The sequence below is a fragment of the Meriones unguiculatus genome, chromosome 18 (genome assembly GCF_030254825.1).
Source record: "Meriones unguiculatus strain TT.TT164.6M chromosome 18, Bangor_MerUng_6.1, whole genome shotgun sequence".
NCBI lineage: Eukaryota > Metazoa > Chordata > Mammalia > Rodentia > Muridae > Meriones > Meriones unguiculatus.
In genome coordinates, this window is record NC_083365.1 from 10512799 (window position 1) to 10584014 (window position 71216).

The 71216-nt window shown below is 46.2% G+C and overlaps 1 protein-coding gene and 2 long non-coding RNA genes across 4 annotated transcripts in view; all 3 read left to right on the top strand.

The window, feature by feature from the left end:
• The first annotated feature begins 23299 nt into the window (after positions 1-23299).
• Positions 23300-28538, top strand: LOC110557196 (putative endogenous retrovirus group FC1 Env polyprotein). Of its 2 annotated transcripts, none has more exons than XM_060371437.1 (2): positions 23300-23670; positions 26329-28538. In XM_060371437.1, exon 2 carries the CDS (start codon positions 26627-26629, stop codon positions 27218-27220), a length of 594 nt encoding a protein of 197 aa, XP_060227420.1. In that variant the 5' UTR covers positions 23300-23670; positions 26329-26626; the 3' UTR covers positions 27221-28538. The 2 variants fall into 2 exon arrangements, with proteins under 2 accessions (XP_060227420.1, XP_060227421.1); XM_060371438.1 differs by lacking the exon at positions 23300-23670 and adding an exon at positions 25577-25688.
• A 38853-nt stretch (positions 28539-67391) lies between these two features.
• On the top strand, positions 67392-70128 carry LOC132649085 (uncharacterized). Its single transcript, XR_009587512.1, has 4 exons — positions 67392-67440; positions 68946-69035; positions 69261-69345; positions 69579-70128. It is a non-coding gene; the product is annotated as an uncharacterized LOC132649085 (long non-coding RNA).
• Positions 70129-70230: 102 nt separating this feature from the next.
• The window catches only part of LOC132648928 (uncharacterized), a 4068-nt gene continuing 3082 nt past the window's right edge, over positions 70231-71216 (top strand). The window contains exons 1-2 of the long non-coding RNA XR_009587320.1: positions 70231-71028; positions 71175-71216. The exon at positions 71175-71216 is cut by the window's right edge and continues 93 nt beyond it. This is a non-coding gene — a long non-coding RNA (uncharacterized LOC132648928). The remainder of the gene's footprint in view (positions 71029-71174) is intronic.

Consider the following 71216-nt stretch of genomic DNA (forward strand, 5'->3'; position numbering starts at 1 on the left):
TTAATCATGTGCACATATGCACATCTGTTTGCATGTGGGTTCCCCATGGAGGCTAGAAGAGGTTGTCACACACCCTAGGGCTGGAGTTGCAGGCGGTTGTGAGCCACTGTATGTGGGTGCCTGGAGTTGAACACGGGTCGTTTGGAAGAGCAGCAAGTGCTCTTAACCGCGGAATCATCTTTCTAGCCCTTCTCTAAAAGTTTAAAATTTTGGTTTTATATGCAGGTCTGTAATCCATCGGAAGTTAACTTTTATGGACAGTGCGGCATCTGTGCCGCATTCTTTTCTCACATGGAGACAGTTGTCCTTCCTGACTGCCTTCCCCCTTTTGCCAGGTGTCTGTGCTGTGGTGGGCTGTCCTCTCAGGGTGCCTGTTCTTCCTCTAACAAGGGGCTGTGTGTGGCAGGCATACTGGAATCCTGCGTGACCCTCTCTGACTGTAGGATGGGGCACTGGTGTATATATTCATCTTATATAAAAAAGCTACCTTATCTGGCTCTTCATGGGCTCTGGGGATGTGAACTCAGGTCCTCATGCTTGCCTGGCAAGTGCCTTACCTCCCGTTTCTGGGTTTTTATCATAATTAAAAACTGTTGAATGCTCTCTGCTTTTATGGGACTGATCTTATGTTTTTTTCCCTGTCCAGTCAGTACTGTAATGAGTAACTTTAATTTGCAAGTATTGACCAGTCTTGTATTACTAGAAAGATCCTCCTCTGCCTATCCAGCATTTCTAGTTCCAGCTCACATTTGTACATAGATATGGATCTATACCTGTTCTTAAATGCATTTTTATTTTTAATTTATTTTTTAAATTTATTACAAGTTATTCACTTTGTATCTCAACTATAGCTCCCTCCCTCATCCCCTCCCAATCCCACCCTCCCTCCATCATCTCCTCCCATGCCCCTCCCCCAGTCCACTGATAGGGGAGGTCCTCCTCCCCTTCCATCTGACCCTAGCCTGTCAGGTCTCATCAGGACTGGCTGCATTGTCTTCTTCTGTGGCCTGGTAAGGCTGCTTCCCCCTCAGGGGGAGGTGATCAAAAAGCCAGCCACTGAGTCCATGTCAGAGACAGTCCCTGTTCCCCTTACTAGGGAACCCACTTGGACATTGAGCTGCCATGGGCTACATCAGTGCAGGGGTTCTATTTTATCTCCATGCATGGTCCTTGTTTGGAGTATCAGTCTCAGAAAAGACCCCTGTGCCCAGATTTTTTGGTTCTGTTTCTCTCCTTGTGGAACTCCTGTTCCCTCCAGGTCTTTCTATCTCTCTCTTCTTTCATAAGATTCCCTACACTCTGCCCACAGTTTATCCATGAGTCTCAGCATTTGCTGAGACTTCAATATACTGCTGGGTAGAGTCTTTCAGAGCCCTCTCTGGTAGGCTCCTGCCCTGTTCCTTATCTTCTCCTTCTTCCAATGTCTATCCTCTTTGCCTTTCTGAATGAGGATTGAACATCTTACCCTGGGTCCTCTTTCTTGCTTAGCTTCTTTAGGTGTACAGATTTTAGTATGTTTACCCTGTATTATATGTCTAATATCCACTTATAAGTGAGTATATACCATGTGTGTCTTTCTGCTTCTGGATACCTCACTCAGGATGATCTTTTCTAGATCACACCATTTGCCTGCAAATTTCATGATGTCCTTGTTTTTAATTGCTGAGTAGTATTCCATTGTGTAAATGTATCACAATTTCTGCATGCAGAAATTGTTGAAGGACATCTGGGTTGTTTCCAGATTCTGGCTATTACAAATAAAGCTGCTACAAACATGGTTGAGCAAATGTCCTTGTTGTGTACTTGAGCATATATGCTATATATGCCTAGGAGTGGTATAGCTGGATCTTGAGGTAGCACTATTCCTAATTGTCTGAGAAAGTGCCAGACTGATTTCCAAAGTGGTTGTACAAGTTTACATTCCCACCAGCAATGGAGGAGGGTTCCTCTTTCTCCACATCCTCTCCAGATTTACATGCATTTAAAAAAGATTTGTTTTGAACAGGTCTTCCTGGGTCATAAGACTGCCTAGAACGGTGGTTCTCAACCTGTGGGTCATGGCCCCTTTGGGCCTCATATCAGTTATCCTACATTCAGATATTCACATTACAATTCACAACGGTAGCAGAATTACAGTTATGAAGCAGCAAAGTTGGGGTCACCACAACATGAGGGTCGAAGCAGTAGGGAGGGTCGAAGCAGTAGGGAGTTGAGAACCACTGGCCTAAAACATAGTTAGGAGCCAGTTGCCTGGGTCTAGCCATCTCAGGAAGGAGTTCTATCTTGCTGGCAGGGTCAAAACTGAATTTATATTCCCAGGCCCCAGAACCCAACTCCTACCCTGCTTCTTGGGGTGTTTTCATGTTTGTCTGCTAACCAGTGAAGGATCTGAAGAGGGGACTTGCCTTTATCTGTTAACGAAACTAAGGCACATAGGTTGTAAATGTGTTACCTGTCTTGACCTGAAGCTTGCCCACTGCTTTGTTCCCTTATCGCTCTAAATTCCAGGTCACAGTCCAAGAGAGGACTTGACTGCAAAGAGCTGAGTCGAGGGTTCTGAAACCAGGTGATCTGGAAAGACCCAGTCACCCCTTGTGTCAATGCAACAGCCCACCCCATTTCCCCTGGTTTTGTGTTCGCATCCTTTAAAATGGCTATACAACCTCCCTTCAGGGATTCAGTTCAGATCCCGAACTGGCTGATTCCCGGCACAAGCAGAAAATAAAGCTGCATTTCAAGCTTCTGTCTCCGAAGTGAGTTTTCTGGGCTTCCACCCCAAACCCAAAGCATACTATATAGCTCAGGCTGGCTTTGGTCCTCTTGTCTCCTCTGCTCTGTTGACCGCACCCACCTTTCTTCTAATTTTTAAAATGTTTACTCTTTGGTGTGAGAGTGGCGTCAGAGAGCAAGTGGAGTGGTGAAATTTGTTGTGGGAAGCCACGTAAGCTGGCCCCATTCTGTCACAGCTGCGGCTCTGCCAGGCAGAGTGAGGGTGGGGTCGCTCCCACCCCGGTTTGCATGCAGCCTCCTGCAAGTCACCAGATCAAAAGCTTGGGTGTGTTCTTGCCTGCTGATTAAGCCCAATGGCTTGCATTCTGGGTAAGCAAGTCCTGAGAGCGTCATCTCTAAGGAGGTGTCTTTCCAAAAGAGATCAGCAACTGCCTATCCCATGTCCGAAGACGGTTCTGCGAAGCCAATTGTCTTCCATTCACACAGCCTTTTCCGTTAAGCTTTTATTCCCTTAAGCTTTCTTTGGAGCTCCTGTTATTGGAGTTCGTGTGAAATTGCTGGAATAGATAGATGAAAAGCTGTTCATCATCAGACCAGAGAACTTTGTGCGCGTGTTTCTTGGTTGAGTCCCAGTGATGGTGAGCGAGCTAGCACCTGAGCCCTAACTTGTTTCTTCAGCAGCTAAGCAAGGGGTTCTGTGTTCCACCTCCTTTCTCAAAAGCACTAAAATGTCAGTCAACAGTTCGATTAAGTAAGCACTGCTGTCCTGCCCAGTGAAGGAGAGCAGAGTCAAGGATGTGCCAAAGTAATTGTGAAGGTGAATAAACAAACAAAACAACAAAACAGCCGTGCTCAGTCAATCAGAGTGAACAGGTAAAAGGAAAGCTTCGATGTGGCATTGTGTATAATCCTACTATGATTCTGTAAGCTGAGAGTGTGAGCCTAGCCTAGGCTAAACAGTAAGTGTCAAGCCAGGGCTTCACAGCAAGGCCCTGTCCTGACCCTGACCCAGATAGCAAAAAGGCAAAAAGGATAAGCCTGTGGTCCTAGCTACTGAGGAGGCTGCGGTAGGTGGATCCTGAGTTCAGGCCTGCCTGGGTTACACTCCGAGTTTGAGGATAGCAAGGGAAACTTAGTAAGACCTTGTCTCAAAATAAAAAGTAAAGGAGTTTGGGAATATTGTTCAGTTGTAGAATGCTTGCCTGGCATGTACAAGATCTCAGGTTGCACCAAAAAAGAAAACCTGTGCTGTACTGAAGGTTCAAAAGTTTTTCCTTGACATTATCTCCTTAAAAGAGCATAGCAACGATTTTTATTGTATTTGGTATTATAAATGATGTAGAGGTGATATGAACTGCACAGAAAGTTCTACACTGCTGATATACAAACACTATGACATTTATATAAGGGATGTGATCATATGTAGTCTTGAGGTCTATGTGGGACCTGGAAATGAAGCTACCCATCGAATCGTGTGCTCTCCTGGGGAAGCCCTGACTTCGACATAAACCCTCAATTGTCAGCTTATGTCCCAAAGTTTCCACAATGAGACTGAGTTTCTATTTTGTTTTTTTGAGACAGGGTTTCTCTGTACAGTCCTGGGGACCCCAGAACTCACCTGTAGAGTCCCTGTTTTTGTTCTTACCTCTCTGACCCCCCCTGGCCAAACCTATCATCATCCACAGCCTACTTTCCCTTTTACCCTTCTTGGCACCGTTTGTGTCTGGTGACCCCGGAATGCTTACCTGTGTGGCCTCCTCTAACTGAATCAACTAGCCACCCTCAGGGCTTAGCTCATTTGAGGAGTACTCCCTTAAGTACTAAAGATAAGAAATCCAAGTCCCTTTCTGGTGTCTTTAACAGGAAGCTGTCCCTCTCCCCTCAACACCACACACACAACATCTACAATATAGAAATCATTGTGCCACCCACATCCAGCCGACAGCAGGGGCATTTCCTGTCTGCTGAAGTGTGTCTGCTCATTACAGACAAGCAATCAGAAAAATCCATGAGGAGTGAGGCTGGAAGCGGTTAAAATCAGCCACTGCCTTGGATTTTCTGGTTGTCATGGACACCAAATTTTCTATAGTTAGTAACCCTGGTCTCTATGGTGAGCTCTTACTTGAGTAAGAACCTTAGGAAGGCAAGAAAGACAATTGGATATTGAATGAAGAAGGGTAGGACAGATTTGGGGAGGACAGACAGATGGAAAAGGGCTAAAAGTAAGACATCCCAGTCATCCCCTCCCCCAATAAACATCTTTTAAATTAGGCCAATCTTGTTTTAGATTCATTCCATCTGTTCCTGTGGAGGCCTAAAATAATTTCTGCCATCATCTGACTCCCTGTTCACTATCCCACAGTCCATGCTGTCTTTACGAATGACCAAGTGAGAGTTCAAGATGAGAAGAGACATCTCAGCAAGAAGTATATAGAATCCCGTGCTGGAAATGGCAAGGAATGTGCTAGCTGCGGCATATACTCTGCAGCTGTGAAGGGATCCGGGGCATGACTCCAAGTCCTGTGTTGGTGAATGGGTGAGACCCAGATGGGACCCTCTAATTCAAGCAATGAAGGATCAGGCAAAGGTATTGGTGGCGTGTGGGGAACTTATACAGCATCCCTAGAGCTGTCCTTTGCCAACTCAAGGCAGCAGCCATAGGAAAGGAGTAGTGTATGCTGGAACTTGGGCTAGCCAACCACCTGGGCATAGCTGACTGTGATGTCTGTGGGCAAAAACCACATCTAACAACAATTTTAAGTTTAGGGAATCATGCAAAGAACCTTAAGTTTTGGTAAGCCATTAAAAGCCTCAGAGGACTCACTAAAAGCTATTTAGATTCTTTTAAAGGAGGAGATCCACCAGACAGGTATGGCAAAGTTCCAATGTGAAGCTCTGTTCTCTCCCAGGGAGCTCAGAGTATCAGCTCTAACATATGACTTTTCCGAGTATTGCTAACCAGAGAAGCTCAGAGTGTAGGGGCCTAGACAGAGTCTTCATTGGGATTTTATTGTGTCAGCTTGACTAATTTCTTAGAAGCTTGAGCTCAGTCTCCAGGTCATCTGGCAGTGTCAACAACACCCCTGCCCTCTCCCAATACCATGTGGTAGGTCTTTCCGGTATGGCCACACCAGAAGACTTAACCTAGTGTGGTTAGCCACAGCTTAGGCAAAGACAAACTGGCCCCAGATTTGACGTAGATTGCCTCTCAGAAGCCAACACAAAGGCCAGACCTTTTGTGCAGGGCCAAACTCACCACACACCCTCACAGCAAGTTAGAGACAGAAAGTTAATTTACTCATGGAAGAACAAAGGTCCCTTATAAGGAGAACATGTGACTGGTTGTCTGGTGGATGGGTCAAGTTCATATCAAGCCTAGGCACTAAGACACAGATACTCATAGCCAAGATTATCACTGTAGAGATACTGTTCCTTATCCACAATCCGAACAGCAGGATCAGCTGGGCCTTTCTTTGTAAAAAATTAATAAAACAAAAAAGAAGCCAGGTGTGCTGGCTAATAACTAATACCAGCTCAGGGGGATTGCTGTAAGTTTGAGGCCAGTTTTGGTAACATACTGAGTTCTAGACCTGCCTAGGCTACAGACTGAGACTCCTCCTTGAAAAATGCTTCTAATGCCCACTCCACTTCTTTGCTTCTTGGCTTCTTCCCATGAGTCACACCAGGCAGCAAATCCCATAAAAGAGAGTTATTTGGGAGAGATGAACCCACGGTTTAGAGGGATGAATTTAGGGGTAGCTGCCTCTGCTTTCTGGAGAAGACAGTAGGGAACTGAACAGCCGGCAGGGTTTGTGTAGGATTTCTTAGGGAGACAGACCTCCAGGGCAGACCTTTCCAGGAAGAGGATTGGTGGGATTTCAAGTCCTGAGTTTGGGGGAGCTCAGGGATTGGTGGCTTTTTGTTCGCACTTTTCACCAAAATTAGCATAATCTGGGAAGGGTCCTAGTGAGGAGCTGGAGATGACTTTTGTGACAGTTACAGAGGCGGAAACGCCATTATGACAGTTAGGTCTTGGGGAGGCGCCTGGCTGCTGGAGCGACTCAGGCGGGGTCTTAGCCACTTTCCTGGCCTTGAGGGTTTACCAAGTTTACAAAGTTTATGAAGGGAGTCCAAGACACAGAAAGCTTTCCCTGCTGCTTGAGTCAGAGTGAAGAGCGGACACTGAGAACAATAGTGGAGATGGGCAACAGCTGGGGGGGGTGTTTTGTGGATTATTTCGTTCAAACTCTATGTGTGCACAATAACAAACAGTAGAATGTGGACCTAAAGTGGTTAAAATAAACGAGACTAAGAATTCAGAGCTTTACCTGATTTCAGAGGGCCCAGCAGTTGCTTCTGATGAGTAGCTGCCATGTTAGCACAGGCTAACACATCTCTACCATTATAGAATCTGCCTGGGCCAGAGATCTGGAAAAAGATCAGTCTAGGTCACGTGTTTCCCAGTGCACCACAAAGGCTGGTAGTTCAGCGGCTTACTAAACTATGATCATTTTGACGCCGGAATACCGAGTGACGGTTGGTTTTAATGTCAACTTATCATAAATCATGCACGTTGGGGCCTTCGCTGAAGAAGTGTCGTGATTGCTTTGATTGGTGGTGGGAAGGCCCACCTTGATAGGGGGACTGCTCTGTTGAGGCGTTCAGCCTCAAAGACCAAGGGACTTCCGGGTTCTTAGACATGAATGAGCTGTTACTTGTTTAAAGCTGACTAATACATCCATAATCTCTCATTGGTTCTGTTGCTCTAGAGGATGATGACTATTACCCACACCCGCAATGACATCGCGATAGCTCTAAGGCATAGTCACTTGTAAATAGACACAGACTTTCTGCATCAACTTCCAGCACTGCAAATTCAGATGTTCATTCCGGAACAACCCAGCCCTGGTAGCCTAGAAGTGCAAAGACACGTTAACAACAGGACGCCAAGTAGTAAAATTTATTATATCAGCAGATATGACTGCTTCCAGCTATGAAAAATAAGTGCTTGATAAAATTAGAGGCAAAAGTCAGTAATTTGGCATAGGTTTATCGGCCAGGTGTGGTGGCACACACTTGTAATCCCAGCACTCGGGGAGGCAGAGGCAGGGGGATCTCTGTAGTTTGAGGCCAGCCTGGTCAACAAAGCAAGTCCAGGACAGCCAAAGCTACATAAGAAAACCCTGTCTCAAAAACAAACAAACAAACAAACAAACAACAATAAAACCAACCCAACCCCTCCCAAAAGAATAGGCTTTATCAGCACAACACTCCCAAATACTCAACTCATATTTAATGATTGCTATATACCTCCCAAGTGAAGTGAGGAATGACAAGCCTGAGGCCTGCAGTGCTCCCTGTAATTTAATGCCACTCTAGAATTTGCAGGATAGGTAAGCATTAAGAAGAACAAAGGAAAGGAACAGAGCCAGCATATTAAGATTTTGGACATAAGAATGGGACAATGGTGGCGCTTGCTTGGGCCCCAAGAACTCAGGAGTCAGAAGCAGGTGAATCACCTTGTTTGAGGCTAGCCTCGGCAACATGACACGTTCCTCTTCCCAGTGTGACTACATTCATGTCTCATTTCTCTGCTTTGTGTTATTACTTGTCTCTTTGGTTGGCATTCTGAGGACCTACAGCTGAGTGTACTTAGATTTGGGGTACCAGAGTCCAGGCTTGGATGCTAACAGCCCCACTACTAGTAAGCAGCAGTACTGAAAGAATCCAGACTCCAGCTTTATCTAGCTTCCAGTTCATAGCTGCCCTCAAACTTCATCAACTGCAGAAGACACAGAAAAGGACCCCAGGAGACCTACATGGGAAAAAACCCCCACCTGCTTGTTATGTCAATGCTCATGATTTCTGCCTCTAGAACAGTAGAGCCTTACACAGTGTGCTGGCTTCTCAAAGACTGACTTGGACCGTGGCCATTGATAACCTTTACCTTCATCCTGTGAATGAAGTTCCCAGAAAGAAGCCACCTTTTCAGACAGACTCTTCTTTGATGGTGCAGAGCTTGGGACATTCCTAGTCCAGAGTCAAAAGGTCTCTGGCCATCTTTAGCCTTGTTTATAGCCATCTCATGCCCTCCCTTGTACATGACCCAAGATCCTTTGTGATATTATGTACATAGCTTGAAATGTACAAACAGGGCACGAGTTTCTTCTTTGGAATGTGTCACTTTGGCACACCGCTAGCTTCCACCAACCTGAAAGCTACATGCCGTCAGAGAGGTCGAGGCCCATGACAGGGTTTCCCCACTTTTCTGTGGCCTACCTTCTGATGTGCCCACCAATACATTCGAAGCATGTCTCAAGCTATGGCTTTCCTTGTTCTGTCGCCATGAGAGCTTCTTAAACCTGTTTCCATGTTGGAACATGGAATTTGGAGCTTTCCCGAATTTGGAGTGATATAAATCTGTGTTGCCAGGCCATGATGACTCATATTTGGCTCTATAATAAATTACTTATCTCCTTTGAGGTGAGCATGCTATTGAATTTGGGGAACAAAGAGATCCAGTGAACTCCCCACTTCACATCACAAGTCCAAATTCCCAATGTGGCCACATTGAACAAATCTCCCTTTTCTGTTTTCCGCTTTTGACTTGGCTCTTTTAATTGGTTTATTGAGGACATGCAGCCATACCTGGTTTGGGGCACATGTGGTGGCCCCAAGTCCAATGACAAGAGTTGTGTTTTTGTGTTGGCCGTTATGATGCCGCAATGTGATTCTCTGAGGAGCAGTTTTCTTTTTATTTTGAGACAGAGTTTCTCTGTGTAGCCCTGGCTGTCCTGGAACTCTCTGTTGACCTCAAACTCAGAGATCCACCTGCATCTGCCTCCCAAGTGCTGGGACTAAAGGTGTGCACCACCATCACCAGGCAAACATCCACCATTCTTCAGAGAAGTCACCTGAATAGAAAAGAGATACCCACACAGACCCCTTGAGCACAAGCCACCTGGTAAATTTTGGTGACTTCCTTCTGGGACTCTCTTGAACCTCCTTGGGTTTGGTCAATGGTCCATTGGTTTATTCTGCTCTGATTTTTTAAGGATCTTATTTGTTGTAAGAATGTAATGTTAGAATCCAAGTTTGCAAAAGCATTGCGAAGTTTGAGTGAAACGGGCCCCTGCAGTCCAGGGCTCTTGAATGCCTGCTCCCCGGTTGGTGGTTCTATTTAGGATTCTCAGAGGTATGGTCTCACTGGAGGAAGTGTGTCACTGGAAGTGGGCTTTGAGAGCTTAGACCTGGGCTACTTCAAGTTTGCTCTCCACACTGCACACTTGTGGTTAGATATGAGCTTTCTGTTTCTTTTCCTTGCTACCATGCCTTCCGCTTCTGCCATGCCTCTGCTCTACGGTCGTGAACTATTTTCTCTCTGGAACCATAAACTTTTCTATAGGTTACCTTGGTCCTGGAGTTTCATCACAGCAATAGAAAACTAACAAAAGACACCTTCTTTCTCGACCCTGACAGGCACCCAAAAGAGACGCTGTCTGTGAACTCTGAGGCTTGAGAGTGCCACATGCTGCTCCCAACCCTCTTCCCTGCCTCCTTTTCTGGGAGTCCGTGAGCCTCGCCATGAGCTCTTGCTATGGAACTCTCTCTACTCTCAAAAGGCACGAAAAGAGACTCCTTCCTGTGCCATGTGGGCTCCGACTCTCCTCAAGGGTCCCCCACTCCCACCCCATGATATCTGTCTCTGGGGCTGGGACTTGAATTCTTAGAGTCTGGGACATGCTGTTGCCTCTTTGTGTATTCATGGTATAAATAACTCTTCTAATAAACTTATTCTCAAGTAATACATCTCAGTGTTCACCTTCCTTCCCCCTCCCCCCCCAAAAAAAAAAAAAAAACAGCCCTAACATTGTCTGGTTCCTTTGGTTCTTTGCAGGCTTGCTTCCCCAGCGTTTTCTTTAAAGTATCTATTTTGTTTGCTTTAGAAACATTTTTAGTTTCTGATTGATATTTTTTCCACCTTTGCTTTTAGACCTTTGGAGTCATTTTGGTGTGTTTTGGCCTTGTGAGGGATCTGAATTTCCTGTCAGTTGGATGCAGATCTACCCTACTGGCTAGGATATATCCTGAGTTCCTTTACTTCTCTTTTTCGTTTGTTTTGTTTTCTTATTTATTTTTAACATTTGTTAAGTGCCACTGACACTGAAAACAAAACCCCTTTAAGTGTGTCCATCCTGTTTCTGGATCAGATGGCAGCATGTGGCTTTTCTGGGGACATGAGAAGTGATGATCCCTTGGATGCCACAAACCCAGGCTCTTGCCTCCTAGAGAGCCCCTAGATACAGTGGAGAATGACTTCCCCAGAGCAGACGCCCGGACAACTGCTTCTGTACTTTTTTCCCCTCTGAAGTCTTAAAAGCACCTTGCTTGACTTATTCTTTCCTGTCTCCTGTGCCTTTGGGAAGCTGAGGCTTAGATGGCAGAACCCTGCTGCTTTCCTCTTCCTATGCAGAAACCTTTTAGGTCGAAATAGATAAATTTAAACTATGTATTCTTGCTTTATGAAAGGTTAAAAGCCAGCTATTATGTATATCTTTGTCTTTACACTTTGCATTGGACCGATCATTTCTGGGAAAGCAGCTAGCTGAGTACCGACCAAATTCTGGGTAAGCAGCTGTATGAGACAGGCCAGTGCTGCCAAGTCTGGAGAAGAAACCGTATTCCAGAGTGATGCTGGGCAAGCACAGGAAGCCTGGTCTAAGAATTATTGCTTTTATTTCTTTCCTCTCTTTGTAGACACACAAGCAAACATAAGAAATATAATTTAGCTTCAGTAAATTAAAAGAATAAAAGCTTTGGCCTAAAGTAACATTAAAAAGCCATTTTCATCCATAAAGACACCTTCTTTTCTGCTAATTATTTTCTTTTTTCTTTCCTCCTCCTCCTTTTCTTCCTCCTCCTCCTCTTCTTCTTCCTTCTTCTTTCTCCTTCTCCTCCTCCTCCCTCTTCTGAGACAGGTTTTCTCTGAGTAGCCTTGGTTGTCTTGACACTTGCTCTGTAGTCTAGGCTGGCCTCAGAAAGCCACATACTTCAGGGATTAAAATCAAGAATTACCATACCTGCTGCTAATTATTTCTTAACAATAGAAAGAATTACTTCTTTAAGTCTGCCTGATAAACCCCATTGTGTGCGTGTCTGTTAAGTGTTTCTCATATCTTAAAAAGACAGGGTTATAAAAGCCCAGAGTTCACTCAGTTGTGTCAAATGTCTATGATAATTGTTTTTATATGTTGTTTGCACCAAAAAATGCAGCTACTTTGGGATTTTTATTGTGTGCTAAAATGATTCTTTCTAAACATTAGGTGGAGTTCAGGAAAGCTTGTGAAAGAGGGGAAGAATGGTTTGAAGGAGCCAGAGAGGTCAAGGACACCACAAGGAAACCTCAGAATCAGCTGACATGGACCCACAAAAACCCAACCAACCAACCAACCAAAGAGCATGCTAAGGATGGTACTAGGCCCTCTACTCATATGTAACAGAACTATAGCTTCATGTGGGACCCCTAACCGCAGGAGCAGAGGCTGTCTCTGACTCTGTTGCCTGCCTTTTGATCCCTTTCTCCTTACTGGGATGCCTTGTCTAGCCTCAGTGGAAGATGTACCCAGTCCTACTCTAACTTGATATGCCAAGGAAGGCTGATATCCACGGGAGACCTCCCTGTCTCAGAGGAGAAGGGGAGGGGGAGGTGGGACTGGGAAGAGAAGAGGGAAGGGAAGCTGTGACCAAGATGTAAAGTAAATAAACAAAATGACAAAAAATTATTCTTTCTAATTATTTTTTTACATATCCAGTTAAAATGCATGTGTGCATATTTATAAATGTGAGTATTTTGGTGACATATTAAAGGCCTGATAAATGCACACTGCCTTAAAAACTTAAGTACTTAGAACTTCTTAAAACATAGCAAAGTGTTATCTTGGTTCTATTAAGTATTTGTTAAGACCTTAAAATGTTAATATGCTACAACATTCATTAGAGTTGTAAGATAACGATTTCATTTAAACTATAATTTGATGTTATATTTATAGGTGTCGATAAGAATGTCCTAAAACAGTTCTAAATAAAAAAAAACTAATTCAAATTGTATTTCATTTGTATAATAGTCATAGGTCATAGGTAATGTAAAACTGTATGATTTCTTTTTCAAAATATTCTTAATGTGAAATGTAAGGTTTTTTTTTGTTTTTTTTTTTTTTTTTTTGTTTTTTTTTTTTGTTTTTTTTTTTTTATTAAGGCTAGACTCCATGTGAAATGATGGGTATCTACGTTTGCTGAACATCTTTGCGTCGTCTGTTGTCACAGTGAGGATTCCAGGAGCTGCGTACGTCTGTGTGTGTCTACACTGTCTACGGGGGCTTATGCTTCAAGTGCCGTTTACATGGTACAAAATCAACCTGCAAGTAAGTGCTCGTGTGAACGACAGCTTCCTTTTGGTTCAGAGTGAAGCTGAACTTTTAAGAGAAACCCTCTCGGTTCCAGGGGCCCCATCCTGCTGAGCTTGGCCTCAAGTTCCAGCCCAGTTAAAATGACAGAACAGTGGCAAAGGAGAGGAGGCCGGTGGTCCCAGATCTTTCTGTGCAGGAACTAACATGTGTCTTTGAAAGTTTAATTTAGGGAATGTTTTAAAGAGACAATGCATACATAATTACACAGTTCTGATCAAGATGTTATCTTCTTGATCCCTGTCTCCATTCTGGGTCTACAGCCTAGTCCCTATGGCTTGAGGATAGAAATTAATTTTCAGAGATGATTGCTCCTGCTCCAGGTGAAGTTTTTCCTACTGGATAATTGGCCTCCGAGATGCTCATCTCCTTCTTTCAAGGATTAAGAGGATCGTGTGTACCTGTGCTTTTAGACATGTTTTATATGTATGTGTATATAATTATAAACGATTTAAGGATCCTCCCCCACTACTGCCTCTACTGTCAGTTCTCTCCTGGGGGTCCCAGAGCTTGAACTCAGGTCGTCAGACTTGGTGGCAGTAGCATCTTTACGCACTGACTCATCTCAGCAGTCCAAAGTTCTAATGTTTATTGATTAAATTAATATTTAAGGTGTTTCCCACAGGACAAGTGGCTGTGATTAAAGAATTAATGAAATGATATATGTATTTTGCTAATAAGGAGGAAATGGACAATACTACACTGACTCCCAGAATCCATTTTTTTTTAATAACCACTAAAGAAGAAGTAAGAAGTAAGAAGAAGTAAGACTTGTTTATGCCTATTGCCGTATGAAATCTGATGTCTAACAGGTCTAACCTTGTTTTTATCACTGGCATTATGCAAATGTGTGGCTCCTACATGCACAGAATGTGACCTTTGGCCAACAGGAAGAACTGTGAGCACAGGTCTTAGAGAGAAGCTGAGCATTTTGCAAGCCTTATTGACTGGCCGATGTGGAGACACTGGACCATTGTAGGTCCAGACCCAATAGCGATTTATCTTGGGCTAGCCCTTCAAAGCCATTCTTTGCCTCCTCTACACTGGACCTAATATCATGTGACTAACAAATAAAAACCTTTTGGAGCATATTAACAAGACCATAGTTTCTATCAACCAAAAGGCTGAAGTGTCACCTGCAGCCATAGCTGAGAATCTCCTTTGTGGTGTAACCACCCACTTAATGTCTCCACCAGTGAATCTGAGAAGAGCCTTGATGTAGGCTTTTTTTTAGAAACTACATGAGGTTACTTTCACACCAGAACATGGAATTGGGGGTTACCTAAATCTGTGTTTCTCGTCCGTGGTCACTCATATTTGACTCCAGAGCAAACTGTCTCATGCCCTTTGAGATGAGAGCTGTGTTTTTGCATCAGCAGCACAAACCTGTTCCCAAGGGAAGGCAGGCTCGGAAGCCTCCCTTACCTTTCTGTGGTCTAGAAAACAAAGGGCAATTACTGGAAGGCCCTTCTCTTTCCTGTGTGACTTAGTCATATCCCTTCAATATCTTAAACTAGGCCAGAAAGTTCCTGCAGTTTCTTTTTTTCCCCTTTCATCAGTGTTCTCTGAGATGATTATCGTACTGAGCAATCAGAACACAGCCTTAGTTTATCAGACTTTCTGAACTGTGACCGACACCCAGCCTGAGCTGGACCATGAGTGCTGGCTCTTCCCAAGAGCAGGCTGTGACCTAATCTTGCTGCAGTGTTCATCCTACATTTTAGCCTCCCTTACTTCCCCCATTCAAACACTAAAATTAAAACCAACGAAAGGACACAACCCCCAAAGTCCTCCCCTAAATTCTTGAGACGCTTGCAAGTACTCTTCCCCTAAGATGCCCAGAGGTCGTGAACCCAGGCCTTCTCTCTCCATAGTTGCTACAATCCCAGGGCTGCACCTCCCTCCCAGCCTGATGGCCAGCACTTAAAAGCCAGAGTTCATGGAATACAGCCACTCCACTTGTGCAACAATCTGATGACTCCAGTGTGTTCTCACCGACCCAGATATTAATTAATATTAATTAATCTATTTTTCTGATGTGACATGGATAACGATACTCGGGAAGCAAAAGCTGACACCACCATCCCACTCTGCTCCCAGGCCATCACTTAGCTGAAAGTAAGGTGCCTAAGTGGAGGGACCCCAGCAGCAGAGACCCAGGGAGGAGACGCTAGAAATGGGGAGTGAGAGGCATATTGGCATAAGAACAGGCATCCACTGGAGGAAACTTGACTGCCATTTGAAGAAGGCCTCTACTTCCTCCCTCAACTTTTGAAGGAAGACTATAAAAAAGTAAGGGTCAAGAAGGTCCATTCGAAAGCCACTTAGATAAGAGCAATGCTTTTATTGCTTTTAAGCTAGAAAGGTAGAGGTAGGCACAGCAGAACACTGGCTTCCTTTTCTCAAAACCCAGGTAGGTAGGCTTGCCTTGCTTTGTCAGTTTTTGTGAGCGCACAGCCTTTCCTGTGTGTGCTTGTCTTTTGAACTGTCCTGGGGAACAGCAGAGGCTCTGGTCTTGTCCGGCACTCCACGGAGAGCTGGATTCCGTCTGTCTAATGATCCACTCACAGGTGTGCTGTTAAAAGGCATAAAAGTCTACCTATCAAGCGAAAAACAGGCTGATAGTTATACTTATTAAGGATAATTGCATCATTTTTACATAAGAGCATAAATTGGCTAAATAGGTAATTTAACTTGGCAGACAGCAAAATTACATTTAAACATCAGGGAAAGGAGACAACACCCAGAGGTGATGGTTGAATGGGCTCAAAGACCTTCTGACCACCTTTGTAAGGCTTGGAAAGGTTCCTGTCACTCTACCTCCTCCCCCACTGTGCTTCAGGCTCATCCAAAAACAGCCTTGGAGAGACTTTGTTTCCATTCAGGTTTAGCTGCAGATACCTTTTTGGGTCTCTGGTTTTTGAGACAGGGTCTCTGGTACCCATTATGTAGTCTGTTGTTTCTTCTGGGAATGTTTCCTAGCAAAACATGGATTGAAGCAAAGTTAAGAATTGCATTTTGTGGGGCTGAAAGATGTCACAGTTGAGGGAGAAAGTAGAGGCTTGGATACTTCAGTAGCTTCAGCGTTCTGGGTCCTGCATCTTCAAGAGCCAGGCTTCACTGGACTTGGAAAATGAGGAGGGCACAGCACCAGCGTGATATGGACAAGAACCCTGTGAACTGTGTAAGGCAGTTTCCATCATACCGGCATCTTGAACTGGCTACAGTGGAAACGTCTCTAGTGCAGAACAGGCACGCGTGCTGAAATCCTCACTGGAAAGCAGGTGATTAAAAACAGCGTCGAGCATTTGATGGCTTGTTCCTTCCGGCATGGAGAGCAATGTTTGGCCACACTGACTGCAGTGAGTTGGAGGGGTGAGCTCTTGCACCTCCTCTCCTTGGTTTTAACCCGTTTTAAGGCTTCATTGTGTAGTTTTAGCTGCATTTTCTTCGCCCAGAAAGTTGGGCTGGAAAATGTGGCAGGTGATTAGGTTTTCCAGGTAGCTTGATTTTCCAGGCAGAGAAGAGAAAGAGGAAAGACACCCCACCACACCTCCCATATGATGGGGAAGTCTGTAGGAACACAGGAGAGGCCTTTCCTAGTGTTCACTAGACTCAGAGACAAGGGAGAAGCATGGCATTAATGCCTCTCTTTCAAGTCAGCCTTTTCTGACTGAATGGGCCCCACCAAAGTCAGGCTACTTCTGTTACCAACCAGATAAGTCACATTAAACTTGTTTACTTCACTATGGAAATAGGCAGGAGGCATTAACCTCTAATGCTAAATTCTACTGAGTTTCAGGACATAGACATGAGTGGTGCCCTATTTCACTCAGCCACAGGATTAGACTTTAGTTTTTGATCTATATTAGTGTCCTAGCTAGCTTTGTCAACTCGACAAAGCTAGGGTCACCTCAGAAGGGAGTCTCAATTGAAGGATTTCCTAAATTAGATTGGCCGATGGGAGTGTTTATGGGGTATTGTCTTGGTGGTTAATTGCTATGGGAATGCACAGCCCACTGTGGATGACACCATTTCCTGGGCAGATGGCCCTAGTTGTATAAGAAAGCTAAGGATGAACCTGAGAGCCAGGTTCCATCGTGTTTTCTGTTTCAAGTTCCTTGCCTGACTTCCCTCATCATGGAGAGTGTCCTATAAGCGGAAATAAACCCTTTCAATCCTTACGTTACTTTTGATCTGTTTTTTATCATGGTGACAGAATGAAACTAGACCAGTTAGGGAGGCACGGGTTATGAAGACAAACCACTCTTGAATTATGTTACCAGACATCCTCAGTGTAAGAAAGCAGGCTGATGTCACTTCACCCACAGCTGCAACAACGAAGATAAAGATGATGACAGGTAACATCTGCTATGTGCTTGCTGTGGGGCAGGCACTGTGCATTTATTTCCTAAGCCACAAAGTATCTCAAGTGAATACCGAACAGATGAACAGCAAAGACATGTGACATGGTTGGTCAGTGGGTTGTGAGCCCTGAGCTAGGTGTTTTTCACTCCTCACAGTTACCACAGAGAAATTTCTGAGCCTCATTAAGGGTGGCATCAATAGTCAGAAAACATTTTGTTCGTGGTTTGGATTTGAACTGTTTATAGTGTGAGCTGTAAGCAAATTTATTAGCTGGAGAAGAACATGTATCTACAGCGAGAACCCACAGTAAATACGTTGTCACTTCCTCTGTTCTCCTAAATCAACACACACTGAGGTCAGTACCATCACCCTCACACGAAAGCATGAACCGGCTCCTCCCCAGGGTCCCTCAGCCGTTTGTCTGATGCCCCAGACAAATGGCTCCCTTTCGCTGTATTCATCTGTGTTAATTGCTAACAGTCTCTGCAGACTCACTTGGTGAAAGCTGGGTGTTGGTATTTCCTTTCAACCCACTTTGGCATATGTTGGCATCAGCCACTCCAGAAGACATGCCACCTTCCCCCGGGAAACAGCTGTTCCAGCATCCGGAGAGAAGAGCGGGAGCCGGCCCTTGCAGCTGCTGTTTATAACTACTGGGTGCCTATAGCCTTACCAGAAACCCCACCCTATCAGCTCCACCTTGCAAGTTGAAGGGAACAACAAATTTTGTTGGTGGTGAACTATAGTGTTTCCTTTACACTTGACAAGCAGTCACAGCTCGTCTCATTTTTTTCCCCCCAACAGTACAGGCAAATGGATTATTTCCAAACATGCAGAAGAGAGCAGAGCTAGTAAGTTAATGTTATATCTGTTATAAGCCAAGTCAGTGAGGACATATAGAAGCCGGTGGTGCGTGGTCCCCCAGTGCTCAGAGAGCCTGTCCTAGAGTTATTACTGCTGTGGTGAAGCACCACGACCAAAAGCAGGTTGGAGAGGAAAGGGTCTATTTTGCTGTTATTAGTGAAGGAAGTCAGGACAGGAACTCAAACAGACCAGGACCTGGAGTCAGGAGCTGATGCAGAGAATGTGGAGGAGTGCTGCTTACAGGCTTGTTCAGCCTGCCTTCTTATAGAACCGAGGGCCATCAGCCCAGGAATATCCCCACCCACAGTGTCTGGGCCCTCCCCATCAGACACTAATTAAATGCTCTACAGGCTTGCCTACAGCAGAATCTTCTGGAGGCATTTTCTCAATTGAGGTTCCTTCCTTTCAGACTATGGCTTGTGTCAAGTCAACAAGGAACTCACCAAACACAGATGGTGTGTCAGACTGTGAGGGCCCAGGAAAAGCAGAGAGATACAAGAGGCAAGGTCTCAGAACTAGTCAGTCGGGACGGGCTTATCTACAAAACTTATGTAACTTCGCAATGTTGTTTATGTAAAAATGGGACTGCGTTCTGTCTTGGCGTCCCTAACAGGGTCTCAGTGGCAACTTTGTCCCAGGGCCTTTGCTTCTTTCTCCTTTTGAAGAACCACATGCTCTGCACCGCGAGGCCTGTGGAGCAGCACATCGGCAGCTACTGGCTTCCAAGAATCTTTAGCTAAGAACAGCTTGGCGGTAGTAACGGGGGTGGTTGTGGGAATCCACTCCTGAACCACGCAGACCTGCAGGCCTCACAACACCCAACAAAGTCCTGGGTAAAGGGTGGCACAGGGGCTGCAGAGACGTGTCTTCAGTTAAGAGCCTCTGCTGCCTTTGTGGAGGACCTAGGTTCAGTTTCTAGCTCACACCATCTATAGCTCCAGTTTCAGGCCTTCTTCTCATCTCTGTGGGCACCAGACATGCACATACATACTCAGAGGGAAACACTCACACACATAGATAAAATAAAAACTATGTAAAATAAATAAGAGCACACAGGATTATCATCAGTTGAAAATCCTATGTTTATGTTTTGAAAGCAGATGATGTGGCCCCTCCAGCTTTGATTATTTTTCACAGGACTCTCGGTATATAGATTCCATTTTCTAGAAGTACAACTGATTCCAGAAGCCCTGAGGAGTTTTGGCGTAAGGTATAGGTGGTAGTTACCCTTTGCCTTCTGCTACAACTATCCAGTGGGTCCAAAGGCCCCAGTTGTGGGCTGGGTGGAGTGGGCAATCATGCATCTCCTACCCCATCCTAGGTTCCACACTGTTAAAGCAGCTTTGCTCCAGAAGGCTCTGGTAATTAATCTGTCACCATGGCAACATATTTATGCCATGAGCCCAGGGGGCCGGGATTTAAAAAGTGCTTTATCCAGTGCCTTAGCTAGAGATTAGCAGCAGATTATGTTGTAGGACAGAGAGCAGGCTGCTTGAGTTCCAGGCAAAGGGGCTTTAGGGCACTAGTGTCGACTTCTCCTTTAGAAGGGGCTGAGGTTGTCTTAAGGGGTTGAGGACCAGAAGACCCCCTTGGGGCTCAGGAGACATGTTATGACCTCTGAGAAACACGAAAGGAGAATCCTTCTCCTCCTCTCCTCCTCTCTGTTCCTCTGGGAGAGAATGAAGGGAAGGCAGGCGTGCAGATTCACCCCATGTGGCTGTAGGTGACACTCTCTCTCTCATAACCACACCTGTGAGGCTTCCATGGTAGAGCTGGGCTGGGAATGCAAGTCCAGCATTTCCAGAATGGTGTGAGAAAAGGGGAGATGGATAGGGAGAGAGGGAGAGAAGGAGAGGGAGAGAGGGAGAAAGGGAAAGAGAAAGGGAGAGAGGAGGAGGGAGAGAGGGAGAAAGAGAGAGCACACAATAGGACTACAAGCTAGGAGGGGGGGGGAGCCAGAGAAGTGTGAGAAGGGAAAAAGAGGAAGACAAAGTGGGTGGCAGCAAACTCCACAGAGTAAGCATGTGGAAGGTATTCACCCACAGGAGTGTGTGGGACACAGTGGCACAGGCTGGGGGGGAGGCAAGTACAGGGCACTCTTAAATCTGCTTGGCTCTCTCTCTCTCTCTCTCTCTCTCTCTCTCTCTCTCTCTGTGTGTGTGTGTGTGTGTGTGTGTGTGTGTGTGTGTGAAGGCATGGGCAGCCCCTGGGACCTGAGGTCAAGGACAGCATTGCTTTCAGAAGGGGGAAAGTCTGTGCGCCGGGACACAGCTCCTTTGTAGGAGGAGGCTGTGGGAGCGGGAGGGAGGGGTCCTAGTTGCTACAGGAAGGAGTCTGCAGAAGTGGTGCAGGCTCAAGGCAGACTGCCGGCCTCAGCGTTTTGTCAACGCTGGGTTGGTACTCAGCCTAGGGAGGCGAAGGGCAGAGGCTGGGAGCACAAGAAATGAGGCCCAGCTGGGACCACTGGCTCTCGCTTGGCTCACTTCCCTGGAGCTTCAGGCCTATTCTTCCTGGCAGGCTTCTGGCGGATCCTGTCTCACTGTTAGGAGCCAAGTCACTCCTCACCTTCTGTGCCATGCTCTGGGGTGGGGAGGGGGCCAGAAACACCCGTTAGTGCTGCCCTCAGGGTGATCTTTTCACTTTGTTCCTCCCCTCACAGCTCCTTTTCTCCTGTCCAATGAAAGTGCAAATCGTGACATGGTAAAGATACTTAATTTGAAAGCATCACTAATGAGATGTTGGGATTGAAGTCAGAAGGATAATACTCTCAAAGATTAGGCAGAAAGGGTTTTGTTTGTAGGGAGGAGTGAGCCTGTAAGAAGAGGCAGAACCAGGAAAGGAAGTGGGGTGAAGGCAGGCTGTTGTTTGGGGATATTCCTCTTGGGTTTTTAATTTCGTTAATGGAATTTGGAAACAGACTTAGAAGGGAGCTTGTAGACACTTTCCTTAGTGATTAGGAGAAAAATTGGCCAGGCAAGCCAGGAATCTCAGCTTGTTAGGAGGGGTGTGATGCAAAGCAGGCAGGTTAGAAATGCTGGGGGTGGAGGCGCAGATCCAAGGCAGAAGGGGAGGGAGGCTTTCAGACACAGGGCGAAGCCCCCAGTATTTGGGAACACATGGCCAGGCTTTGGCCAGCATCTGGAAGGAAAAAAATAAAAAGGTTAAGTTGACTTCCAGGCTGAGAGCTAGCTGTGGAAGCTCTGGGGAGGCTGCATGGAGGCGGGGCTTCTAGGAAGGGCACTGTGGGGCGTTATCTCTTTAGGGGATGATTATTCCTCCCTCTCCCTAGCATGGCTTTCACCACTTCCTGTGGGCTGGTCTCTTAGCTGGACTGACAGGCCCAGGTGGACTGACTTTTAAGGGAGGAGACAATGTCTTTGGAGCAGATCAGAAGGTCATCTTACCAGGTCCAGAGGCAGATTCCATTCTTTTTATAGGGAAGAAACGGCTTCCCTTTAATGGCCCTCCACAGAGCCTGGATGTCCTTAGTGGCTTCTAAGACTACTGTAACATTGAATTAAAACTCTGAAATCTTTCAGGAGATGGGCTGAAACTGTGCAATGGGGAATAGTTATCTCATTCCCATCATGCAAACTTAGAGCAGTTCCAAAGCTGTCCAGAGGGGTTTAGTGCCTGGACTGGAGTTTGGGTCACATTTTGGATACAGCCTTCAGACAGGGTAGCTCACTTTTGAGAAGCTGGATAAGGAATCTGAGCCCTTTTCTGACTTGCCTGGCCTCCAGCTGGGACAAAACCAAGGACATTATAGGAATTAGAATTGTTCATGTTCTGAGTCCTTGCCCTAAATCTTCTTAACCACTTCTATCTCTTAGTCTCATCCCCATGGCCTGTCAGTGTCCAAGGATGCTGTATCTTAGGGCAGCTTTTCACCAGGAGGGTGGTGTGCATCTGCTGAAGGTGAACCACATCCCAGAGACCTGTAGGGGAGTCGAGAACCTCAAATGAAGTCTGTCTACTGAGAACTGTGTTCTTAATGATCAGTAGAGACAAACAGCTCAAGAATTCACTTATTCTGGCTCCTTTTTCTTCAGACAGTCTTGCTATATAGCTCGGGCTAGCCTTGAACTCATAACCCTCCTAGATCAGACTTTGGAGTGCAGGGATTCTAGATGTGAGGCACCTTGCCTATGTTGTTAGTAAATCCTTGATGAGGGTAAAAATGGGAATTCAGAGGTCTTTTTGGCCTTGTCTGGAGGACAAGAAGACAATTGGAATCTTATCCAAGTCACAGGGACAGCGTAGTCCTTTGTAGTAAGCCATGTCTCAGTCCTGAAGAGGCAGAGTGTGGGATGTGAGTTCTTAACCGTTGCTTTTCTCAAGGACACAAGCCACAGGTAGCATTCAGCCTACCCACCCCCCAGTTTCACAGTCCCCTCCCTGAGAGCTGCAGATCCTGCTATTTCTAGCACTAACCTTGAGGGATGGGGCAAGGGGCTGCCGTCTTTAACAGGCCTTTCCATATGATATGAGGTGCTGGCAATGTGCTGGTCAACCTTACGTTCAACGGCTCTAGCTTGTAAGCTTTTTGTTACATGTACCCTGTCAGCCAATGTGGCCAACGTGGATGAGTTCTTGGAATATTTGGGCTATTCTTGTAAAATGTTTAACTGCTTCTGCTGGTCTTACAAGATAATGGGTCACAAGGCCAGCCACTGGTTCTGATTCTGTACAAAAATGCTTGTTTACTCAGGATGACCGAGGCATCCGCGAGGCATGTGTTAGAAATGTTAGGCTCTGCCTGCACGTAGGCAGAATGTGTGCTAACTCAAACCCCAAACTCCAACCTTGTGGCTTTTGCCTTTATAAACCCCAGACTTAACTATAGCCAAGGACACACTTGGAGAATCCCGAGTCTCGGGTGTGGTTCTGGCCAGTGTCTAATAAAGCCTCTTCTTCGTTAAGATTTATTCAGTGTCAGGACTGGTGAATCTTTGAACGACCCCAGGTCCATCACATCTGGAGGTATAACTGAGTTCTGGGCATTCAGCTTGGTTCGCCTTTTTCTGACCAGCCTTGGTCCCGGTGGGCTCCCAGCACTGGGAGCCAGGACTTTGCCCAGGCTTGGCAGCATTTGGAGGAAGCCTCAACGCCTAGATCCCTTGGGACTCCTAAGGTTTCTGGCCTACTGGAAGTTGAGAAATTCGGATAAGCCTAACATTTGGAGGAGGCCACCGACAGGTTCTCAACCCCTGGATTGTAGGAGGCATCGGAAGCCCTCGTGGAGGTAAGCTCTGTTTGTAGCATGCATCTTTCCGGGGCACTCGGGAGATCTGGCCACAGTGTTAGTTCCTGAGTGGGAGGGATACTTCTGGCCCTGGGTGCTTGGTTCTGGAGGTAGAAGAAGGATTCCCAGAAGCAGGGGTTGCCGCCAACTCAGAGAACACTGTCTGTTTTGTGTTGTGTGGGTTGCTCTTTGTGTCACTTCTTGTTCTTGAAGAAACTGAAAAGATGGGGCAAAACCATCTTCCACACAGAAAAACTCCTGAGATCTGACAAAGTCTCACTGTAAGGGCTCCCAGAGAAAAGCCCAGGAATCTGGAGAACAGGTCTGTACTGGAAAACTAACTGCCTTTTGCTGCCTTGATTGGCCTTCATTTCAGGTGGGCTGGCCAGCCAAGGGCTCCTGCAAACTTTTTCTTGTTTACAGACAGCAGCATGTGTCTTTAACAAACCAAGGACACCCTGACCAACTTTCCTGACCTGGAGCTTCCTGGTAGAGGAATTTCCATCTGGATGAGAAAGTAACAGCTAAACCATTGCCCTAATGCTACCATTTTTTTTTTTTAATTTTGGTTTCAGAAGAAATAAATAAGACCAAAGGGCAGGGCAAATTTCAGCCTCCCCCAGAAGAAGATGTAGCACCACCCATGGTGGCCCTGGCAGTAGTCAGGCAGAGCTTTGCCACCAGGCACTGCCAGCCTCTATCATCCCCCTACAGCCATCCCCCAGCCGCCAGGTCATCTCCCTACATTCCTGGGGCACCTACCGGGGAGAGAATTCAGAGGCCAGAGGTACTCTTGGGTCCTGACCCCAATCTCCCGGTTATTCTCTGACTCTCACTCCCAACCCTCCTCCTCCTTACCTTCAGAGTCCTCATCCCTGCCTGCTCTCACTGAGGTTGTGATAGACCGTGGCTTTTCTCTCAGGACGCATCCTGCCACCCCTAGAATGCCTGCTGTAAGGCCTTTCATCGGTGCCACTCAATGATATGCTTCCCCCAGATCTCTGCCTCCAGCAATCCTCCCCTTGAGAGAGACCCTCACAAGGGCCACACAAGATGAAGGAGGCAGGAGGCAACAACAAACAACAAACACCAAAGCTTAATCTCTGCTAGAATGGTGTCTTATACACAGCAACCTACTTGGGCGGCTGCTTCAAACCCTAGTCACCACAGAGGAGAGGGAGGAAGTAAGGTGAAAGCCCAAAGCCAGGTCTTGGGAAATGTTGGGAGACCCGCTACTGATCTGATAATTGAAGACTTTTTTTCTTTCCTGACAACCAGCTTGGGACTGGAATTCCTGCAAAGGTAGGAAGTTTCTTAACCTCTTTCACCAGGCTGTTGTTAAGTCTTCAGCTAAACACCACACAAATTTGCCTAAGGTAGGTCAGATTACTCAGGGTCAGAGGAGCCGCCACCTGCTCTTCTGGAAGCTTACTGAACTTATATCCCGAGGGACGAGGAGCCCCAGAAAACCAGAGGGCTATTGATATAGCCTTGTTTCTCAATCAGCATCAAGCACTAGGAGAAGGACTGAGAAGATAGAGAGCTTTGAAGGAAAGGTACCGTCAGAGCTGGTGGAGACTGTTACCTCCCAGGTGTCCAGTGGGGACACACCAGAGGGAAGGAAGGCGGTGAAGCTAGCTAAGAGTGTGATGGCTGCTTGCCAGGGAGAAGGACCTCAGCATCCAAGGTTTATGAAAGAAGGACAAAAGCTGAGGGAAACGGATGCTGGGAGAGGCAGTCCCTTAAAGGAAGGACAATGTGCCTATTGTGAAAAAACAAACAAACAAGCAAACAAGCCAACAAAACAGCCACTGATGAAACAAATGTCCTAAACAAAAGCAAAGGCCTGTGCCCGTGCTCCAGCCAGATACAGACTGATGGGTTGGCTCAGCTACTGAACCTCCTCCTCACCATCCCAAACCAAAGATTTCTCCAAGAAGCGGCTGTGTTTCTCATCAGTTTTCCTGTGGGTATGGGAGCCACTTACTCGGCTTTAAAGCAGGCAGGCAGGCCAATAGGTAAGAAACAGAGTGTAATACAAGCTGCTGTTCTTGGACCATCAAAAAGAACTGTGGAGCTGGGAAAGGGGACCGTCACCCGCTCTTGCTTAGTCATGCCTGAGTGCCTGTTTTCTCTGTAGGGACATGACCTGCTCCACAAACTAACGGCAGAAACACATTTCATAAAGGATGAGATAATGATGCCTAGGTTGGACCGCCGTTGTTTATAGGATCAGATAACAAACCAGCCTTTCTGCCTGAGGTTACTGAGATCAGTTCTGCTGTTCTGGGGGTCCTTTTTTGAAATGATCTATAATGTAAATCTGTAATGTAAATGTAAATCTGGTGAATCACATTGCACTTACCATCCACAAAGTTCAGGACAGGTGGAGAGGATAAAGCAGACCTCTCAAAAGACTAAGCCTGCCGTGGTGCTGCATGCCTTGGGAGGCAGAGGCAGGCAGATCTAAACCCTGTATCAAAAAATAAAACGAAACAAAACAAAAGGCCTTAACCAAATTAATCTTGGAGTTGGAGACTGGCGAAGGGTGGAGGATGAGTGGGGCGCCTTCCCTTGCCCTTCTTAGGTCTTGATGTGCTCCTCGTGCAGGTTCAACCCCAACTGGAATTCTAACCATCATCGCTTCCATCTGCACAGGTTCTGCCGCTGACTCAGGACTCTGTGGCCTTCTCAATTAAGGCTGCTTCTGGCGTCCACTGCCTCATCCACACTCCTTGGCTGAGTCAGGAGATAAGGTGTGGATCAAGAGTCACCAAGCTGAGACATAGAAGGGACCTCACCTCCTCATCCTGACCACCCCCACTGCTGTCAGCGTGGACAGTCTGTACTTGAGCACATCACTCTGAGATCAAGTGTGCCACTGGGAACAAGATCCAGCTGAAGAAAAGTAGACTGTCACCAACGCCTGAGAAGATCCACCGAAGATAAAAGTAATATGGGTTTTAACCTAATGATGTTGTTTTGCCTGGCTGTATTTCCTTCTGTTCTTTCCCTGAATCTGAATAGGATTCCCCAGGCCCCTAAACCGACCAAACCAACCCCCATGGCATGGAAGTTCCATGTAATTGCTCTAGAAAATTGCAACAAGACCATTGCCTCTACCTTCTGTCCAGTGACAGGATGTGCAAGCACTATCAGCCTCACCTTTGATATAAGGGACACCTGCAAAGGGAAATGTATAAATGACCTCTACAATGCTATGACCTCTCCTATATATGTTTGCTTCCTGTATGAACAAACTCGCTCAGAATGTAAGGACCCAAATTACGGAGGATGTCCTTACTGGAGCTGCAAATATCATAGCACTTGGCCCAGCTGGGGAGGGGAAAACCCATCCAGGCTGAACTCGGTGGATTGGCATACTAGGGTCACCTACTCTATCCCTGACCCCTGGAATGACAGATGGAGAACAGGGGTTGAGGGTTATGTCTATAGACATAACGAGAGGGATACAGCCTATGACGGGAAAACTAAGATATTCATCTTTAGAAAGTTAGCCAAGTTTATACAGCCAAATTCCTTAATTTGAACGCTATAACCAAACCTGCTACCGTACCAGCTCCTGGTCCTGTTGGTCAGCTCACCTGCTGACATCATTTTTCTGCCATCACCACCTTTTTCTCTCCTCCCTCCTACTAGCCCTGCGTCTCCAATCTCCTTTGAGTTCCTAATGACCATGTTAGTATCTATACTTGCTCACGAGTGTTACTAACCCAAATGTGATACCCGATTGTTGGTTCCGTGCCTTCCAAAGCCCCCACACTGTGTCGGACTCACTGTCAGAAGAACCCCATTTGGCCACTCCCTCTGCCAATTGTTCATGGGTGTCTTTCACCAAATTCAAGGTGAGCAAACTTGTTTCTACTCAAAAACCTGTGATGTGTCTAAATTTCCCCTTGAAGAATAAATGCAGACTCTCCACAAATATTTCTCAGCTCCTGGTGACCACATCATCAGGTGCCCCTTTTCTTCCTCCCTCTATCCTCCCTCCCTCTCTTCCTTCCTTCCTTTGTTCCTTCGTTCCTCCCTCTCTCTCTCTGTCCCTCCCTCCCTCCCTCCCTCCCTCCCTCCCTCCCTCCCTCCCTTCCTTCCTTCCTTCATTCCTCCCTTCCTTCCTTCCCCACCTGGAAGAAACTGTTTGGCCACTCTGTACTGATACATCAAGCCCCAGAATTGTGTATCTTGGTATTCCTGCTTCCCTGAAAGTATATTTGTGATGACGGTCCAGCAGGAAAGAGCACTTACCCCCAATCGTTAGTGCCTTGACCAGGCACATAAATTCACACTTGGGTGCTACTAAACTAACGGTTATTTGGTTCCAGTATGAGCAGGCACCCACCACAGCATCAAGAATGTGACTAAGACACAACTCACAAGGGTGTGTGTGTGGTGATTAACATGTGTTTAAAGTTCAGAAACTGCCTTGCAATTGCTCTAGCCTGTAAGCTTTTTGTAAAGTGTACCCTGTCAGCTAACTTGTCCAAGAAGGATGAATCCAAGAAGGATGGAGTATTTGGGCTATTCTTAAAACTGCCTGCCTGGTCTTGTAAACAGAGGTTTAACAGCCTCTGCGGTTCTTGCAAGACAATGGGTCAGAAGGCTAACCGCCGGCACTGCTTCTGCATGAGAACGCTTGCTTGCTTAAGATGACTGAGGAGTCTGCGAGACCTGCTACAAAAGTTAAGCCCTGCCTGCACATAGGCAGAAGTCGTGTTAACTCAACCCCAAACTGTAACCTTGTGACTTTCGCCTTTATAAACCCCAGCTGGGGACACACTTTGAGAATCCTGAGTCTCAGGTGTGGTCCTGACCAGTGTCTAATAAAGCCTGTTCTTTGTTAAAATTTATTCATTGTCAGACTGGTGAATCTCTGAACAACCCCAGATCCATAACAGCAGCAGCCACAGCCACCACAGCAGCAGATCTGCTGGGAGCTTGTTAAGAAGGCTCAGCTCCCATGGTCATGGTGAACCATCAAGGGTTTGGAGGGTGACTATGAGGATATGTCTCATTCTCACCAGATGTCTACAGGCATCTGCTGGCCACACCCCCTTCTGCTTCAAAGGGTGAGGAGTTAGTATCTTGGTAACCAGACCCTATTCCTCCAACATCTCTCTACTGAGTTGGTGAGTTGGACACTGCAAGGCTGATCTATCAGTGCGTGCCTCGGCCTCATCACAGCCACCTGCACTGAGGGGCCATCAACAGTTCTGGGTCTGCCCACCATTGCCACAGTTCTGGTCTCCCTTCCTTCATGCTGGTTCTGAGCTCAAAGCTTCAGACCAGGCCAATATTTCTTAAATCTCCCCAGCTGAGTCTAAGGGTATGACTCACTGTTCTCAAGGTCCTCAGAGCTGTGTTTCTTAGCAGAACACAGTCTCACAAAGCCTGTCATGTCAACAATTGGAAAACTGAGAGAAGAGAATCAGAAATTCAAGGCCTTCCTTAGCTACATATTGAACGTCAGGACAGCCAGGACCACATGAAATCCTGTTTGAAGAAAACAAACAAAAACCAACCAACCAACCAACCAACCAACCAACCAACCAACCAACGAACTAAAACCTGCACATCTCAGACTTAGCTCACTGAGGGAGTCTTGTGCAAACCCGTATTTTTTTTTTTTTTTCTACAGGGCAGGGCCAGGGCAAGCCAGCGGTTCTGCATTTCTCTACATTGTCAGGGGACGTGCTGCCAACTGGCTCGCATTTTACGTGTAAAGAATTAAAAGCAGCCGTGGTTCTATTAAAGGACAGACACCAGAGTCACTAGGGAGCTTTGAAAATCAGTAGTGCCCATCCCTAGAGCCTCTGGTGTAGTTGTGTTCAGGGAGGCCAGGAACTGGGAATTGTAAAGCTTTCTAGATCAGTGTTTCTCAACCTGTGGGTCTTGAACTCTTTGGGGGTCAAGCGGCCCTTTTAGAGGGGTCCCCTACCAGAAATTCTGCCTAACAGGTATTTACATTACAATTCACCACAGTGGCGAAATTACAGTGACGAAGTAGCAGCAGCATAATTTTATGGTTGGGGGTCACCATGACATGAGGAAATGTCTTATATATTAAAAAAAAAGTCATAGCATTTGGAAGGTTGAGAACTGCTGTGCTAGTTGATTGGAATGTGCAGCCAGTGGGGATGTGCAGAGGTAAAAAAAAAAAAAAGAACGGAATTGAACAAGATGCAGTGCTTTGATGACGTGGATCCACACCATGCTTTACCTCTCTTCCTGTAGCCTTTTCCTCCAAACAGCTTCTGATTGCCTATTTCAGGCTTCTAACCATCCATGGAAGCGAGGTGTCCTTGAACCAACATTTATTAGGCCTCCACTACCCAGAAATTTTCATTAAATCTCTCCTGGCTAGTCTGGACTCTCAGGGCCAAAGGAGTCTCCAAGCCAAAGGAACGCCCCTGCTAGATAGTGGTTTGGATGAAGGAGAACCTGGGCCTAGCCAATCTTCTCCACTGTGGGCTGTGGTTCATCCTGGGGCTTCCTGCTCTACTGTGGGGCCAGAAGCCCTGTCCTCAGGGCTTTGTTTGTTTGTCCCTAGCAGCTGGACCAAATCCACAAGGCTGATTGGCAATGCCCAGACTTCTCCCTGTGGCCCAGCTGTATACTCCCTCACACCACGCCTACTTTCCTGCTGGTCTCACTTTGAGACATATTATGCAGTCCTGCAGCCCCTGGTCAGCAGAGCCTCAGGGTAAGACACCCTCAAGGCTTCAGCATCTTCCCTCTTCTCGGCCACCGACAGCGAAGCCTCACCGGTTCTCCAGAGTAACTGCAGGCTCTGCTTACCGCTGTCTAGCTAACTGCCAGCCTCGTGTTGTCGAGCCGTCTGTCTGCAGTCTCCGATTATTTTTAAAGCTGTCTTGACAAGTCAAAGATTCAATTTAATTCTTGAAAGTATTGTAAGCACTTGTAGGGATGGAGGAAGATGAAGCAATAGAACGCGGCTCTTGAAAGCAGGTTTCCTCGCTGATGGCACTGTTGGACTCAGTGCCACTAAGCTGATTAAAGGCAATCATAGGCAGAGAGGGTCAAATACCACTTCAGATGAGTTGGAACCTCTAACTGCTGGGAATGCAGGAACTGAGGCTGGAGAGACTTGTTGGAACACATTTATTCCCAGGTCTGGGATGGAAGATGCCTTTGAAGCTGTCTATCGGTTTGATCCTCCCAGTCCCAGAGATAAAGGCAAGATGAATAAGATGTTGTTAGCACTATTACTTATACGTAGAGGAGTTTACATCTGGGACCTGCCTTGTGAAGCGCTTCAGGCACTGCTGATTTAAATGAATTTCACTTCTCCCAGCAGCACTTCTGGGCAGAGGATGAAGGCTTCAGGTGGCTCTGGAAGTAATCACGGTTCCTTTAATTTACAGCGCTCATTAGGCAGGGAATGCGCATCCCTTTAGAGTCTGGAAATTATATCTTTCTCAGAAACTCGAGTGACTCAGTGGGCTAGGATGGCGGGCTTTGCAGGATTTCTATGTTCTCCCTATTGAAAGATTGTTTGCGGCAGAACATATGAGTGGGAGTCACGACCATCTTGGAGAAGAGGGACCAGATGAGGGGTCAGGACTATTCTTGGCTGGAGTCTTCTCTAGAGCGTTGGTATAAATGAAGCCTCTCTCGCCGCTGCTGTTGGGTCCCCCTGGGAAGGCAGCTATCTCACTGAGTGGGCAGACAGCAGCAGCCGCTGGAGCACTCACTGACCCAAGAGTGGTTCGCCCAGCGTTGGGTCTTTTACTCAGTGTCTAGGCATGAGAATTTGCATTTCTCTCAAGTTTTCTGGGCGATGCTAGGCTACAGAAAATGTCTATCTTTTGGGGCATAGTTGGAGATCTGCTGAGGTAGTCTGCTGGGTCGCTAAGATGCAGGGTTCTGAAAAGCTGGAGATAGTAATATTGTTCTTGATCAGCAGCTTCCTCTCACATGTGTGTAGACTCTCTTTGCTGGGGCTGATTTGGGCTGCCAGTCTGCATTTCTATCAAGAGCACTAGATGGTGTGTGCCATCTGCAGTCCTGGAACCCTGACTGGGTACCGTGCCTTTGATGGCATGAACGTCACCAGTTGTACATGCACTCATTTGAGAGTACAGACGTGTGCAGCTCTGTGCAAATGCCTATGTGCCTATGTGTTCAGCTCCAAGACACTTAGCTGTAACACCACACCACTCATGTAACTCACTCCCCATACTTATCCCTTCCTTAATTTCCATTTCTACCTAGCCCTTGGCAACCTCCAAACTGTCCTGTATCTCTGTTATTATGCTACTTCATAAGTGCTATATAGGTGAAATTATATAGCACACATACTTTTGTTTCTGGCTTTCTTTATCTTAGTATAAATTTCTTGAGATTAGCCTAAACTTTTTTCTTGAAGAATTTAAATAATTTAATTAAAATACAATTACATCATTTTCTTTCCTATGCCTTCCAAGCTTGCCCCCTCCCCGTTCACGGCCCCTTCTTTAGCCATTGTTCTTACAGGCACAAATAAGTGAATAGTACTGCTTGTTGAGTCCATTTGGTGTTGCTTGTCCATTCTAGGGCTGACCACTCGGTGTTAGAAACCCATCAGGGCATTCATCCCTGGGGAAGACAGATTCTCCCTCTCTCAGCAGTTATAGTTGCTCATGCTTTTCACCTAGGTGTGGGCCTCATGAGATTTCCCCTTTTTGTGTTAAGATGTTGATTGCTGTTGGAATTGTTCAGGTCTTGTTTGGGCAGCCATGTTGTTGAGATTTCATGGGTTTAACTTCCCCGTCATAGCTAAAAGGCACAATCCCACAGCAGACTTCCTGGTCGTCTGTTCCCTGTAATCTTTCTGTCTCCTCTTTGGAACTGTTCCCCGAGCCTTGGATGTAGGAGTTGTATGGTAGATGCATCAATTGGGGACTGGCACTCCATGGTCAGTCCTCTGAGTTTTGATTAGGTGTGTGTGTGTGTGTGTGTGTGTGTGTGTGTGTGTGTGTTTAAATGGTCTGCCTCTGCTGCAAAAAGAAGCTTCTTTGGTGAGAGTTACTCTTGCCTGGCTACGTTGGAGCACAGGGTGTCTAGACCAAATTCTTATGTGTATCCCCAGTTTAGTTTTTCTTATTGCTGAATATACCAAAGTGTGTTTATCATTTACATTTCACTGCTGCTTTGTGTTGTGGTAGAGCTGGCAATTGAACCTCAGACCTTGAATGTGTTAGGCAAATGCTCTTCCACTGAGCTCTATACCAAGATCTCTTTTAGTTTCGAGACAGGGCTTACTATATTGCCAGGGCAGGCTGTGAGCCGCTTTGGAGGCCAGGCGGGCCTTAAGTCCATACTATCCCTCTTCCAGCCTCTCAGGTGTTGCTAAACCCAACGACCATAACTCTTTAAAGAACACTTGCATCATTTCTATTTTTGAAAAATCACAAGGAAAACTGCCACATACATTTGTATAAATAGGTGTTTGTTTGTTTGGAATATGACTGACAATAGATCACTCAGGTTTTAGTTTTGCTTTTTTAAATTTATTGTTTTTTCTTAGATACATATTTTAAAGTTTTTTTTACTGCTGGTTACAGCGAAGAATCACGTTGACAAATGATTTTTTTTTTTACAAGAAACAACACATTTCTAATAAATGCTTAGGAACAAACAAACAAAAACTCAAACACATGTGAAATACAAAAAGCAAGAGCTTCACAACAGAAGGACTTGGTAATGGAAGTCTCCACAGTCAGTGTATTAGTTACTTTTCTATTGCTGTGATAATAAAACGCTATGACTAAGGCAGCTTATAGAAAAGAAGTATTTAATTGGGCTTATAGTTCTAGAGGGCTAACGTCCATGATGGTAGAGCAAAGGCAGGAAGAGCTGAGCTCTCACACCTTCATCCACAATCAGGAAGCAGAGCACACACAGGGGATGGCTGGCCGGAGTCTTTTGAAACTACAAAGCCCATCCCCAGTGACGTGCCTTCCCCAACAAGGCCACACCTCCTAATCCTTCCAAATAGTTCCTCCAACTGGGGACCAAGCCTTCAAATATATGGACCAATGGGGGCCGATTCATTCAAGCCACCACACTCAGTAGCTGTCAAAAACAGAATTATCCTAACTGTGTTGAAGCTCAATGCAAACCAGTGTCATACACTGTACTGTTAGAGTCCCTCCAGGTTGCGAATGGGGAAAGTTACCCACTTGGATTGATAATCGCACAAGCCACTTGGTTTGTTCAAGGTTTGGCTCAAAGCAACATCTTCCCTTTACAGGATGTAATTTGTGACAAACTCGAAAGGGAGATCTGCTTTGTTCCAGCACAGCTGTGCTCTGATGTCTAATGGTTCCTAAGAAACCAGCGAGGACCAAGCAGTCAGCAAGCAGCACACAGCAGGGTCCCTGGCCAGCTGAAGGTAGCCTTGCTGACAGTGTGTCTGGACTGTGTTAAGTAAGGCCTGTGCTCCACCGAGAAAGCCCTTTCTGTTACAGGGACTAGACAAAATGTGATGTGTAAAGTTGGTGAATGCACAGGTAAATTTGGAAGCTCTTTCCCATTTGACCTAGAGGGTCACACTCTCTTTTCCCCATGAATGCCAACTATGAGAGGGCAGCCTGGTATTCTGGCAGATCTTCTTTTTGACAACAAAATGCTGTTCATCAAGAATGGTGTTATCTTCATGTAGCTGAAAAAGGCCTATCAGAGACTGCAACAAGGAGTCTAGAGCCTGCCGTGCCAGTGTCTATGGCTGGGGACACTGTGAGTAATTTGGTTATTCCATTTGCACAGATCTTTTCATATGTATTTCCAGATACTTTCTGAAGTTCTGGGATAACGACCCCCCACAAACAACCATCCCAAATATTTTTAGTTGTATACGATCAAATATTTCTCGTAACCTTATTAAATATTTGGTCAACTTTGTGGTGCTAGAACGCTGACATCTCTAGAATAGCAGAATAGAGATTTGTGTTCTGTATTGGCCGGCTGATTCGGGGGAGGGGAGGCACGCGTGTGCTCCATTAGACTATTGAGAAGAGGAAAAGCATCAGCTTCCGGAAGATTCCCAGTAACTCGGGAATTCTGTCAGCAGCAGTTTTTGCTGTAGTGTTTAAACTGTGCTCTAAAAATGCTTAGAGCTTCCACTGTAGAGCGGGGCTCTCACCTTCTCTTCCCAGAGCACTGGAGGAAGGATGTGAGAAAATAAGGTCATGTGTGAAGACCGGATGTCATGTTTACATGTTTCTGGAAACAAAGACCTCACTTGAAAGGTATATGAGGTAAATTCTTTTATATCATTGTGTCATAGTGATGAAAAGATAGAAATGAGGCCTCCTTAAAACTCACAGCAGCAGCAGAGTTGGCTTCTTAGGTTATTCTTACAAATAATATATCGTTTTAAACAGGTAATGAAGAAAGGAAGTTTGCTTGGGCTCTTGCGGCTTACAGCTCCCCTACGCTGAGAGATGGTGGTACGGAGGGTAATGGCTTCCTATAGGAGGCGGGACGTATCGTGCTGGCTTCCACAATACCCGTGGAAGAAGAGGTAGGAAGCATGAGAGCATTGTAAAACGTTGTCAGCAGAATCCTGACAAATCTGTTATTTCTGCAGTTTTAAAGGATGCATTGTTCAGCCCTCTTACAGAGAACAGCCTTCTGAAAGATTTGAACAACTACACTTTAAGCCTGAAGCTGCCTTACCCGGTCAGTGCCTGCCCTGCAGGCCTGAGGAGCTGAGATTAGATCCCTAGGGATCACACAAGAGTGCTGGCGCAGTGCCTATAACCCCACTGTGAGAGGCGAGGATTGGAGGCAGGCAGTCTTTGGAGCTCATTGGCCAGCAGACTTAGTGGAGTCTGTGACCTTCAGATTCAGGGAGAGACCTTGTTCCTCGTGGAGCATGATCTACAACGGCTGTACTTTGGGTTTCAATGAATGAATTTAGTAAATATATAGTAAGCCAAAATCAAAGCACAAACAGCAAGCAGCACAGTAAAACATCATCAAATCAGGGGTTTTCAACAGCTAGTCAAAATTGCTGCTAAACACCCGTGCTGGACTGATGGTGAGTCCTGCAGAGACCTGACTCCCTCCCGGCACACCTTTCAGGCCTCACTTCCTGACACAGGCCTTCTGTACTCGAGATAAACAGTAACCTCTGGTTCACCTTCCAGCTGTTCTCAAGGGCACATGTCGTTCTCCTATCTCCCGGTTACAGAGCCAGGGCCAGGGCTGCCCCAGGGCAAGGAGTCCTGGAGGACACTTGAAATAACTATGGCTGCTTGTTCTCAGAGCCGGCTCTCAATGAGCACAGGTGGCACAAGACAACTTATGGATGTAATTTATGTTACAAACTTTGTCTCAAAAAATAAGGTGGAGAGCAATGGATGAAGACACTCAGCTTCAGTCTGACCTCCACACAAATGCACACACACACACCAACATATTAGAAGAAAGTAGAAATTTGGTGAAAATGAACCAACCAAAATTTGCGAAGCTGACCAGGGATCCGTTAAAGTCACACAGTGTGTCTAATGCTCTGCAGCCCTGAGCTTAGCCAGAAGCAGCTGAGTGCTGGTATTAGCATTTCTGGCAGAGAAGAGTTACCGCAGAAACGGCCTGACCCATTAACAGAAGCGGTGACTCAGTTTCAGAGTGGAGAATTCCATGATATCAACAGCTCCTTCTTTTATCACATTCGTTTGACTATATTGACTTACATCGCTTTTGACTAATCTAATTTGTCAAATGGCCAGGAAATATATGAACGCATGTTTAGCATTGCCATCATGGCTCATGGGGTTAAATAATTAAACTTGTGGAAATGGCAATACTATCCTAAGCAATCTAAAGATTAATGCAATCCTCAGAAAATTCCCCAGAGGAATAGAACAAACAATCTTGAAATTCATACAGAAGCACCAAAGAACTCAGATAGACAAAGTAACCTTGGGCAAAGGGACAGTGTTGGAGGGATCACTATATCTGATATCAGGTTAGACTACAGAGCCACCCTCTCGGGAAGCTTGGTGTGCCTCGGGACAGGGCACAGCCTGGCCGCAACACCTGTACATGGCCCAGCTCTGCCACGCCTGAGTATTTACCCAAGGCCACCATGTCAATATATCCCAGAGATATTTGTTCACTGTGGCACTCTTCACAAGTCCTAGGTTATGAAATGAATCTAGGTGCTCAGCAACAGAAGGAATAGATAAGAAAAATTTGATACACAAACACACACACAAAAGAAGCTCCTTCAGTCATAATAAACCTTAGTCTTTTGCAAGAAAATACATGAAAAAATGTTCTCTCTCTGTAGCTTCTAGGGCTTATGTAGATATATAAAATCATGTATGAGTAACTGACAAGTGAAAATAAGTGATAATGAAATAAATGAACATACAACAAATGAAAATGCAAGCGAATCTGTCTAGAGAAGAAAGGAACTAACAACAAGGTGGGTGGGAGAAGGGGGAAAGAGGGTGTGTGTAAAGAGTGTACATGAACTTGTCACAACGCCATCCATACTACATACACAACAGGAAATTCAGACATAGCCATGAGCAAAGGATGGTAGGCATAAATGTTTCACTGGGTGCTGGAGAGAGATTGGAATTCCTTGCTGTAAACAGAAGTTTTACAGCGTTTGGTAGAAAAGACGATTATTTAATGTCTCTTACCACAGTAGCCTCTTAGGAGTCTCAGCACTCATATTTTTGTCTGTGAGCTCTATCTCACCAAGGAACACTGCCTGAAACACCCAGCTCAGATCCAAGGCCTCCGAAGCTTTTGAATGGTAGCGTTTTCACTGTATGTGCAAAGTACTGGCCTTCTATGAAAATAATGGTTTAATTGTGGAAAACACAGACAATATATCCTGTTGTGGAAGGACAGAAACGCCCAAAGGGCAGGGCTAAAAGTACTTACAGATTAGGATTGCTATGGAAGTTTTAATGAAGAATACACACTGTAGACTGAACCTGGGCAGAAACCACAGCAGGGAGGTGGGGGAGACAGAGACACACGGAAAAAGACACACAAAGATAGACATACACAGACTGACACGTATGCAGAGACAGAGAGAAAACAAAAAGAAAGAGAGAGAGAGAGAGAGAGAGAGAGAGGGACAAGGAGAGAGGGAGGCAGCGACAGAGAGAATGCATTACACCCCTGAGAAGAGAAGAAATGGGTCTTTCATAGCAGTTAAGAGAAGTTACCCATCTTTGCCTCATGGGATGTTTGTGTATAATTTCACGATACCATTCCTTCCTTAACAAACATTTCTCTGCTTGGCTATTCCCTGCCTATCTGATATTTCCACCAGGGTGTTTGGAAAGTTATTTATAACTTTCTTTGCTCTGTTATTATAGAAAACAGTCATAAAGTTGTTACCACGTTGGTATTTGGGAATAACCTAAATTTGTCATCATCTCTCAGAATGAATCATCTCTTGCTCCTTTTGAGGTGAAAGCTGTGAGGTTTGTTGTTGTTTTGTTTTTGTCAATAACTATGCTTCTGCAGACTTAATTGTTTATTTAAGAACAAATAAACATGTCTACCTTGGTACCTATTAGATCGTGGGTCCTACTGTCTCACAGGTAGGCTAGACCACACCATTCCTGCAACCCCCACCCCCTACACAAGAGCTGGCTACCTCATGTCTTTCTCTTCCCTACCTCTCACAAAGGGCTGGGTCCCCTCTCTTCCCCTGCCATCAGGGAATCAGGAGCAGCCTGACTGCAGGTAGACACTATAAGCTACTTGCTAATTAATCCTGCGGCATCACTGGACGGGTCCTCCGCACCCGTTCACGGACCTTTAAGAGCAGACACCATGCTTTGTCTGGTTGTCTTAGTTGCTTTTCTATTGCTGTGAAGAGACACTATGACCAAGGCAACTTACAAAAGAAGGCATCTAACTGGGGGCCTGCTCACAGTTCCAGAGGGGTAGCCCACGTCCACAGGCATTAGGCAGAAATGTAGCAGCAGCAGCAGGCAGGCAGGCAGGCAGGCAGGTGGGCGTGGCGCTGGATCAGTAGCTGAGACCTCACGTGTGATCCAGCTGGAAACAGAGAAAAAAAAGACCGGACATGGCATGGGCTTTTTAAACCTCAAAGCTCAGTGACACACTTCTCCAACAAGGCCACACCTCCTAACCCTTCCTGAAAACAATTCTAGAGCCCAAGCATTCAGATGTATGAGCCTGTCTGCGCCATGTTCATCCAAAGAACCACACTGGTGGAAGCGAAACAAAATCTGCTTTCTTCAGAGCTGCACCATAAGAGACAGCCAGCGCTGTCAATAACTAACCCAATAAAGCTCTCACTTGAAGGCTGTTCCTCTCAATGCTTCTCTCTGGAATATACCACGTCTCATCTCCATCCCTACAGGGGAAAAAAATCTAGCAGTTTGTGAATTTACTAATGCTAAACGTGGGGTCTGAGGCGATAACCGAGTCAGGGAAGAGCCTGCAGGATAGGCACTAGTTTGCACGCCGTGAAGCCCGGTAGAACACCAGGCCTGGTGGCCTGCGCTGCGACCTCCGTGCTGCAGCTGTCAGGGAAGGGTAGATCCCTGAAGTTAACTAGCAAGCTAGCCTACTGCACTCAACCAGCTTCAGATCCAGGGAGAGACCGTGTCAAAAAATGAACACGGAGAGCAGTTGAGCACAGATCCCTAAAGCCAACGCCTGGCCTCCGTAAGCCTGCCCACTGTATGCACACCGGCATGCATACAGTATGATTAACAAGCATGTGCATGTATACACACACGCGCGCACACACTACACACTACACACAAATACAAGAAATGCTGCTAAAATTAAATGTATCCAGAATTTTTGAGTGTTTATGATTTTTTTATCACTACATATTTGATTTATAAACCTATTTTGTACACTTATATACATGCAGACATATAAAATTTTCTTGAGTGGCAAGGGTCCCCAGTAGAAAACTTAAGAAGACCTGGTTTAAGTTGAGTACATCCATTGATTTGTGAGGTTCATTGATTTTACTCCTGTTATATTTATTCTTCCATGGAGTCATCTAGTAAGTTTAAACATTGTTCACTTTATTTCTAAGGTCTATCTTTTCCATTTTCTCCTGTTCCTTTGCTAAGATTTTCTGTTTTCACTCGTTTCAGAGTTGTTCACAGGAAACACATGAACACACACCTTGCTTTCTACTCAATTCCTGGCTTGCAGCTTCTCCCTAAGGCACTCGGGGGCTTCCCTAAGGTCCTCAACTGTAAGAGGACATCTGTTTCCATCCCTCAGACAGACCTGGGAAGTACCAGGTAGAGATAAAGGAAGTCTTTTGATAATAACAGAAAAACCCTTTCCACAGAATATGAGTTTATATAAGTGAGATAAGTTCTGGAAAGTTTCTAAATAACCACTGGTGGGAAAGATCGTTGCTAGGGAAACCAGCCAGGAGATTAGAGGTTTGAAATGCAAAGCCCTATGCCCTGCTCCTGGAAGGGATAAAGGGCTGCAAGTTCAGCTGATCTGCAAAGGTCAGCCATCTCATCAACCTTGTCTGTGTGGTGAAGCCCCATAAGAAGGAACAGGTTAGAAGACGATTCCAGAGAGCTAATATTTGATGTTCCTGGAGAGTGAGTTAAAAATAACCATCTCAGTGTTGCGCAAAGGAACACACAAAGCAAGAGTACCTCAGCAGGGCAATTCCCACTTTGCAAAAGAGGCGAGTGTGCTGGGTTCCTAACCTGGCTGGCTGTGCACACTGAGGTTAACCTGGCTCCTGATGTAGGCGGTGGCCGAGTCTCCTCCCCCCGGCTCAGCTTCGCTCTCTGATGTCACTGGCTAACAAGGGGAAAGGAGGACGCTCAGGAAATGGGAGCTCTTCCTGGGATAACTACTTTGACTAAACAATAGCAACACCCTGTTTCTCACAAGTGGGGTGTTGAGAACACATCAATGTTCTGTGGCCCCATCTTCCCACGTGGGTAGGCACATCTCTTTCATTGGTTCCTCATCCTTTGTACAGCTTTTATACTAAGTGATATGGAAAGTACAGTCTTGGGTTCTGTGAGCCACTCTAACAAAGTAATGGGCCCAGTGTGTGTGTGTGTGTGTGTATGTGTGTGTGTGTGTGTTTCTGAGTGTGAGAGGTTCCTAGGCTTCTATCTTCTGGAATCCAGACACCCAAGGAGCTTGTTTTACAGTGATAGGAAGTGAGATAGGGCTGTTCAAACCTAGCAATGGTTACAGAGATAGATCCAACACGAAGGCAGACACATAAGGCTCTGCTCTCAGTTGCCTTGTAGACCCCAGTGAGGAGCCGACGTCTTTCAGTAAAATCAGCGCCTGTTTCAAACCCTCAGTCTGTGGGTCTGATGCAGTCTTCAAGCAGAGAGCCTCAGAACTGTGAATGGGAGTTCTTTTGAACTGTTTATTTGGTCTGTTTGAGGAAAGCCGTGTACACACTTGTTGTCAGAAGTACTGTGCTAACAACACTGTAACTGTCCTAACAAGAATGGAGGTTTCCCGTTCCATGAACCAGATTATGCCTCTGGGGCCCCAGGAGGCCCAGTTCTGCAGCCACCATCATTCCAGCCTTCTGGCCTTCATAACTGGGAAGGTATGAACTTTTGTTGCTTTAGTCAGATTAGTTTGTGGAACTTGCATTGACCCTAGAGAACTAGCAAAGTTGGGAACTAGTGGCCTAGACATGGGGGATTTAAGGAGCAGGAGACATGGATTCTGTGCATCACAAGGTCAAAACCAGGTCCCACTGTTTGGGCACATGCTTTTATAGGGCAGGAGAAAAAGAAAAGGGAAAACATGGGGACCTAGGAAGGAAAGGAATCCCTGGTTCCAGAGTCTGGTTGAAGATTCTCACCAGCTGAGAATTCCAACACAACTAAGAAAAATTGCTTAAAGCCTCTACCCCCCCCCCCGCACCCCCGCTGATGTAAACCTATAATTTTCGGAATCTAGCCAGGAACTCCATTTATACTAAAAGACTTGCCTTAACCTCCTCGCACAACCCCAGTGGCTCCTGGTTTTACTACATGCAATTATAATTCCATTCAAGGCACTTCTGGAGCAATCCCATAAACTCACTTATCAAAGAGAGGGCCAGCGAAGCTTCTTATAAACCCTCTGTGATGCAACGCGAGAGCCAGTAAAACAGAATATGGCTGACACTAAGACACTTAACTGTGACTCCCTTGAGAAGCCCACACCCACACTGGTGCACCTTATTTTCTCCCTCACTCTCCTAGCAGTTTATGCTGAAGTGTCTTTTAATAAAACGTGACATGTCTTTGAGAAGCACACACCCATGTTCTCAAGTGTCCTAGTAACTTTTCTATTGCTGAAAAGAGACACCATGACCGAGGTAATTTATAAAAGAAAGCATTCAACTGGGGGCTTGCTTGTAGCTTCAGAGGGATAGTTCATGATCATTATGCCGGTGAGTGTGACAGCAGGGAGGCAGGCCTGGTGCTGAGGCGGTAACTGACAGCTTACATTTCATCTGCATGTTGGGGAGGAGAGGGTGGAGGGAGGGAGAGAGACTGTGCCTGGTGTGGGCTTTTGGAACCTCAAAACCCGTCTTCAATGACACATCTAGTCCCACAAGCCCACACCTCCTAATCCTTCTCAAAACAGTTCTACCAACAGGAGACCAAATATTCAAACATATGAACCCATGAGGGCCATTCTCATTCAGACCACAATTGGTGTGCTTTTATAGATCCCCAATATCTTCCTATTTTTAATAAACCCCAACTCTTCATACTGCTAGTCTTGAAATTCTTTTCTGCATTCAAGACAAAGATCTCATTTTACCTGAAATGAAATCCCTAAAGTATTAAGGGAAGTCTTCAGGCCACCGAAGGTGACACTGGAGCTGTGCTTGCTACCTTGATAAAGTCTCTTTTGGGAGCTCATTCGGGATCTCCCTGAAGCAATGTTGGTGAGTTTTATAAACTGTTGCTTAGCTGGTCTACTCTGATTTGAACTTGAATGCAATCATCTTATCATTGTTTCTGTTTTCTGGATAGAAAACCATTGTATGTTTAATGAGTGCCACTGACACCAAAGATTTTAATCACTTAGAGTCAACCATATTGCATTCCTGGGTTAGATGGAACAATAAATGGGTTGTCCAGGAAGACATTACCATAAGACTGACACACTGATGTTCTAAACTACCCTGGCTTCCAAGGGAGCCACCTTGAGACCCTGTCAACATGAATGAAATTTGCCATGGCATCTGGATAAGCTAACATTACTAACAGACTGGTATTAGCTGTGGTGAGAATTTTGGTTTCTTTAAAAACACAAATATTTTAAGAGTATGTTTCTGTTTGAATCCTGGGTGTGGGGATATGGGCTGCTTTGCAGCAGCTGAGTATGATTTGCCTAGTGCTCTAGCAGAGGTGTGACTTTGCCAGCTGCAGAGAATTTCTGCAAGTGTATAACATTTGGAATTCTGGGCACCTTTCAGAGGGTAGATAAATGCCGGGACCCTGAGAGGCATGGGGTGGGGGGGTTGATGGTTGGTTGTTGGTTGCTGTTGGTTCCATTTGTTAAGTAGTCGCGCACAAAGAAGAAATGAGAAGAAAAATAAATTAGATATCCTGATGGTGAAGATCATACTTGCCCCAAGGAACTCCATGCCCTTAATCAGCAGGAAGTAGCCTAATGATAATGTTACCTCTTACCAGCTTCTGACTTCGTTCAGGGATCTCTTTCCTTTCTTCTCTCTCCTTTTTTCTTTACTAGCTAGTGTTAGGGGGCCAAAAAAGAAGAAGAAAAGGTGTGGGAAAGTGTGAAAGAAAGAAGAACTCACAAAGTAGCAAACACTGATTACAATTACCTGCTTCCATATATTTTCTTGGTCCTAAAATATTAAATGTGCTACCCACATCTGAGGCTGTTTCTTCTTTAGCTGCTCCATGGCAAGCTAACAGCTTTCGGCAAAGAGAAGTGCTCCCCCAAGACTGTTCTCCTAGTTTGTTTTGACAGCTCCCTCGGAGAGTCTAATCTCTGTCTTTAATTCTGGATTCTCCTAGATGGTGTTTTGCCAAAGGATCATCCATAATAGTCACAACCAAAGTAGGAGAATATAGGTTCCACATGTTTTCACTTCATGAAAAGCTCGAAGCACAGCTGGTCTGTGTAGTTAACTATATATTTGCTGTAAACAGTACAGCCCAGTCTCTAGGGATCCACTGGAACTGTGGCGATATTCACTGATGAGCAAGTGGCTGTAAGAGACAGTCAGGAGTGGAAAGTGTCATGAGGATCCCAAGTCTGTACCGTACTTATTTCATCTCTTCCCTTTTTTCCTTTAAGCATTTTAAAAGGTTTATCTATTTTATTTTGTAAGTGTGAGTATTCAGCTCACACGTATGTCTGTGCACCGTGTGCATGCCTGCTGTTTTTGGAGGTCAGAAGATGGTGTCAGAGCCCCTAGAACTGGAGTGACGGACCGTCATGAGCCACAAATCATTTTGTTAAGGATTTAAATCCATTTGTAACAAACATTTTGAAGCTATTATTGAAAATAACTCCCTTCTCATTTGGACTCATGGGGTAACCAAAGCAGGATAAAGCAATCACATCTCTGTCTTTACTTTGTGTCTGTAGGTGAGCATATTCATCACTCAGGGAGAGCTGGAAAATTATATAGAAAACGTACACGAGTTACATAATGATAACTCATCTTCCTGGTCTTTGGATTTCAGCAACAGCAGAGCTGAGCAGGACCAGCCCTCCCATGGAGGCTGAGTCCTGTAGCGTGAGTCATCATCTCCCGAGAATAAATCCATATCAGCAGGCGATAGAGACTTCTCTGGACCGTCTTCGAGAACCAGAATTGAGATAATGATCAACCAATTAACATTTGACTCTATTTAATTACACATACCTCTTGTCTTCTATTTTAATTTTCTCCATTGAAATTTAAAGCTCATGTTAGTGCCTCAAAGATAGAACTGGGACCACCAGACTCCTCTATTTGCTACCCTAATATGTCCACATTGACCAAATCTCCTCTGTCCTTTGCCATTATTTTGTCTCTTTTACTGTTATATCAAGACAGATGTCAACTTGAGCCTGTTAGGGGCTATTGGAAGTAGAGCTTTCCCCTTAAAACATCAGTTACACTGTGAACTAAAAAGAAGTTAGGCTAATCTAGCAACATGAGCATTCATTTATAAGCCAATTTGATACCCTGTAAACAACATAAACACATGTAAACACATGTAAATGTGCATGATACATCTGCATGATATTCTGTTTGGTTTTTGGCAACATAACACAAATCTAGACATGTCTGGGAAGAGGGAATCTCAACTGAGGAATATTCTCCAATAAGTTTCATGTAACCAATTCTGCAGGACATTTTATTATTATTATTAATGATTGCCATGTTAGGGCCCAGTTCACTTGGACAGTGCAAACTCTGGGCAGGTGGTCCTGGCTTGTATAAGAAAGCGGCTGAACATGTCATGAGGAGCAAGCCAGTGAGCAGCACTCCTGCATGAATTCTGTTTCAGTTCCTGCCTCTAGGTCCCTGCCTTGGGTGCCTGTCCTGACTTCCCTCAGTAATGGACTTTTACCTGAAAGTCTAAGAGGAGATAAACTTTCCTTCTAAGATGCTTTTGGTCATGGTGTTTATCACAGTAATTAACAACCTAAGACAGAAATTGGTGCCAGAAGTGGGGGTTAATGTAACAAACCTGGCTAGGACACATAGTCATACATAAAGATAAATTTAAAACAAACCAAATATTTTTTGGTTTTCATTTAAATTTCTCAGTTGAAAGTTTTATGTTAGACTATTGATCTGATTATTTTTTATAGCACAAAGCAATCACTGCTAAGTCTATTCTTCTAAAATTATGACTTAAAAATAATGTAGAAAATGTACATCTTAAAGGCTCAGAGAACGATCTAAAAAGCAAAAAGATTGTGATATGAAGGTAGTCTAAACAAATTTACGTGGTGTTGCTGAGAATACCCCAAAGTCTAAGGAACTCTTGCTGTCAGGTCCAGCCTTGGAAACTGCTCATATATGTGGCAGAGAGGCAAAGCATCGTTACATTGGGAGGGCCTGTCTGGAGGTACCAGCCAGCCTCTGTAGCCAAGAGAGCCAGGACACTCATAAACTCCAATAGCCTATGACAGCCTTTGGAGGCTGCAGACAGAGATCGGTGAACTCTTTCAAGCCTATCTCATGCAGAAACAGAAAATGGGTTTAGCAAAGGTAAACACCATCCTATTGTCTTAAATATGTATTAAAAAAATTAAGGTAGTCGTTACTCCTGTTGGCTGCACAGTAGATAGTTAGCACTCTGGTCCCTCAGCCTTTGGAGAGAGAGGATGAAGTCCACAGTCCCCAAAGTCTTAGGGGCCTGTCTGCTTTGCTTCTGTCGTGGCTGGCAGGGAAAGTGAACCACCACATTCCTAGCCTACTACAAAGGACAGCCACACTCTAGGAAAGACCAGTTGCTAATTAGATCTTACACCAGTGCTTCCCTGGCAAGGATGTAAGTATTCTTTGAGGTTTGCTGATGGCTCCTAGGATGGATGAAGACCTGTGTCACCCGGACTAAAATAACTCAAGTTATTCTGCAGTGAATCTGTCTGTTCTGTGTAAGCTTGAAGAACTGATAGAAGATGGGTCTCTAGTCTTCATCAACTTGTAAGAAGAAGAAGAGACCTAAGTCTCAGAGGGGGAAACTGAGGCAGGGTGGAAAGGGAATGTTACAGGAGTATAGGAAGGAAATGAACCCCTAGAGAGGCTCCAGCGTCTGCCTGAAGAGTCTCACCAGCTGAGAATTCCAACACGACTAATTGCCTGATGTCCTCCCTCTGCTGATATGCACTTACCATTTTCTAGGTGCCTCGCCAGAAATCCCATTTACATGGAAAGATAATGTTCATACCTTGTACAAGCCTATAATCTTGCTCAGCAAAAGAAGAGAGAATGGGAAAAAGTTTCTTAGACTCTGAGATGTAATTTGAGCACCACCGGAAAGCATGCGGCTGATGCTAAGACACCCAATTATTACCCTCACTCGAGAAACCTGTAACCACATTTGGGTTTGTATTATTTTTCCTTGAATACCTGTCCTTCTCTTACCTAACCCCCCTGCTACAGTTAAAGGTGTCTTTTTGCTAAACTGCAACTGCTCTTTGAGATGAACGCATATATGCTCCCGGGAGAGCTTTTACTCTCTTCTCACCTTTCCCTCTTCCCACCTTATCTCTTTCTGCACATGTCCTTGTGAGCGAGTGACACAACGCCTCTGCAGCCATCAGACCACAGTCTTGGGCTCAGTCCTCACTCTCTCTTGCGCACTGCTAGGCTAACCAGCTGGAAAACTTCCAGAGTACGGGTTCACAGCCTGTGGGTTGCAACCCCTTTGGCAAACCTCTGTCTCCAAAAATATTTGCATTACAATTCACAACAGTAGCAGAATTACAGTTACGAAGCAGCAACAAAAATAATTTCAAGGTTGGGGTCACCACAACAGGAGAAACTGTGTTAAGGACCACGGGAAGGTCGAGAAGCACTGTTCTAGACACTCCCCTGTCTCCTGCCTCCCGTTCCCTGGTGAGGCAGCGTGGCTCTAGACTGTTGATCACATCTTGCTTTGCACAGATTCCAGGTCTTCCCATCTGTCCAGCAAGCGCTGAACCATGTCCTCAGCCCTTCCTATCTTTAATAAATCTCAACTCTAGGCCCTACAGGCTAGTCTTGAAATCCTTTTCTGCAACCAGGGATCAAATTTTACCTAAGTTAAGGTCTATGAAGTGTTACAGGGACTACAGGCCCTGAAGGTGACGGTGTGAAACTACGCCTCTGCCTCCGCTACCCTGGCCATTACAGGCGTGTGATAGAGTAAGTGCCTGATATGCTCAGACAAGCACATTCCCCTATTTTGTTCCAGCCCTACCATTACAGCTTGACACCCCCTGAAAACAAAACAAAACAAAAACTAACAGTTAAGAAATGAGGGAAGTATTCTCCTATGCTAAACCTTACTTCCCCCTGCCCCTTCTTTCACATTTTCATTTTGAATTCCTTCTCATTTTAGAAACTGATTCTCTTGGAGATGTGGTGACCACCCAGGGCCAATCTGCCGGCAGCGAGGGGAGTCACACAGCTATATTACAATCTCCAATTTAAAGATTCATTTGGGTTAATCATCAAAATCCCCACAGACGCTACAGCAGCACGCTTCCTGCCGTTGCCTTGGTAGGGAAATATTCAAGGACTCGGTCTCTACTTTACTATAGACATTTTACCTGTAACTTAGAGCTCGGTCGGGGCTACCTGATGGCCTCCGAGCTGGTAGCTGTGGTGGACGGACACTGGGGAATCATTTCTCATGTGAACTATTCCGGTGGGCTGCAGCGATCCCCACAAACCACCAAGAACAGCACGGTCCCTTTCTGATTAGAAATCAGAGCCCACTTCTGCCAGCACGGATTCAAGGAGCCCTTTCTTTGATGTTTGGGGCCCCAGAGGCTCCCGGGAAGGAGGACAACCCTAGTACTGGTTGAACCTTTCGTCCTATGTAATGGTTTCCTTGAGCCCGGTCAATCCAGAGCAAGCAGCCCAGGTTCCCTCTGCACTGTGATCTCCTGCCAAAAATTAATCCCACAGGCTGCATTCTGAACGACGTCCCCTTTCCAACCGCACCTCAGGCAGTTTGAAGGTACTTGAAAGGTAGTGGGGGACAGTGACCTTCCTAAGCCGCCTGGCCGCCGTGGAAACTACTGTGCCAGGGATAACCGGAAGTCTAAAGTCTAGCTTTGGTGCTCTATCATGATTAAGCAGAACTAGAGCTGTCCCTTGATCCTCCCACTGCTTTGCATTATTAGAGCAGGTGGTTCAACCACAAGGCTGGGATACTTTGAATGAAGGGAAATGGTCATGTGTTGTATGCGTCACCGCCCCCCCCCCCCTCTTTTTTTCTTTTCTTTTTTGGCTCTCACTGCCGTGGTACGATAGTTTGAAAACCAGGGCAAGACTTCCGGAGAGAGAATGAGATCATCTTCCCAGAGAAAATGCTCAGCAAGTGCCCCCTGGCGGTTGGCTCTTAAATTTTATTCCTCCTTGACAATTGTGTGGGTACAAAGTGTCTGACAGCGTTATGCTAAGGAAAGAAAGCTTTCTGCAGAGGGGAGGCTCCGTTTGTTCTCAAACGACAGTTGCTGTTCATATGTCACCAAAGAGACTCCTGGCTTTTCCCCTCCCGGAACAGCTAGCTGCTCTTTTTGGGCCAGGCTCCATCCTTCCCTATTTATCACGGGCCCCCAATCTTTGTAAGTGTGGGGGCTTTGGATGATATAATTCTGCCTACTACTCTTTGAGGGGCCTAAATTACCCCGAGTTGAGGGATATTTGGAACAAGAAGGTTGCTTAGACCCCAACATAGACATTTTAAATCCTTGTCACCAAATTTTACTAATACTGACCTGGGCAGGTATGGCACCCCACCAGAGTCCCCACGCCCACGGCTCCCCCAGACCCTGTATCCATCCTTAAAACAGCGCTAGCATGCCACTCATCCAAATACCTCCCAAGCTGCCCTGTTTTCCAGATAAAAAAATCCAGACTCTATCTGGCCTTTCAAACTGGCCCTTTCTCTCTCACCTCCCTGAGAAGAGACCAAACCTTTACCAATGTCTTTTCCACTGAGCCTTTCTTTGAAAACTCATGTTGCTTTCCCTGAAGTCAGATGAGACATGTTGGTTGCACATGTCTAAGTGCTGTTCACCTTCTCGATCCAGAGAGGCCTCTGAGCCATCAGCATTGTTCCCCACCCCCAACAACCCTGGTAGCTGCCCGCCCCTCACTGCCCTGCTTCCCTAAAGGTCTCCTTGCCGGGCCTCCTGCTCCACACCTCTCTCTGCTGGGCCTCGGCATCTGCTCTCCCCTTGCCTCTCCAGCTCCCGTTTACTTGCCTTGAGATTTATGACAATCACAAGGCCTCCAGCCTCTGGCCTCTGTGCTGGTGCCAGGCATTGCAATAGGGCTTACAAACAGCTTTATTTAATTCTCATAATTGCCTTATGTGGGAGGTTCTTTTACTACCCGCACTTTAGGGACTTAAGAACTGAGGCCCAGAGAGACTCAGCAACCTACTCAGCACCACATGGCTGAGCTGGCAGAGAAGAGCAGGCCTTGAGCTTGGGTCTAGTATAGCCAATAGTTAATTACCACCACGGAAATAGGTATGGCACTTTTCTACCTGCCCATCTCTCTGCTTGTCACTTTCTCTCCCCTTCAGCCTTACAGTTTTGTTTTCTTCCCTGTCTGAGCACACCTCCCCAAAGCTCAGCCTCCACTCTGACACTCTCATACTCTGAACATGCCCTCCCCGTGTAGCTCTCCTGGGGGCCATCTCCTCTTTTATAGGCCCCCTGCCTCTTCCATCTTGCGCAAGGGCCTAGGTTACTTGGCTGCCACCCCTCCTCCAGTCACTTAGATGCGGGCCTCTCTCTCCTCTGTTTCTTCTCCTTTATCTGCCCACACACCTGTCTGAGCCCTGGTGTCATTCCCTCTCTATAGACTCCTCTGGCATGGTCATCACTCTACATCTCTCCAGGGGACATATTATCCTAGCTCTATTTATCTTCCCACAAGCTGGTGGGTAATTGCTCGTGAGCCAGAGTTCATATGAGATAGATGAAGCTTCACTCCACACAACACTAAATCTTGAGCGTTTTGCCCGCTTAGGTCTCGTAGCTCCCTTAGGGGGTTAGCTACTCTTATTTTCCCATTTTGCAGATGGGAAACTGAGTCTCAATGATAACTTGCCACTTACTGTATTTGAATAATTCAGGCTGTCCAGTTCCAGAATCCCTGGACATAACCACTGCTCTACAGTGTCTCATGTGACTCTTCCTGTTCAACACCATTTGGTGGCTATCACCTAGCACAAATTACCTCAAAGGACCCTAGAATCCTGTGTCGATTTATACACCTGACATCAGGCGTTGCTACTGTCCTTCCTGTACCTAAGCTTCAAGCAAACTGCCCTCTCTTTTGCCCAGAACACATCTTAAGAGTTCCTGCCTTTGGCTTTTGCTGGCACTGCCCCTGTGCCGAGGATGCCAATCTGCTCATCATGCATAGAGGCTTGACTCAAATGTCCCAGCCTCAATTAAAATGTCTAGTTTCTTCCTCAGCCAGGCAGGGCGTTTCTCCCTTCCTTCCTGAATTCTCCTGCCCCACCTAAGGCCTCAGTAAATCATTTTAATAGGCCTACTGATGGTTGCTTCCTTCTCTGCTTAAATTCTGCTGTAGCTATGGATAAGCACCTTTCCCAGCTCTCTGCACTTCAGGAGCCCAAACAGCCCTGCCCAAGGAACGGGACAAATGGCTGCTAGGGTTGGTGTTAAGAATATTGTCTGTTCAGCTGGGCGTGGTGGCACATACATGGCTTTAATCCCAGCACTCAGGAGACAGAGGCAGGTGGACCTCAGAGTCCGAGGCCAACTTGGTTTACAGAGACAGTTCCAGGACAGCTACATAGAAAAACCCTGTCTCAAAAAAAAAAAAAAAAAAAAAAAAAAAAAAAAAAAAAAAAGTTGTCTGGTGTCTGGTATCACTTCACACTCACCAAAAACCTAACAAATGCTGGCATTGCCGGGGCGGTGGGAACTGGACCACTTCCCCTCTGTTTCTGCAGGTATACCAGAAATAAGTAAAGCAGTTCCCCAAAACACCGAACAGAGAAGGACTGCAGACACAGAAACAAGCCTCCTTCTGGATACACAGTCAAAAATATGTAGAGCAGTGACTTAGAGGGAAATTTTTACAGCCATGTTTACAGCAGCATTATTCAGAGTAACCAAAGGTGAAAATAGCCCAAGGGTCTGTCACTAGATGGATGTAATAAAGTGTGGTGTATATGACAATGAAATATTAGTCAGCCTTAAAAATGAGGAAGATGCTAACCAGCGGCCGCAGCTTGGATGAAGTGGGGGATGTTATTCTAAGTGGTGTCAGTCTGCCCAGTTAGGCCAGATGATTCCCGGATACAGGATGTCCAGAGGGGTCAGGTACAGAGGAGCAGAATGTTGCCAAGGTGCTAGATGGAGGGGACAGTTTGGAGCTGTGGTTTATTGAGTACAGCGTTAATTCAGGGAGATGGGCAAGGTCTGGTGACATCAGTGTAACTATGGCTGGACATAGCTCACCGGACTGCGCATGCGGAGACTGTCAGAATGGCCACTTACTCTCTGAGAATGTGCCACAGTTATCTTGGGGCAGGGAAGACTGGGGAAGAGAGGGCTCCTGGGAATATGGAGTCTCTGAAAATGTCTCAAGGTCCAGGGTGGCCATGAAGGGGCCAGGCCACACCTGTGGATCAGGCTCGGTTGTTACAGATGACAGTGAAGTGGGACCGGGCTGGAATCTTGATTCTGTCCCTTCCTCACTTTGGAGCTGTGGGCAGATCATTGAACTTTTCTGTGCCCTTCTGTTGGAGTCCCTGGGAACCAGGGCCCATGTTACAGGAAGGTCTTAATAGGTGTTGGCTGTCACCCTCTCAGCACATCCAGCACAGCGGAGCGCGGATCAGGTGGTCTGGGCTCCCTGATGGAGAGACCCGGTACGCCCCCAAGCTTAGCCTGTTTATTACACAGAGTTAGTGGGAGGTGGGGTTGTTGCATACAGATAAATGAGAAGGTTCTTATAGGCAGCGGAACAGGGAGGCAGGTTTGTCCGATCTTTGTGGGTGTCTCTGCAGGCGAGCTGTCTTCAGGCTGTATGTGGGGGCGGGGAAGAAAGCAGAGGTGGACATTTTCAGTGCACACTACCAACAACCGCACGGAGACCAGAGGAAGGTTGGCCATTCCTCTGAGCCTTACCCTGTAAGGGCCTGGCTACTCCCACTGGTCTAGGGCACTGGAATCCTTGGCATAGCCATGCCTGCATCAGACAACACATGCTCACTCGGGACTTCCCCGGCTCCCTACGATGGGGCTCAGAGAGTGGACAGGAGCAGCGAAATCGGCTAGGAGAGGACCCTGCTGAGTCAGCTGTGCGGATGTCGCCTGGAACTGCCTGTTCACCAGAGCCTCCTCGGCTGACCTGTGAGGAGCCTGGAGGTCTTAGCCTGAGTTCAGCTGTACCAACATCTGGTTAAGTTAGAGACCGGTTCTTGGTACAGGGAGGCACAGAGGCCACTGAACACCTTGGTCCCCGAGGGTCACCATGATCTCGTTGTACAGAGCAGGTTGTGTCCCAGGGCCCTATAGATTTGCCCTGATGGCAGCATGGGGAGGTCCGTGCAATCTGACAAGCAACGAAACGATGTGATTGTCCCTCTTGGGGAACCGTTCCCAGGAGGGGTGGCAAGGGAGGCGCTGAGGTAGAGAGAGATAAGGTGCCCCTCCACATTTATCTCAGGGAAGGAGAGTTGAGATACGGTCTCCTCGCATGCTGAAAAGGACAGAAAGAGCAACATGACAACAATGAACACTGGCCACGGCCTGGGAAGATGTCACAAGACAGCATGCTGTGTTCAGAGGGATACCCTAGGAGCATCCTGTTCTTGGACCTCCCTCACTCAAGGGTGCTAGCTCGGAGGAACACCAGAGCCCCGTGACAAAGCCACCGGTTCTACGCCCCTGGGCCTCGAGACCAAGCCTGTACCAGCTGCCCCCTCTGGGGCCTGGGATGCTGAGAAAAGCAGCTGATGACCTGGAAGAGAACACAAGGTTCCATTCTCTTGTTTAAACAAGTCACACGAGGTCTACGCATGAAATGTTAGAGGCAGAAAGATTGTCCCTAGAGGAAGGGAAAGTGTCCCTCAGGATTGGCGGTCTGGGAAAGGTCCAGGCCGTGTTTTACAAAACCCACCTCAAATATGCGTGCCTACGCCAAAAGAACGTGCTATCATGAGTCAGTCACATGTTCATGGTCATTACTTCTGCTCTGTAGCCGAAGGACAAGGACAAGGAGTTTACACTTGGTGTCAGCAATGGGGACCTTCAGCATGGGGGTCGCCTAACGAGAGAACTGAAAGAACAGTGCATGCACGGGAGCTAAGGAACGCCGTTAGCTGCATGCAGCTGTGGGAGGCGGGAAGGCTTCCGAAGTCTTAAACGCTCTTTAATTGAGTTGAAACTCACATAAACCTGAGCATCCTTTAAACAATATTTATTGTACTATATTTTATCTTGTGTGTGCACACCCGAGTGTATGTTTGCATGCGACATGCATGCAGGAGCCTGACTGTCAGGAGAGGGTGTCAGATCCCTTTGTGCTGGAGTGACAGGTGGTGTGAGCTATCACGTGGGCGCTGGGAACCGAATCCAGGTCTTCTGCAAGATTTCCCCAACCCCTGAGCCATCTCTCCAGCTCCTAGCCAAACAGGTGCTGTTCCTCGGATCTTAGCACTACCACAATGCGGCCAGGTGGTCAGACACCCCTCAAGCAGTGGTTTGTGAGGCCAGCGGAGGAGGCAGAGATGGCTGCGCAGGAGAGGAAGTAGGCCTCTTAGCAGGTTCTAGGGCTTTGAGGTAGGCCTTGGGGGTCTGGTGGGAAGAGTAAGCTTCAGGCTTGGAGATGGAGAGTTGGGGGAAAAGTACAGCAAGGGGCTTTACCCCTCAACATAGGAGGGACCACTGAGGTGGAGAAGGGTCACGGGAAGGAGGAAGACACCAGGTGAAGGCCAGGAGTCCTTAACTTCTTCAGAGGTCTGGAGACGGAGGCTGAAGCTTCCCTGAAAGGCCAAGAACCCTCTTCTTGGCCAGGGCTTCTGAGGCTCCTCGCTGGCCCTCCACTAACCACACCACACCCTCTGCAGAAGAGAGGCACAGCAGGTCAAGAGACATCCACAACTGTATCCTCCCTTCCTATATGCTGGGCATCTGGGATGCAGGAATTTCAGCTCCGCTGCCCCTGAGAGCCTGAGTCTCCTATGGTTGCCGTCTGGACCTGTATTTCCAGAATAAAGCCCTTGCGTCCAGCCTTTGTGTTAAAGGGACTGGGGACAGCTTACTTGGGAGGGGGGTGCGTGGACAGAGCTCACCAAGCTGGATGGGTGTGTGCTGTGCTGGAAATCCTATGGAGGCTGGGTAGGGATGGCAGGCAGGCTTCTGTCACTGTCTGGTATGAGTTCTAGGAGTCCAGCCAGCCCTGAAGCTCAGTTCACAATGAAAGTGCATTTGTTAATAGGAGTTGTTTTTTTTGTTTTTAACGGATTCATTTGGCTTTTAATCAGCAAGCAAAGTAATGGATTTCATTGCGGCATTTTTCATACTTCCTTGTTGATCCTCCTTCCCCAAGCTGCCCACCTGGAGCACTTCCTCCCTCTGGTGGTCAATCACCTTGGAAAGGCTAGTTCCCTCCCTTGAGAGATGATGGGGCTTGAGAGATGATGGTTCAGTGGTTAAGAACCATTGCTTCTCCTCCAGAAGGCTGTGTTCATAGCCGTGTGCAACTCCCATCTCTATTGGATCTGATGTACCCTTCTCACCTCCACAGGCAGCAGCCCCCATCTCTCTCTCTCTCTCTCTCTCTCTCTCTCGCTCACACACGCACACACACACACACACACACACACACACACACACACCACCCCTACACAGAAAAACAAATCTTTTAAAAATATTATTTTAAAATGAAAAAAAAAACCTTCAAAATACTTTATATTCTTTGAAATTTTTATATTTATATAATGCGTTTTGATCATCTCCACCCATCATTTTCTCCCTCCAGCTCCCCCTGCTGGCTCGGTTTATCGACAGTTTAGTCCTGCCTGCGCCTCCTCACCCAGTCACATGCTCGGCTGATCTGTAGGTTTGAACGTTTTGTTTTTTCTCTCTCTCTGTTTCTCTCAACTGTGACAGGAATGATGACTTTGACAAGTAATAGCTGGCCTTCCAGTTTCTCACATCACTCACGTCTCCCCCTTCGCCCAGAAACGCGTATGTGTGCACACGACCAGTCCTCCCTACTTCAGCCTAGGAAGCAAGTGCCAAATCTCTCATATTGACACAGCTCTCTCAGAGGCTGAAATCTCTAGACTCTTCTAGGAGTCCTCTGGGCTCAGGCCTGGATCCGGAGTACGCCGGCCAGCCGTAACACAGTAAGCATCATGACAATTGTCACAGCATCGGCCACGGCCACTTGCACGCCCCACTGCCTAGACATCACTCATTGCCATCGCTGCTGCCACACCTGCCTCCAATATAACCATCGTCAAACCCTCCCCCTTTGCCACCCTCATCGCACACACACACCCCACCGTCTTCGCATAATCATTTACTCAGCATTTGCATCATTTGCTGCACATCTGTTGGGCCAGACACAGTCTCCGGCACGTGGTTATACATCAGGAAGTCTCCTGAGAGCTTGCACTGCAGGTGCTAGAGGGACCACGCAGGAAACCCCAAGAAGCACATTGTTAAAGTGCTAGGATTCGATGCGGACCACGGGAAGGAGGCTGGAGGCTGCAGCCAGCCGGCAGGCGACAGTCTCACAGAGCATGGTCGGGGCCAAAGACCAGAAGGCGAGGGAATTGACTGTGCTTTCATTGTACTTACTGAACGCTTCTTATTATGTGCTTTTTATACACAAAACACTTAACAAAGGCGATATGGGAAGAGTCTGAACAGACGTCTTTGAACAGCGTTTTGATTTAGGAGCTGATAAGATGAACGTTTCTTGAAACGGTCCAAGACTCTTGCTGGGTTTCTTTCACAATGCTGCCCCCTAGTGTTGAATAGGAGCAGTGCAGGGTCAGGAATTCAAGAGCTCACGTAATTTCCCACCTAGAGATTAGTAAATTATAGTAAATGTTCACGAATATAGAAAAATATTATGAAATAAACATGCTTTAAATTTCGAAGTCTCACAGGGGTGAAGACAAATTAAAAGGGACATATTCACCTAAAATTCCCACAATTTGTAAAAATATAAATAAAATTATATTTTATTAACTATATCACTAATCATGTACACTTGTGATATTTATGGACACTGTAGGTCACAAAATGGACCAATTATTTCATTTATTTTTCAACTTAACTGCACAATGTTTGAAGAGGGAAGTATTAAAGCATTTTATCTGAGGCTCGAAAGATCATTAATAACCTATTCCTGGAACATATATTGTAGTAATAGTATGTTATTAATATCTACTATTAATTCATGTAATTATTATGGAAGTTATTATTTAACTTGCTACTATAGAAGTAAATGGCACAGAAGCCTGTTAGATATTTCACATGCCTACGCACTGGAACTGGGCAGAAACTAAGCCCCTAGGCTCTCTTTTCCAATCCCAGCCAAACTCCCATCAACACTGGCACATGTTACCATTGGGGCTGCTTCTCCCAGCACGCCAGATCTCAGAGCAAGCTCCTCCCGCCCACGTGCTGCCAGTTCACGGTTAACCCGTAGCGACTGCTGCTTTCTCCTTCTCTGCCTCCTGTGCCTCTGCTCCTCCTCTGCTCCTGCTCTCCAAGCCCTCAGACCTTAGCTCCATCTCCCTCTCTCCTACCCGGGCCAGGTGTAGTTATTTTTATTGGCCAATCAGGACTACTTTTGGAGCTAAGGTTACACAGCATCGCTTTGTATATGTGAACATTTGCATAGAACAGTAAAGATCTCAGGGCACAAGAAATTAACAATTAAATACGAAGCACCAGCCCATGCTGAAACAACATATATTGTGACTGTAATACTGTAATTAAAATGAGGTTTATTTAGTCCTAACCCAAGGGGTTAGATGTGATGGAGTCTTTCTTAGAAATCTAGTGACCATGCATTGGAAATCTGGTAGTAAACATGAGGTAAAAAGGGATTGCTGGACACACCTGAGTAGGACATGACACAGCCATCTCAACCCAGACACCAGCACTGTGCTGTACAGGAAAGCAGTGGACTCACCCTCACTCAAGTTTAGGAGGAGAGAAGCCATTCATTCTGGGGTCCGTGCCGTTTGACATCCAAGACTGATTTTTATTAATTTAAAAATTAGAAATGAGGAGGTAAATCATGGATAGTCCAGAGGTGAGGCACAACTGGGTACTCACAAAAGGGGAAAAACAGTGGAAATGAGACAATGAGGTGACAGGGACAAATGAGTGCTCGGAACCAAAGCCACATCAGCCAGGAAATGAAAGCTTTGGGCTTGGGTTTCATGTGAAAGAGATAAGGTAATAAGACCTCAAACGTTTCTGAAGATCAGGGATTTAGACTAATGGAAATGAAGACTGAATTATCAGACAGAAAAACCCAATGTCGTAAACACAGCCAACTAAAATGTAAAATGTAAGGAGGCTACCGTGCAGTTGCCAATAAGGATTTGTGGGGGAAGAGAACGGAATTTATTGCTTCTAAGGTTCATGTAAACATATTTCGCACTAGATTCATGATGGGCAGGGCTAATAATTATGATCATATATTTCAAAGTTAGGGGGAGAATAAATTTCCTGGAAAAAAAAGGCAAGCATGTAAACTGATGGGTATATTAACCAGCCTTGATCATTCTACAGTGTATAAGTGGGTGGGCAATGGTGGCTCATCCCCATAATGTCAGCCTTTGGAGGCTGAAGTAGAAAGATCATGAGTTCGTGGCCAGCTCAGGCAACACTGAGAGACTGTCATGAAACCAAAACAAGAATCACATTGTGTCCCCCAAAATATACTCGATTATTATTGGTCAGTTAGAGAAAGAATCTCTAGGAACTTCTGCTAGGAAGAATAATGAGAGAGGATAATCCCAACCAAATAAAAATTATCATGAAATTACAGGGATCTGAGCAGGTTAGACAGGTCAGTGGGAGGGATTAGAAAGGAAAAGTCAAGAAGCAGGCTCATGCACATAGATTTTTCCTGTATTATTATTAAAAGATTTGTTTATTGTATTTATGTGTATGAATGTTTGCCTGCATGCATGTCTGTGCACCATGTGTGTGCCTGATGCCTGTGGAGGCCAGAAGATGATGCCAGGGCCCTTGGAGCTGGAGTTACAGATGGCTGTTAACCACTGTGTGGGTGCTGGGAACCAAACTAGGGTCCTCTGCAAGAATGGCCAGTGCTCTTAACCACTGGGCCACCTATCAAGATGTGATTTCTTATACATTCAAGGTGAAGTTTTGAATCACCGGGGGTGGGGAGTGGAATGAAGCCAAATAAATAATGGTTCAGGGAAACCCTGCAGGCACTGGAGCCCCTGCAAAAGCAACCGCACCCTTTACCTCCCGCCAGCATACACCCTGGGTTCAGAATCGGGAGTGATGGTTAGCCTGTAAATGTCCTAGAAGGGAGAGAGAGACGAGGGTTTACAAAGTATGATATGAGAAACAGAGGTCATAAAAAACAAACAAACAAAACCAGCCTGACAAGCTGGCCTGGCAGTGCAACACCCTTTTAATCCTGGCACTTGGGAGGCAGGAAGGTGAGTGAGTTTGAGATCAGCTTGACCTACAGAGAAAGGCTTAACTCAAAAACAGTCTGTCAAATTCGCATTGCCAGCAATAAATGAGGAAGAAGATGGGCAAATTAAAGTGTGGACAAAATCTAGAAGACAATAGCATTACGATTTGGAGTGTGACCGTGTCACAGTGTGCAAGGCCAGAAACCCTGAGGACAATCTGAATCGTGGGCGGAAACTGGCCAATTACAGGCTTAAGGTATGTTTATCTGAATATATTTTTGTGAGGAAAGATGTGTTTGGTACCATCCAAAGCATCCTTCTAACTGGAAAATATCAGCTGGTATTTGGTAAGAAAGGCCTTGACTTCTGTCTTAAAATGAAAGAGTGATGAGAAAAGAATTAAACTTTAATAAAAACTCAAGATAATGAGAGCCCATTGTCCAGAGCACATAAAAGCCAGGATAAATGGAGTATTGACACATGTGTTGTATGCTATTAGAGTCTAAAACACACACAAACACACACTCTTTCCAAAGGCCTACAGGTCTCAAGTGTGCCTTTGCTGCTCAGCAGTCTTGCTCCTGGATGACTCTTGGACTTGAAGCCCATGAGTGTTGATACTGGTGGCTGACCCCGGCATACACCATAATTGAGCTGTAGCTCTTCCGTTTGTGCGGCCGCTTACTGGGTAAGTGGAAAGATCAGCTGGCTTTCTGGGAAAGCCACACCCAACGGTGTTACCTGGAAGAGTTTTGTCTGCGGAATAACTGGTTAGGTGAGCAGATCATCGCATCGCATATCCATTTCAGCTCCTCTTCTGGAGACTCAAGACCCATCACGCCGGTAGAACTGTATTCAGCCTGTGTCCGTATCAAGTCAGCTGAAACAAAACCTGTCTTTAAACGGCGTTCATTTAAGGCATTGAGCTTAAACAGGGTAGATGTTTGTCTTTGCCGCGGCTGAGCTCAGGAGAAGCTTCGTAAAGGTGGAACGTTTATAAAGTGAGCGCCCGCCTCCAGTGGACTCACAGCATCATTTCAGGGGCTGTAGCATCCCATCGAAAGCCTTCCAGTGAATGGTGAAAAGAGTCAATAGCATTTTAGCTACAGAAGTCTCTTGAAATGGCTAAAGAAAGCTTTTCAATCACTTTAGGCTCATTTCTAATGGAATTTTCCCCCTAATATACGTATTTATAGCCCCTATTCACCAAGACCCAGCCACCAAACCCTTCCATGCGCATATAATTATCTATCTAATTACTGTCACTCAGTGGTGTTATCAGCCAGGCTCTGCTGTGCTTTCCATGATGAAGGGCGTGTGAAAGCGCGGTGATGAGCCAGGCTCTCGGAGCATTTCTGCAAGCCTGGGAGGCGGGCAGAAGAGCTCGCAGCTTCTCCTTTGCCACAGAAATGCTTTGCTTCTGTTTGGCTGCACAACTGGAGATGTCCCCTGTCAGTCTCCAATCTTCGTTAATGATGGCTTACGTTCAGGGATTTCATGAAAGGAAATGGTGGGCTGTTTTGGCAAAATGAATGGTTCCTGTTGACTAGGGCTGCTGGAAAACGGATTCCTGCAAGGGGGCAAGAGATGTGGAGCTGTGAATCTAGGGCAAAGGATGAGTGCCAGGATTAAAGATGTGTGAGATGCTGCTCTCTGTTCAGGGATAGGCCTTGGGAAGGAGGCTGGGTTCAGCGTAGACGCTTGGTGCCCTGGGGACAAGGTGTTCGAGCATCATAACTAACTGGGTAATGGCATTAAGGGTGCCCATGGCATCTCCCACACCAAGCGTCCAGTCCTTTGTCCTGGGTGAACTTCCCTCACAAGCGTCCCCAACTTCCTTGCCCGTGTTTGAACTTGACTGGGGCATTTGGCCTCACATGATTCTAGGCATCTCTGTGACGGCGGTGCCTGGATAAGATTAACATTTAAATTGATAAATCAAATTAATCAGTTGCCCTGCCTAATGTGGGTGGACCTCATCAAATTAAGGAAGTTGTGAGCAGAACCTTTGACCTTCAGTGACGTGAGAGGGGAGCCCTCCCGCTGGAGGCCTTCAAGCTGGGACATTCACGAGCTCTTTTGTGCCTTTGGACTTCACTGGAAACGCTAGTTCTTTTGGGTTAGCCTCCTGTCCTTGGGATTGGAACAGCACCTCTGGCTCTCCTGGGTTTTAGCTCTATTGGAAAGAACATGTGAACTGAGAAAAGGGATCAGTTTCACTCCACAAAGAAGAATTCAAGAGTGGGGAAAAAGTGAAAGAGGATGAGATGCTGAGTGTTGGGAACAGACAGCAGACAGCACGCAGAACTCAGTCGACTTGGGTAGGCCTCTCTGCAGTTTGGACTGCAGCGGAGACAACCTTCTCTCTTATATCCCAGCTGCAGGGCTGTGGGCAGCTGCGGGTTGAGCCTAGAGTGAGCTAAAGGCAACAAGCAAGATGCTCGGGCTTTGCCGGAGGAGCACCAGGCGCCTCCGCTAGGGGGCGCGCCAACCACGGGTACCAACTGCATAACGCAAAACGTTCCGCAAGTCCTGCGACCTCCAGCTCGTCAAAGGGCGGGCGGTCCTCCAGAGCTCCGCAGCTCAGCCCTCTCCTACCCGGTGCTGCCCTTGCTGCCTGAGCCGGGGTGTGGTGGGAGTTAGATCTCCTGGAGCCCTAGGACAGAACGCAACCTTTCCCTGCCCTGCTCCTAGCCCCCACATTCCAGTGCGAAACCTAGCTGAGCGACTAGACTTGTCGGATCCCTGGCAGCCAGCAAATACAGACAAGTAAAATCCTCTGTGTAGGACACCTTCCCCCGCAAGCCTACCTGACCCGTATAGCATCCTTCACAGGAAGTCCCGCCCACAAGTACATCCTCTGCACCTTCGCAGGGTAGGTCCTGGGAATATACCTAGCATGGGGCCACAGACCCTGCCCCACTGCAGCCTGGTGATGGGTTCAACCCCGTGGGACGTTAGAGTTCACGGAGATACAAGGAAAAAAAACATCGCAGAATCCCGAGAGCCATACCCTTACCCCCATTCAGGCCAGAGCTGGCTACCGGGGTCTGTAAGGTTGAGTGGTGGGCGGGGCTTGAAAACGCACAGGTGGAGGAAGAAGGGGGGGTACAATTTAATGTCCTGCCAGGCACTTCCGGGGCTCTGGAAGGAGCGTTACACTCCCGTAGGGGAAATGGAGCCTAATGGGAAAATTGTCCTAGCTAGGATCACTCAGGTAATCAACTGTAACTCGGACACAATCAAATGGACTGAATTGAGCCCAAAGAATCAACCAAATGGTAATGTTGAATGGTAATCAACTTCTCTGAACGGTGAAGGGCACCAATTCTTCCTAGCGCAAAACTGAAGTTTGTGGTGTGTTACAAAGGGCGAAGAGGGGTAACTGGAGGGCACTGACCTGCGCTTGCCAATATGACTCAGACTGGACACTTCACCCTCGTACCACCAGCACAGTTCCTCTCATCAGAGAGCATTTATGTCAAGAACGAAGAGTCGTCCGCTGTTTACCCATCTCATCCGTAGAAACAGGAAATGCTCGCTCAACTCGCTCCCGAAACGAATCAATTGCCGTTGAGTCACCGTTGATGAAAACCACCTCCTGGGAGTGCACAGAGGCACACACATCTCTTAACGCTGATCTATCCAGCGCTCCATCAACGCTTCGCCAGCAGCCAGTGCACGCTTTAAATGCAAACAGGAAAGGCAGTGTTTGGGGCCTTTGGCTGCTCTAACGAAACACCACAACTGGGTAGATTATAAACAACAGAAATCCTCTCAGTCTGGGGGGCTGGAGTCCAAGATGGAGGAACTGGCAGATTCCGTGTCTGGTTTATCACATGGCAGTTATCATGGATATTCTCAGATATAATGGAATAAAGCTAGAAACCAGTTTAAGAAAGATACCAGGATACACTCTCCTGAATATCTAGAAAAATTAGACAACGTATTTCTTTAGAGCATACGGCCAGAACAACAGGCTAAAGATGAATTAAAGATTTTTTTTTAAACAAACTAAATGCTTACACACAACCTATTGAAATGCACAATAAAATTCATAAGCATCTAGACTGATAACTATGAAAAAAACACCCAAATTGCCAATATCAGAAACAAGAGAGGGGTCGATTTTAACAATGCATAGATGTTGTGCAAATCCCTAAGGATCGCTGTGAACAATGTGTCTACAAACTCGGTAACTTGGATGGATGGACCACATACTTGAAAGATACTATAAAAACTCACCAAAGACAAAAGGGAGAAGATAACATCCCTGCTTCTATCAGAGGGGCTGAGTCAAGATTCTGAACATTTTAATAAAGATCTGCTTGGTTAGTTTTTAAACCCCCCCCCCCCGTACTTGAGGCTGCCTACATCGTCATCACCAAGTGGACAAATGTGACCTTGCTCCTCCCTCCTCCACCTCCCAAGTGGAGGGCGACCAAACCCGGCGATACATAATTTAGAAATCAGACGTTTTTATGAGTTGAGAAGGCGACTGTGTGTGGTGGCTTATATCTCTTGAACACCAGCACCCTGGAGGCAGAGGCAAATAGATCTCTATGAGATCAAGGCCAGCCTGTTCTACAAAGTGAGTTCCAGGACAGTCAGTACTATATAGTGAGACCCTGTCTCAAAACAAAGCAAGAGTTGAGAAAGAAGGGAGGTTTTCTTTTTTTAATTTTTTTATTTAACTTTTATTAATTACACTTTATTAATTTTGTATCTCCCCATAAGCCCCTCCCTCCTCCCCTCACGATCCCACCCACCCTCCCCTTTCTGCAGCATGCCCTTCCCCAAGTCCACTGATAGGGGAGGTCATCCTCTCCTTTCTGATCTTAGTCTATCAGTTCTTATCAGAAGTGGCTGCATTGTCATCTTCTGTGGCCTGGTAAGGCTGCTCCCCCCTCAGGGGGAGGTGATAAAAGAGCAGGCCAGTCAGAGGCAGTCCTTCTTCCCATTACTATGGAAGCCACTTGGACACTGAACTGCCATGGGCTACATCTGTGCAGGGGTTCTAGGTTATCTCCATGAATAGTCTTTGGTTGGAGTATGAATCTCTGGGAAGTTCCCTGTGTTCAAATTTTCTTGTTCTGTTGCTCTCCTTGTAGAGTTCCTGTCCTCTCCAGCTCTTACTATTTCCCACTTCTTACATAAAATTCAATTCACTCTGCCCGACAGTTGCCCATCAGGCTCAGCATCTGCTTTGATAGTCTGCAAGGCAGAGGCTTTCAGAGGCCCTCTGTGACAGGTTCCTAGGTTGCTTCCTGTTTTCTTCTTCTTCTGATGTCCAACCTCTTTGCCTTTCAGAATGGGGATTGAGCGTTTTAGTTAGGGTCCTCTCTTTTGCTTAGTTTCTTTAGATGTACAGATTTTAGTGGGTTAAGAAGGGAGGTTTTTTTCTTAAAGGCATATTTCTTTTAGTGTTTCTATTTGGAAATGTTATGACTTGCTACTAGAAACTAAAAATAATAAGAAATGTTTTGCCACTTTTACTATATGCAAATAGAAAAACTAAAAAAACCCCACTTCTGTTAAACACTCTGGAGTGTTCATAATTTCTTCTTAACATGCTTAGGGCATTAACTATTTGTTAAAACCATGGAGTTCATACCGCCTGTGTTCAAATTCTGACTGTACCATCTGCTGGTTGTGCGACCATCGGCAAATAACCTTGCCTCTCTGGGCCTCAGTTTCCTCTTTTGTAAACCGAGGGCATCAGTGTACTTGCCATAAAGAAAATGAGACAATCTCCACTATACATTGTATCAGACCTATGAAACCGATAGTTCTTCAGCTGAAGAGCTAGTCTCATGAGGGAACTGAGGAGCTTTGGCGCTGCGCCTGGAGTTACACTGCTCCACCAGCCCTGAGCTGATGAAATGTGAACCCTTTAGTGTACAAGACATAGTGGCAAGTATAGCGATTTAGGAGTTACAAAAGAGGACTACATAACAACTAATAATCAGCTGAGCAACACTGCCCCTCATAAAATGTAAATAAAAGCAGAGACAATGTTGCCTTTAAAAATCAGCAAAACTCATTTTCTTAGCTCTTTGAGAGCTTCATACAACGTGTTTGATCACATTTCCTTCCCCCAGCTCTACCCAGATCCTCCCCTCCCTTCCTGCTTACCCAGCTTTGTGTCCTGTTAATCCTTCAAGACCGGCTTGTGCCCCCACTGGAGAGTGGTCAGCTTAGCAGGGCTACACTCTTTGAGAGAAAACTGTCTCCCCTTTTCCCAATAGCTAACAAGTCCCCACTGGGGAACAGATCGAGGTGCCTCTGTGTAGCTGACTCCCTCTCAGTGCTGAGACCTGGTCAGGCTCGGGCCCACACAGATTCTGTGCATGCTGTCACACCATCGTGAGTTACATGTGCGGCTGCCCTGTGGTGTCCTTAGAGTCCTCCGCTCCCTCTGGCTCTTACACTCTTTTGGTCTCTCTCCTGCAAGATCCCTGAGCCTTGGCAGGGCCGGCGTGAGGTGGTGGAGATCCATGTTTCCTTTAGGGCCGGGCATTCTGCACTCTCATGCTCTCTGTACCTTGGCCAGTTGTGGTCACTGTGTTAATCACCATGGACTGCAAATAGAAGCTTCTCTGCTGAGGACGGAGGCAGGCATTGATCTGAAGCGGGTGTGTCAAAGGGCGCAGGCAATCAGGAGGATTGTGTATTTATCCCAAGGTTTCCTTTTAAGCAACCAGTTCTGTTGCTCTTGAGGAAGAATGAGGGGCACTTTCATTGCCTGCTGGGGGTCTAGGATCCACACCATCCATCCTTCTAGCAAGCAAAAGGACAATGGAAAACAACCACACTGTCCACTTGTACTTTTAGGAGTTTATTCTAAAAGCAAGTCATTCTTTTCCAGAGAGATATATAAGTGTGCTTTACCACCACAGTTTTTCATTTATTGTTTTTTTGCCATGCTGAGGCTCAAACCCAGAGCATGCTGGGTAAGTGCTATACCACCGAGCCATATCCTCAGCCCACACAACCCCACAGAAATGTTAATGTCCAATGGTGAGATGATATATTTTATTGCAAACTTATTTGGCATGCATGCAGACAGAAATGATTTAAAATCCAATTTAACAATCTAGGGAAATAAATTAAGGCACGAAGAAGAGAGCAGTCCAAACTGCACGCACTTCGCTCCAGGTTTTTGGGAATACGTTGCATTAATAATTACTAGATATGTTATAATCTCAGAGAACACTTGCTTTTCACATGTCTTCATGATGCTTCCTGTATACACAGAAAAAGCAAAGTCCTAGATATGCATATGTAAATGAAGATAAGTTTGAAATTATGTTTGTAAATGAAAATAAGAGCATGGACTCAAATTAAATTGGAGGCTCCCAGTGATGTAAGTGGAAGATGGACAGAAAGAGAGAGAGGAGGGCAGGCTCAGAAGACTATTAACAAATGTCACCAAACCGCAGCTCAGCTGACGGTGGCCCTCCTCCTGAGGGCTGGGCAGAGAGGCCTGGGGTGCAGTTGCCCAGCCTGGCTCTGCAGAGGGGCTGAGGACAGTGCGGGGCACGAGGCTCCTGCACATCAGATTCTTAGCATTGCTTGGGCCTGGCTTCACTTTGCAATCTGGTGAGTCTTACACAGCCGCCTCGGAAACCCCGCATTTAAAGAATAAAGTACTTGGAATGACAAACGAAAGCAAACGTATTGGAACACACTTACCAAACTACTTCACAAAAACCAAATTGTTGACACAGAAATAACTCTGTGCCTTTCAGAAGTTGCCATGTAACCGAACCCAGAAGCCAGGTAACTACACTTCTGAGATTTCTTTTTTTCCTGAATATCAACGGCAGCTGCCGCTTCAGCTGGAAAGCAAAATCTAGTACCGTTCATCCGAGTTCATAGACCCTCAGATCTGCCTGTGGACCTCGGTTAGGCTCCTGTAACTGCTGCGGCCCAGACCCCAGCTTCTGTTCCAGTGCCTCCAGAGCATCAGAAAATAGAGCTTTGAATTGTTTGTGTCCACGAGAAACTGTGCAGCCAGCACGTCTGTGATAAAAAAAAAAAAAAAGCTGTGGAGGTGCACACATGTCAATACTTCTAATTCCTCATCATCACTCCAGGTACATGGTCAGTTACTCCCTCAGGTGCTTGAGGGTATTTTCTATTCTCCGAATGTCTTAGCCCCTTTTCTGTTGCTATAACATAATACAGCAGCCTGATTAATTTGTAAAGAACAGCTCTGAAAGTTACCAAGTTGCTCGCATAAGCCAGCATTTGGTAAGGGGTTAAATGCTGTATCGTGACACGGTGGAGGGTGGTCACGTGACAAGACAGAGTGACTGCGCTGACTCAGAGGCCAGCCCAGAGGCCTCCCTCCCTTCAGGACCTTGTCTAAGCCCAGGTACCTCCCGGGGACCTCACCTCTGAACACCACAGGCTTACACACATGGCCGCAGCAAGCTTACAGCCCAGGAGCTTTGGGGCACATCTGAACCAAAGCAAGGACTACAGAGCCTCTTGTTCCCAGGCCACCGCAGCGCAGGCGTGGGAGCAGCTGCTGAGCGCACGGTCTCCACGCTGCTGTTTTGTTTCCACCAATCAAAGGCTGGTCTTCTCGCCTATTCAACTGGAGTCCGGGCTTTGCTGAGTCTGTGAGATCTGCTAACACTGTCTGACTCCACGGAGAACTAGTGATCTTTTTTCCTTTAAAATTTTTTATTTTTTAAAATTAATTACAGTTTATTCATTTTTTACCCCACCTGTAACCCACTCCTTTGTCCCCTTCCAATCCCACCCTTCCTCCCTCTTCTCCACCTATGCCCCTCCCCAAGTCCAATGAGAGTGGAGGTCCTCTTCCCCTTCCATCTGACCCTAGCCTATCAGGTCTCACCAGTACTGGCTGTGTTGTCTTCCTCCCCTTACTAGGGAAACCCACTTGGACACTGAGCTGCCATGGGCTACATCTGTGCAGGAGCTCTAGGTTATCTCCATGAATGGTCCTTGGTTGGAGGATCAGTCTCAGAAAAGACCCTGGGCCCAGAATTTTTAGATCTGTTGCTCTCCTTGTGGAGCTCACGACCCCTCCAGGTCTTTCTATCTCCCCCTTCTTTCATAAGATTCCCTTCACTCTGTCCAAAGTTTGGCTATGAGTCTCAGCCTCTGCTTTGATACCCTGAAGGGTAGAGTCTTTCAGAGTCCCTCTGTGGTAGGCTCTTGTCCTGTTCCCAGAATCTGGAAACAACCCAGACGTCCTTTATCTGAGGAATGGATACAGAAATTGTGGTACATTTACACAATGGAATACTACTCAGCAATTAAAAACAAGGAAATTATGAAAATTTCAGGCAAATGGTAGGAAAAGATCATCCTGAGTGAGATATCCCAGAAGCAGAAAGACACACATGGTATATACTCACTTATAAGTGGATATTAGACATATAATATAGGATAAACAAACTAAAATCTGTACACCTTAAAGATACTAATCAAGAAGGAGGACCCTGAGCAAGATGATTAATCCTCACTCAGAAAGGCAAACAGGGTGGACATCAGAAGAGGGAGAAAACCCGCAGTGATCTTTGGGTGTCTATCCTTGGAGATCCAAGAGGTTACATGACTGCCAGGACCCTGTAGATGCATCACACGTGCATTGGAAATTATATTTCGTTGCAGAAAGAAGCTGTTTGTTCCATGCAACGCCTTGAATTTTGTGAAATCTGAAATGAATTTTGTTAACTTTTTGTATTTGCTTGATAATCTCCCAGTCCTTTGGAAAAAAAAAAAACTTTATTCTTTTAACTCTTCGATATCATTTTGTTTTAGGTTTGTTTCTTGGAAGCACCATATAATTTCAGTTTTTATTTTAACCTATTTGAGTCTGTCTTTAAAGATTTTTTTTCTCTCCAGCTCTTGCTGCTGCATGTGCTCAGGTTCTCTGTTGAGGGCAAAGACAAGCAGAGAGAAGGAGCGACGTTCCTCCACCTTCTCTCCTCAGAGGTAAGGACGGTTTTCTGGATGTGGCTTTGTGGGGATCCTGGCTGTGTTAACTCTCCTGTGACTTTCCAGCACATCCCTCTTCTTCCACAGACTCAGTTCTCACTGCTCATCCTGGAGGACTCACTCCATGTCCTTCCACTCAGCCTTGGGAAAGCTTGGAGGGGCATCTCGGAGCCCCCTTGTCCCAGGTTCCGGTGGAACTACTCTGTTCACCCTCTTTCTCAGGGTCACATTTTCCACTGAACTGGAAAGAATGTTGGGGCTGAAAGCAAAGTGAAGACACAGAAGGCCGAGCAGAGTGGCAACTGTGGTGAGTTTCAAACAGGCCCATCACTTTTCTGTCAGCCTTGCTTTCTGTGGTGGTTTGAATGAAAACGGCCCCCACAGGCTCATAGGGAATGTCACTGTTAGGAGGTAGGGCCTTGATGGAATAGGTGTGTCCTTTTTGGAGGAAGTGTGTCACTGGGGTTAGGCTTTGAGATTTCAAATGCCCAAGCCAGACCCAGTCTCTCTCTTTCTCCTCTCTCTTCGTGATGCTTGTAGATCTGGATGAAGAGCTCCCAGCTCCTTCTCCAGCACCATGTCTGCCTGCACGCTGCCTGCATGCTTCCCACCATGATGATAATGGACTAAACCTCTGAGCTGTAAGCCGGCGCCAGGTAAACGCGTTCCTTTATGAGTGTTGCTGTGGTCATGGTGTCTCTTCACAGCAATAGATACTCTAACTCAGGTATCTGCTAAAGCCAGAAACGGATGCTTGCTTCTCACCAGTCCACTCTTAGAGGTGGTCTGCAGCAAGGCTCGGTGTGTGGAGAGGGCCGGCCATCCAGTGTCCTTGAGGCTCTGAAGGAAACTTGCCCTCCCTCCCTGCTGGGTGTGTCTTTTCAGTCACTGAAAGCGTTGTCCAGGGGCCATGTTGCCCCCTCCAGGACTGGCACTCTCTTCCCAAGGAAAGACTCTCTCCTCCTGGAGCTTGTCTCTGCAGTTCCTCTCCGGTTTGTGTCTCACCGAGGCTGTCCATCTGCCTGTCTGTTTTCTTACTCATTCTTGGGGTGATGATTTGTCCTGAGGACTTTCAAGTTTTTTTTTTAATGTTTATAAATTGCTATTACTATTTTAAGAATTTCCTTCCTCCTCTTCTGTTTGTTTGTTTGTTTGTTTATTTCTAAATGGGGTCTCGATAAGCAGTCCCAGGCTGACTTTGTATTGGGCATACTGCAGCCTCACCTTTCCAAGGGATGCAGGCACCACCTGCCCTGTTTTAGTCTATTGTTTTACAAGTTTTTAAGGCAAAGATGTATTTCTTTTATGCATAAGAAGTTTTTGGCTTGCCTGCATCTACACACACCACATGTGTGCCTGTGAAGGTGAGAAGAAACTGTAGGATCCCTTGAAACTGGATAGATAGATGTGAGCTGTCCCGTGGGTGCTGGGAACTGAACCTGCATCCTTCGAAAGAGATCTTAACTGCTGAGCCATCTCCCAGCCCCCCCCCTACCACCTTTTACAACTCCTCTTCTCAAATTTCCCTTATTTAACCTTCTCAGTATAGTTATGGGAAATGATTGAGGCTGCATGTTGACAGAGTAGTCCATCTATTCACCACTTAGCTGAACAATAAGGCCTACGGTCTCATTGTCTTTTGTGTGATTTTGAATGTTCTGGTGGCCTGGGGCTATAAACCAACAGTGGAGTACGGAATGCACAAGGCTCTGGGTTCAATTTCCCGCACTACAACACCAATTCTTTTCTTTTCCTTTCTATTCTGAAACTGCGCCATCTTAAAGTTTGTTCAATTTTCTCTATGACTGTTAAGTATTTCTCTTCTACATCCCTTACTTTTAAAAATTAAATATCTATTAACTAGCAGGGATGAATGGATGCTGTGTCTTGAAGGTCATCTGGAGAACAGTTTGAAGAAAAGAGGGTGACCCAATGTATTTTGTGTGAGCCAAGGGAGCCACGGCTGAGAATTGTTTGGACAATTGATTTGGTAACGTGAAAGTCACTGGTGACCTTGACAAGACTTGGGTTGTGGGAACAAATGTCTTGTTGGAAGGGATTCAAATGAGTGAGGAGGACAGGAAATCATAGACTGCGACACAGAAAATGTTTGAAAACATGAGCTTTTCTCTACAGGGACCAGAGAAATGTGGAGAAGAATGTAGGCCAGAGGAAGGG

Bases quoted from the DNA above. Each gene is read 5' to 3' on its own strand.
- LOC110557196 (XM_060371437.1), top strand. From the start codon at position 26,627: ATGGGTTTTAACCTAATGATGTTGTTTTGCCTGGCTGTATTTCCTTCT.